This window comes from Harpia harpyja, chromosome 9 (assembly GCF_026419915.1).
Source record: "Harpia harpyja isolate bHarHar1 chromosome 9, bHarHar1 primary haplotype, whole genome shotgun sequence".
Taxonomy (NCBI): Eukaryota; Metazoa; Chordata; class Aves; order Accipitriformes; family Accipitridae; genus Harpia; species Harpia harpyja.
The window spans coordinates 21,266,829-21,328,451 of NC_068948.1; the positions used below are offsets into that span (position 1 = coordinate 21,266,829).

Genomic DNA, 61,623 nt, shown 5'->3' on the forward strand with positions numbered 1-61,623 from the left:
GCTGCAGCCGAGGGGTGGTGGGGCAGAAAGTGCCTTTTTTCAATGGGCTGGTTACCTGCTCATGCAAAATCTGTAGAATGTCGTGAGCCTCATCCAGAGAGCCTCCACAGGCTGGGGCTTGAATGTTCTGGGAGAGCATCCTTCTCTTCGCCAGCCCCAGGGTGTGCTGGGCTCATGGCCATGCGGCCCATCAAGAATAAAGAATTTCCAGGTGATTCTGTGCTTGGCCAGGGATAGGAAGGCAATGGGCGCCCAGCACGGGCTGGAGAGCATGGCGAGGCTTTGGCACGTGCTTTGCTTAATGAGGACCACGGTGGCCATCGGTATCCCTTCCCACATCCCAGATTTGGGTGCCTGGCAGCTACAAAACCTCCCTTGCATTTTTGCACCATGCCTGGTGTCTGGAAACGGGCAGAAATGGGAGGGTCCCAGCACTCACCCAAAGATGCCAAGATGGTATGTTAAACAACGACCAAGAAGAGCAGCCGGCATGGCCCCTGCTCCTTGCAGGACATTTTACAGGGCTGGGGTGAGAGCAGGGGCTGGGGAGGAGGACTGGATGGATGAGGACAAAGCATTTCCACGAAGGAGAGGGAGCAGCAGTAAAAGCTGGTGGCAGGAGGGGCTATTAACCACAAGGCAGCAGCTCCTCTGCATCACCCGAGAGCCACGGCAGCGTTCCCCACTCAATGGCCGGTGTGGTTACGTGCTTTTTGCAGAACTTGTCCCTTCCAGATATATTTTAAAAGCTCTGATTCATGCAGGGCTAAATCTAAATTGGCTTCGGCTTCATTAGAAACAGATGCACCGGTTTCTCTTTCCTTCTCAGGGGGGTTTAGCCTGGGAGATGCTGCCAGGCGTGGGCAGGGTGCTAAGTCCAGATCCCGGCGCTGCCGGGCAGGGAGCCAGAGATGTGGCAGGACCAGGGGCAGCCAGTGGAGGTGATGGTCATTCAGCCCTTCCCGGATCAGTCAGCACAGAGCCGCTGGCATCGGCAGCTGGTGCAAGGGGACTGTCCTTCCAGCGAGCTGCTGGCCGCTTTGTCCTTCCTTCGGCTGCTGCCCAGCGAGGTGCTTGCGGTTTTTAAGCGTGCATCAAAAACTCGTGGGAAAATTCACCCTGGGGCAGAACACGGGGTTTCTGGAAAAAAAAATAAAAACCAAACAAAAACATTAAAGCACAGGTTTTATAAAAAACCCTAGAAGATGGGTTTCTACAGAATCCCACAAAACCCTTATCTCAAGGGCTTACAGAGCCAGGAGTGCTGCGCAGGTGGCAGGGCTTTCACCTGGGCTGTTTCACCTCCTGAGATGTTTCTAAAAGGGATGTTTGAGTGTCAGAGTGGATGATGAGGAAGGGCCATGGGGCAAAGTGCATGAAGAGGGGGGTGGAGGGCACAGCCCCCCACACCAGCCTGCTCCAGCCCCAGTGCTCAGGGTTTCATCATTTAACAGGAGATGAGTCAGAGCAGCAGGTTTGGGTGACAGAGCCCTCTTGGAGCCCCTGAAGATCTCCGGCTGCCTGCTTTGTTGCTGACTTCTGGCAAACAAGCAGCGCTGGGTTGACTTGAATTTTACTCATAGGCTGCGACGGATAAAACAAACAAAAGAGATGCTCGTTAAGCCTCACTCCCAGCTCCCAGCTCCCAGCCCCCTTTGCAGCCTGGTCACTTTACAGTGGGAAATTACTTGGTCCAACACACGCATCGCTGGAAATTCCTCCCTGTGGCCGAGCTTTGTTAAATGATGTTCAAGAGCAACCCCGGTCCCTGCAGCTCTGGGTTTTGGGGAGCAGCACGTGAAACTGCCCAGGTGCTCGCTCAGGCCGGCAGTGGCTGCATTCCCCATAGCCATAGCTAAGTTTCTGTCCCGTATTTGGTTTTTCATGGTTGTGGGACACAAGCCAACTGCCCTGCAGCTTTTTGGGGAGCCGGGAGGAGCATGTGCATCCACCCTACGCTGCCACCGGTGCTGCTCGCAGGGACGTTGCTGTGCAGATCCCCCACTGCTAGCCCAGCCCCGGTAAGAAAGGGTCTTGGGCCCAAAGGATCAGTTTTGTACCCAAGCCAACATCAGTGCTTGCTGCCGCTGTCTCGTGGCATCCAGTCCGCAGGGCAGAAAGCCATAAACCACCAAAAATCCACTTTGCAGGGAGCTGAGCTCTGCTTCGTGTGCCATAGCCACAGAGCCACGCTGCCGGTCTCTGTGCAAACCCTCCACCTCGGTTGACCGGTGCATCCCCTTCACCGATATTTTCTTTGGAGCAAGAAATTGTTTCAGGGAGGTAGGGGGGCCAGATCCTGCGCTATGTGCCAGGGGGTGAACGCAGCACTCACAGAGTGGGAAACCTCTGCCGGCTGCTGCTCGGTTGAAGCCACCAGCCCGAGCAACGGGGCTACAGCACTAAAACGCAGGGCAGCACATTAAAGGGGTGGCAGATCATCAATACAGTAACAAGGACAGCTTTTCAAAGGGCCCACTATCTGTCACAATTAAAAGTCTCTTACGAACTCATCATAGCCGAGCACAAGCCGAGTTTGCTGGCAAGAGAAGAGGTCCTGCTATGGCCAGCGGCTCCTGGCTGCCGTGTGCCATGCCAGAGAGCCGCAAAGGATGGCCAGCATCCCTCCCTGGCCAGAGGCGACCAGCAGGAGCGAGGTCCTTCCCACAGACCCTGCTTTTCCACCTCCTCTCCTTTTCCCTTCACAGCTGTCTCTCACACTCCTGGAGCACAGGGTCTCACTTTCCAGTTTATTCCCTCTTTCGTTCTGGTCCCACTTTGCAGCGTGGTGACTCATGGTCCCACCAGCACATCCTGCCCTGGACACAGAAGCAAAGGACAAGACACCGAGAGGCTTTGAAGGAGCCGGTGACTAAGGCACCTTGGTGGGGTTGGTGGTTTCAGAGAGTCACGCGCTCCGCCAGCCCACCGACAGCAGGTCCCGGCGGTCGTATGCCCGGCACGCTCTGCAGAGCAGAACCGAAAGCAGAACCAAAAAGAGGATCTGTCCTCTGTGTGGGAGCATCCACCCAGCGGCTCCGGGCCGGGGCCATCGCTGCCAGGAAGGGGCTCGGAGGCTTCTCAGTGGCACCAGCAGCTCTGGCCCAAGTGGAAGAAAAGAGCCGGGCAGCTCAGGAGCAGCCTGTGCATGCAATACCACCTACCCCTCCCTTCCCTCCTCGCCCTGGCCCCCAGTCCTCAAACGCAGCCAGAGCAAATGACCTGGAGCTGGAGCACAGCTGGCCCGCGTAGAGGGCTGAGCATCCCCAAATATCCTCCCGTTCTGAGTTGAAGGATCTGTGGGTGCAGGCTCCTGGCTCCGGGGATGGGCTACCTGGGTGGCATTGGGGAAGGCCACTGAGGAGCAGGATAATGCTGGGAAGGGGACTGCAGCATCCCACCTCTGGGGCAGGTGTCCCACCATGGTGCTGCCCTGTAGCAGGGGCTGGGGTGCTGCAAAGCACGGGGCTGCTAGGCTCTCGGTGGGGCGGGAGGGGACCTGGCACTCTTTCTGGGTTGGTGACACATCATTCTGCAAAGCGAGATGCTCAGCAGCCTTCCCGGCTCAGAGGTGATGGTTAGTCTGGTGTTTCTGGATGGAGCCACCTGTTTATTAAGAACTGTCTTCTGATGAGATAAGAGTTGTTCCCCCCCATGGCTTGCTTTGCAATCTAGCAGCAAATCCACGCTCCCCCCATCAACCTCTCTGCTCTCTTCGAAGCTTAGAGCTCCCGGGGTTTCACCAGGACATCACTCCCTCAGTGCAGCTCCATGTGCTCAGAAAAGGGGTTGCAGAGAAATAGCTTGCCATGGGAGAGGATTGCTGCCGTGGCAGCGGAGATGCAGACCAAGGCCCTTGTTCGGGGGCAGTTTCAACATCAAGACAGGCAGGATTTTAGAAGAGGCATTGGCACGTACTGCAAAAGAAAGCACAATGCACAAAAGAGAAACCCGCAGCCGTACATCGAGCTGCAACCAACCTCTCCTGCCCTGCCGCCTTCAGGGGCCGAGAACAGCAGCCCGCTGCACCAAGACTGTACGAAATAGGAACCAGGTATTGCACCGTTAAAATGATCAAGTCAACTGAAGAAGCCAGGAACGAGCCTTGGCAATTCATTCAACACTTCTGGCCACCGAATGCCCCCGAACACCCAACCACCCCAGATGAACTTGGGCAGCAAGGAGCCTTCGAGCAGGGACACTGTCCCCAGCCAGCTGCGTTTGCCCAAGCAGCAGCTCAGCTGTCTGGTGGGAACCAGTTCCCAGGGCAAGCACCGCTCACCTCTCATGCCAGCCTCCTCCAAGGCTTTATGGTATGATATATGATTACAAACAAGACCTAAATACAGCTCTGCAACGCCGCCGCAGCAGAAGAGGACAGGGACTCGAGATCGTTCTCCAGCTGAAGGCAGGCAAGCCAGAAAGCAGGCTCACGCAGGATGCAGGGGCTTCAGACGCCGGCATCCTTGCTCATACAGGGGGATACCCCTCCTGCTTCTCTCACTAAATCTGTAGAATAGAACAAATCCACTAATTGGCACACAGAACTGCTGCACTAATTACAAGCTCTCAGTACCGCATGTCCCTTCTCCTGCTCAAGACTCAAGCCAAGAGCCACAACCATTTTGGGCAACCTAAAGCGAGGGCAAGCACAACCGTGCCCGCTAGACTTGAAGGAAACAGTCGGTGTCAGTAATGCCTGCCCCGGCGGGTCCCCCCTTCCCTCCCACCCACCCCCTTTTTCTCTTCCAACCTGATGTGCTCAGGTACCTGATCACTTCCCTAAGGCAAAGCCTTACCGCCCAACCTCTGCAGTTGAATCCACCTTCGCATAGCTTCTTCCACGAACTGACTTACTTCCCGCCGTACAGACCTCAGCTCTTCACGTCCGAGATCTCCCCAAGGAGCGCGGCCTGAAGAGCCATGATCTGCATCACTGCTGCAAAGGGCCAAAGCCCTGAAATACTCCCAAAATATCCCCACAGCAGTACCATCACCCCAGCCATGTGCTTTGCTAACAGTGTATTCACATAAGAAGCTATCAAGGCCAAGTGCATCCAGCAGCCAAAATGTTTTAGTTCTCTTACACTGCTCATTTCTCTATGCCTATACTATATGCTGGGTTTTTGCCCAGTATGAATAGCAAAAGCTAAAAAGGTTGGGGGATGCAAGCGGGCAAGACTCATAGGGACAGTCTTTTTCAGCAAACCAGCAGATAACAACTAGAAAAGATGGGAGCTTTCAGGTGTAAACTTTTCTCCAGCTCTAGAAGGTTTTTCTGTTTTCAAGCTAACCCATCACCTGCTATGGGGAAGAGAGAGGATTGCAAAGGGTGGAAGGTGATAAAGCCACCAGTTCCTGTGACAAACAGAATAAATAGCTTGTGGAACAAGGGAGAGTGGAGCACCAAGAAAACCCACGTCCCCCAAGACACGATTGACAAGTCTAACAGGCTGGAAAACACTGCATTACTCATCAGAAGAGTTGTGGGGAGCAACAAAGACTTAGCAAAAGTCTCATCAGCTGTGATAAACTGGACCAGGCCAAGTAAGAAGCATATGGCTGAGCAAGAAACATTCCCGTTTGCCACTTCTTCCCCTCCTGCAGGTCCCCCATTTTTCCACAGCCACCCACTGCAGGGCGATGGCAGAGGCCGAGGCAGCACTCTGCTCTTCTGCGTTACTTTTTTCTCCCGTCGCTCCTGAGCTTTAAGAAATGAGCCCAAGGCAATTCTGGAAATTCACTTATCTCAACCTGTAATTGAGAAAGCTATTTAATAAAGTTACTTAAACCCTGAGTGGCTCCAAGCCATACAGCAGCTGATGAATATGCATGGACTGGGATTTACATTTTGTGGCAGTGTGAAGACAGGATGTCAAGCAAATGAGTTAGGAGAAATGTTGCCTATGCAAATGTTCGCTCTGCTGCAACTTCTCACTGTAATTCTCATCCTTGAAGCCATTTTTGTCATCCTCTTATTTGCATTGGAAATGTAGTAACAAAATAATGTAACTTTACAGAAATTGGTCCTCTTTCTATGCAGACAGGATGGATTCCTAAATACATCTGTAATAGAGTGGACTGAACTAATGGTGGACAAAAAAAAAAATACAGAAGTCCTGCCAAGATCCTGTCAGGCCATGCAATTTTGGAGTTCGCCAAAACCACATCTCCTTCATTTAACTTCCCAGCCCTTACCTGAACAAGGCTTATTATTAGACAAAACACCATAGATCTGCAAGAACAAAAAAGCCGCTGTTTTCACCCACAGTTTCATTTTCATAGTTTCCTGCTTTCCAAAGGGGCACCAGGAGCCCAGACCAGGACAGCTGATGGCTGCCATTTCCTTCAGGAGAGACTAGGAAACCCGCTCATTCAGGTTTTGAAAACTTCAGCAAAATGGACTGAACAGTTAATACCCTGCATTCTCTCAGGTTAGAAAGAGGCTGTGTTAACTGCAAGAGGTTAAAAAAGCAAGCCAGAAGTGACCATACCTCAACCTGCTCCAGCTGAGCTCCAGGTCACCAACAACCTTCCCCATTCCAATAAGCTCCAGCGTTTCCAGTGGTCTTTCACTGCCAAATTGAACAGCCATTCTCAAGTCGTGGTAATTGAGGGGAAGGATTGTAATGTTTCAAAAATCCTCTTCTGCTGCAGGTGCCTCATGAAGCAAGCTTTTCAGATTCCCTCCGCTATTCATGCACCTGAGAGGCAAACTCAGTGTAAGAGGAGTCAGGGGACAAAGTGCCCCTGTCCTTTGGATGCCTCCACTCAAGAAAAGGCTTTACAAAGAAGGTACTCATCCACTTGTGATGCACCCTGGGCAGAAAAGTGAATCATTCCATGAACTTGCAGGTAAACCAGTGAGTTATGGAATGGCTTTACTAACTGCTCTTTAAAGATGCCGTTCAAAATGAGCGGCTTTGATGGCAGAGCCTGCAGTAGCTAACAAAGATACTGTTCGCCGTCAGGAACTCAGAGTAACACAATTTGTCATTCATGTCTGTTTTAAAAGCCACCTCTCTTCCAAATTAGAGTATCTTCAGAAGAACCACAGGTCACAGTCAATGCCATTTTTATTAGGGGCACTCTGATCTGTTTACAGTCAGATTTTTGAAGTATGAAATAAGGTTTACTATGTCTCTTTGCATGTAAGCACTTCCACAAGCAGACTGCAGGTCTCAAGTTACTACATGATCCTCTACATGATTTTGGTACATACCACCATTGTCATTCAATGTTAGATAGTTGAAGTTATACCACCTAAAATTTTAGCAGCTTTGGAAGAGGTTTTCAGCTGTAGCATGCAACATTCATATTTTCCCCGCAGTACTTTACCACCTTTCCCCATTTCCTCAATTTCAACGTGCAAACTACCTTGTTTTCCTCCTCATCCAAAGCAGCACAACTAGCAAGGTTTGTAAAGGCTGCTATAAAAATGTGCCCATAAAGAACGCTCAACTGTTATGACCCAACGAGAGAAAATTTCTTCCGGTTACTTAAGTAGATATATGCTTTCAGAGTAAGCAGGGCATATCAGTTATAAAAACCCACAGGAGTCTTAGGGTGGCAAACCCCACATTTTCCCCCATGTATGCCCTTATATCAAAGGTTTTGAGAGAGCCATGAATGCCTCCCCCGGATGGTCCCTAAACACGGTGGGAGGGTGAAGGGGGGTGTTCAGGTTAGTTAAGTGACCACTGGATGTCACTATTGCTTTAACCACGGACATCAAGGCAGCCTTGCACTGGCAGGAGGTTGGAAAGTTACCCCATAAACACGTAATATGTCGGTGCGGACTACCAGGATGTCAGAAATAAGTTTACAGCAACTTGTTTTCACTACACATAAGTTTATTATGAAAGTTAAACATACAACACAAAAAGTAGCAAAAGCAATCCTGTAGCTTAAGGCAACTCTTACAGGAGATGAATTCAAGAAAGATGATGCAACTTCAGTTTAAATAGAAATTACGAAAAATATCAAATTGCATCAATAACTTAAAATGCATTTTAAAAAGTCTGCACTAACCAGCAGAGGGTAAGGGCTTGTGATCTTAATGCCAGCATTAAGATATCAAAAGCAGCAGAATGCTATATGATGATAGGGAAAGTTCAGTATTTACACAAAGATAGCAACGTTAATATCTGATAGCGTAATTTCCTGTGTACTTATGGTTTAAAACCACTGTCTGAAACATTAGGAAAACCTTTTAAAATAAATCTTCAGACTATTCCATCAAAAATACACAGATGGCAGAGAAGATCCAAGGCTAGGGATGCGTGCGGATGCATGCGTGTGTCCCTTAAATAACTCATTGCAGAAACACTTTAGAAAAATTATTTCTTTGGGGGAAGAAGAGCAAGAAGAATACGTGGCCACAGAGTGAAAAAGGTTATCTTTCCGGTGAATCACATTTAAATTGAAGTATCAAAATATTTCTATTTGATGACATTCTCACAGTTTACAGTTATTGACATTTTTAAGTGAATGTTAAATATTCATATTATTAACATACAAAGATTCTCCTTCACATTGACATCTGCTTACATTTTTGCAAGACCTCTTTTGCATCAATTGTTTTGCCATTAGAGGAATGTAATTATCTTAATTATAGAATTTAATAAAGATTTAACTGTTCTAACCATACAGAGTTTCTACCTTCAAAATAATTCTTAATACACTGAAGTCAGATCACCTATTTTAAAAAAGGTATTTAACTGACATTTTTATTTATCAGGCTGTACAGGAAGCACCACATTTTAACAAAGCCAAATGACATCACATTTCCCATCAATCATCTTCAAATATTGGATGCAATGAAAAATTTGGAACAAGTCCATTCACCATCACCCCAAATAAGATTAATTCACACAGATTAACTCATCCCAAATCTTACCCTGTTAAAAAATGCAATATATACTGCAATGTAGTCTTAATTTGCATAAGATTTAATAGAAGTGTCCTATGCACGGTATGAGATTTTCTGCACACAACCTCATCTCAACTTTTCACCATTCAGCACAACTTTACAAAAAGCCTAAGATATAAAATATACTTAAAGCAGCTATCTTAAACATGATTTAATACATATCACCTTGGCAGCTGATCACTTCTGTTCCCAGTTTAACACGCTGTTGAATCTGATTGTAGAGTTGCAGTATCCCTTTTAAGAACTATTTAAAAAAATCCCTGAATAAAACAGAAGCCAGCCTGCGACTTCCTATGAGTTTCAGTAAAGTACTATATACAGGGGTATAATAACCACCCAAACTCACTTGATACAGAATAAAACCTAAGAGATACTGGGGCAGAATGCATTAAAATGCATGAAAATATACATTTTATCATTTAAAAAGTGGAACCAATGAATTGTTAGCAGTTAAAAGAATACTGCAACTGTAACAGTTACAAACCCACAAAGTTTGAAAACTGATTCCAACAGCTCTGATTCACTGGGTTTAGCTTGGAAATAATGCAAAATAATATCAGCAGTTTTAAGAAGGTCTTGCAAATTTAGAAAAAAGAAAACGGAAAGAAAGATAAGAATGCGTATCTAAAACAAAGCAGGAGCACAATAAGGACAATCAAAATTCCAAAAGCCCATATTAAAAAAATTAAGCTTGGAATGCATTGGCTTCCAGCAGTTTACAAAAAAACCAAAAAAACCAAAAACAATAAAAGTTTTAAATCTGTAATATCTTGACCTATTTTTAAGTGACAATTTTTATTACAGTTGAAAAAATGGTTTTATAGCTGCATAAGTTTCCATTTCACTAAAATAGTGCCAACAAAAATAAGTTTGCATAGAAAAACAAAATTTCAAATTGCCACTGGCTACATGCTTAAAATGGGAAATGCAGGTATTGTAACATAAACATAGTGCAAACCATGGCAGTTCATGGTGATTTTGACTGCCGCAGGTCAGGAAACAGACCATAGTATACCCAGTTATCACAGTTTCTGGTCTTTTATTAAATCCTTTGCCAAGTAGAAGCAATGCATGTGTGCAGACCCATGGTATGCCTGCTGCTGTTGATTAACGTAGTTTGAGATCATCGCCACTTCCTAGGTTAGATCCAGGACTAGGGTCTTGCTGTCTTCTTGCCTGCAATAATGAACACATATTTAGGATCAAAAAAATTATTTAAAAGTTATGAGTTTAATTTCTTCAGTGTATTAACATGACTAAGACCATAATCAATTCTAAGGCAGAAACTTCACATTTCAAGCAGTAACCAATGCATTCATTTTTAACATCAAAATCATTCTTTCCCCCTCAATTCAATAATCCCCCCGAACCAACAGGAATCTTAGAGGAGGGCTGTGGGCCCAGCAGTGGGGCACCCTCCTCTCTCTGGAGGGGTACAGAGCTCTGGCTCTGCCTCTCCATCCAGCCTGGGGGCAGGCAAGGCTGGCACTCTCAGGAGTGAGTGTGCACACACACGTGCACACTCAAGACTGCCTCAGAAGCCCTCTGCAGCCAGGCTGAAATGCTTCTCAACATCACTTTAACAATCAGCAAGAGACTTCTGGAATAGTTAGGCAACAATTTTGTGTCTCTTCTTCCAAAACACATTTTCTTTCCTGTGAAATTCCCTTCTGTTAACCTTTTCTGTAAATGTTTTCAAGATCAAGATTTTGGGGAGAAAGGATACAATGCAAGATGCCAGAGTATGTTACATCATTTCCAAATAAATCTCCCCTCAGTATTTTTATGTGGGAAACATTTACTTTAGCTTTTTCTGGAATAAAGAGACTTACAACATAGTAACACGCTAGCACAATTTAATCTATAGCTTGACACACATTTTAGCACTTCCTAAAAGTTGGGGGTTTACTGCAGCACACTTTTTTTTTTTTCTTTGGTGCACCTGTAAAGTTAGCAATAATACAAAACTGAGAAAACTCTAGTACTTATGATTGCACCCCTGTATTGAAGAAAAGTAACATAAGTTCTCCTTTAAATAAATGAGTCTGTTGAACAGTTTGAGTTGATGGCATTTTAAAGAGGAAATTAAGGATGGTCATCCATAGTAATATCAGTCACAATAAGAGACACCGCTATGTACTTTCTCTACCTGTACACATGCAGGCTGCTTTCAAGTAGCACACACAAATGCTGCAGGTAAATACTTAAAAACATTGATATACTTACATTTTAAAGCAATACTTCAATTCTGGGAACATCTAATATATGCTAGCTCTTTTTAAAGACATTTTAGTATCTATACTTTTATTTAACATTTACAGAGTAAAGGCACTTTGGCCTGTAACTACCACACGATCCAAATAGTATCAGGGCCACATTCTCAGCTGGTGGAAGGCATAACTACACAAGCATTATTTGGTGTAGCTCCATTAGTTTCATCAGCTGCAATAACCTGCCACATTCAGTGCCTAAAAAAAAAAAATGCTCTCTAAAACATGCAAAACAAGTGACCACTTCCCTCCTTTGAAAGACGTCTTGTATTTTGTTGAAAGAGGCAGGAACAGACTTAATGCAGGCAGTTGTACCACTGAAATATGCAGTTTCAGCTATTACCACGTTTACAAGATCACACTGAACAATACAAGTACTTCAACTAATCTGTGACTAACAGCGACACGAGTGCTGCTGTTAGGTGTTCCCTGGGCTCTTCTGAGTCATATTTACTGACACAGAGGAAGCCTTCCTTCCCGCCAGCGCGGCAGTTACCCCAGCTCACAGCCTGCCGCTTGTTCGCTCCCATACGAAACGGCAAGTGAGCCAAGTCTGTCAACTCCCAAACCTTCTGGCACATACTGCCAACACCATTTTCTCTAATTTAGACTTTTCTTTCTCAGTTCACTTCTTCCTCCCTTATCTACCATTCCTCTTGTCTGCCTAATTTTATGCTCCCAGTGCAATGGGTTAGCTTCACCCAAACAGAGAACTGTTGCTTCCTTCTCCTATTTAAACACAGATTTAAAGTTACCTTTTCCTTTCATGTGCAATGAACCTATTCCGATGCACGCAGAGTTCATTCAATAAATCCCTCTAGTAATCAGCATGTTTCCTTCCAGAGAAGACAATTCTCTCCTGCACTTTCTTTAGTGGTTTTATTGCCATTATTGTTTTGGAAACACCCTCACTATTTTAAATATCACAATTGCTACCTACTACATTTATGTATCCAGTACTGTTGTTGGTTGTGTTTTAGGTACTTAGGGATGAGATAATCTTCTTGCTGTGTTCTATCTGCACTGGTCATATTTGTGACTGAAGGAAACAATCTGCTTTTCCTACATGCAGAACAACTCTGAACGTGACAACTAACATCACTGCTGGTGCACAAACCCACAGATTTCTCAGTAATCTTTCTGAGGAATCATGTTAAAACAAACAGCTGTAATCACATACAAGGCTGAAGGTTTTAAGTGCTAAAGGGCGTATTCCTTTCAGCCCCTGATGCAACTTTTGCAAACCGTCTTCTTTGTAGAGATGCAGAATATTGGGAGATGGCATTTAAATGAGTTTTTCACATTATTTCCAAAAGCCATATCATTCAGCTTTGACTACCAAGATCACTGTGGAAAAGTTAACGAGGGAAAGCCCATACTTTTTTTTTTTCTTCAACAGGAAAGTAAAAAGTGCTGTAAAGATTTTTCTTCATACAAAATGGTTGTTCAACAATTCTAAATAGTACAACTCTTAAATTAGTGTGGAAGCATCCAAGATTAACAAAAGGATAACAGTTCCAGTATGCATGCTTTTCTCCTATTGAACAGACTGTAACAAGATTTCTTCTGGTTTTAACTGCTGCCTCTTTCTTCTAAAAGGAAACAAAGGCATGCACTGTCTTCAAGAATTACTAGAATCTTACTTATACCAATCTAGTTACCAATTTTGTACTGGATAAACATTTTTACACTTAACTAGAAAAAACAGCAAGTTAATTGCTGTTATACTACTGGTTTAAAAGCAACAGAGTTTCTTCTTCAGAAAACATTCTTCTTCAGAATATTGTCAAATTTCAGTGAAGACTCCAAGGTATGGGCATATGGTTGCATTTATGTTTTGCCTAAAGTGGCCTTTTCTTTCAAAACATATGAAGGAATTCACATGATTCATGACCTCATTGCTACTTGCAGAGTTTGCAGAAGCCGCTACTGAACAACTACCAGATCTGCCCTTTCAAGTGATATGCAAAAGGCATGACAAATTACCCTCAAATGTACTGAAAGCAGTCATTACAATATCTTAAACTAGTATATGTGAATAAAGGTGTAATTTCGCATTTCAGTAAGTGGGGATTTACACAAGCAACTGCAACATGTTAGAATGACAGCTCCGTCTCACTCAGACACCCTCCTTTACTTGTGCTATACTACTATGCAAGAGTATGTACACATTAAACATGCTTATAGTATCAGTCACCATCCTGCCAAGGCACATGCACACAGTATTTAACAACTACGACTGTGCTTTACATGCTGGGGCGGGGGGGGGGAGTAAAAGCACCATATATGCATATATCTAAAAAACACTCGTAAAAGACAGGAGCAATCACCTTATATGTAGACAGCAAGCACACTGTAGAGCATCAGGCATTGGGTGATATTTTTGTCCACTGACAATGGGCAAAATACAACTTTCATAAGAAATGCCACAAGATCCTTAACACTCACTTGCAGAAGGAGTGTGACTACCAGTATGGTAGTATCTGCTAGTTCTCCTCAGTCTATTACAGGAAGCTAAAAGTTCCCTTTTATATATGTAAAATGGCAATTTCCAGAGTTCTCTTAATTTGGGGTCCCATACCCTCAGCATAGCTAATCAGTCCTCTGAATTGCAGTATTTGCTGTAATTTTCAAAATGCGTACCTTACAACGCCATGCAGAAGCATCAGAATTACTCTCAGTGAATGAGCTCAGCTTCTCAAAGACTAAGGAGACTTGCTTCAATTAAGAAAGATGCATCTATCTTGCCATTGGGAAATGGAATACTCTGCCATGTGTTGTGCATAATGAGTCATGAGAAAACAGTAGTTATTCATCTCATCTCAGTATATTTCATTTTTCAGTCAAATGCTGATTTTAAGTATGAAAGCACTACTTCAAATGTTATTCACCTGCTATTTATTGAAAGGATAACAAATATTTGCTTGCGAGAAAAACTTGTAAATAGTACACAGATCCCACCACAGTTGTAATTTTCCTAAAAATGAATGTATTTTAACCAACACTGCCAGTTTCCTTCCAAGTATCCTGAAATTGAATAGTTAATGTGATGGACACATAGGGAGTTTCAATACCCAAAAATACTTCGCACTCAGCTTTCAGCACATGAAGCCATGCAAATCTTCTGCAATACGGAAGGAATTATAACTGGCCACAAGCCATTTAAAACCTCTACTGCTGGAGATGGTATGATGACCGACTGAAAGAATTGCAGGAACGTATTTGGCAAAAAAAACGTTTCAAAGCCTCCTATAACATGCTATTCTAGATTTATTCACACTGAACTCATAATGCTGATACCATAGGGGTAATAACACACTAACAAACAAGAGAAAAGTTACTAACAAAATCATTTGGACTTGAGGGTAAACAAACACAAAAAGTATCCCCTGCAATACTCTTACACCTATGCTCTTCAACCCTGTAATCTCTGAGCTTTTCCTAAGCCTAAATATAGGCTAACTGGTATGGGTTAAAAGTCATATCAAGAGTATGGTGCAGCAATATTTGTATTATATTAATTTTCTTCTTAATTAATTAGCTTGAAATCATCAAATCATTAACTGAGAATAGTGATTCTCTTGGACAAGGATCACATTGAGGCATTTACATCTGTTACTGGGGCACTTAGGAAAAACACGTCTAAGAATAAAGGCAATTAAGAAAGGCAGCACACAAGCAGTTCCTCCAGCAGCCAAGACAGTCGGACACCATCCTCCTCCTCTGGCCAGTCAATCCTGATCCATGCTGCAGCTGATCATGCTTTCAATAGTGCCAATAAAACTCCTTAAGCTGGCTTTGAGAAAGCATCTGTAACCATCTCCTTCCTGTGCATGTTCAGAGGCCTCCAACATACCTAAGGAAACCAACTCCTCTTACCACACCAGTTCATCAGGAAAAGATAATGCGATCCCACTGTGTGGTTTGCATGATGGCTCTGGGAAAGCAGAACTGGGAAAGTTGGAGGTAAATTTAGTAAGGATGGACAGGGTTGCCATGAAGATGGCCCTCCCTTTCGATGAATCACTTAAACAGCAGGCAAAATTGGGACCTCTCAATACTAGGCAGTGAAATCACAAGCACAACAATACGCACTGCATATATAACTTGGGACACTGGTGAAGAGGAGGGAAGGAAGAGGGAAATAATTTGAAGAAGGGCTGTCACAAACAATAGCCAAAATAAAGTCTCTCTATGGACAACTCCACTGCAATTCTTTAATTGCATTCTGGCAACTCCATACCACTGAAACAGACAGAGCAGATGCATTATGTGCCTTGGCATCTGTCATCTATAATTTACTAAATAAGTGAAAAATCAGGCTATGTTATGAAAACCTAAACAGTGAACATTTGGATTCTCTTAGAAGGACTGTCAACCTCCTGAAAAGGATTAAACACCTCCCTCCCCCCCAAAATCCCCAAAACCAATAACAACAAAAAACACAAACACACAAAACCAACCCGAGAACACATTGCAGATACTTTTCTAAAAAGCATACAACCACAGGACAAAAAACCACCCAAACAAAAGAAACCCTGAAATAAAGAGAGCAATACTCAGAAAAATGACCAGTTACAATCAAGCACACCTCCACATTAGTCCTGCTGACTGAGGCAGACCCACATCAAGAAAAGCAACAAACTGAAAAGCTCTTCTCTGAGCTGCCAGTTAGTAACAGACTCTCCTGTGAAGATCTGAACATGGTTAAAATGCTGGCCATGCCCCTGTTTCAGTTACCCTTACTCAATAGAAGAGTAGGGGAGGGGAAACTCAGCCTTCTCAGAATTAAAGTCAGCAAAACAGGGCCACAACAACATAGTAAGAATGGCAGCGTAGATATAATAGAACTTTGGTCAGTTATAGCCTGATGAAGCACCCTGTATGCTTTCAGGTCTCTGGGGGACTTGAAAAGAGACCCTCCCTCTCAATCTTCATTTCTCAGAACAACTTTAGCTACAGCAGCAAAGGGACCCCATCATCACTACATATGGCATCTATAAGCTACATTCCTAGCAGGTGTATCTATCAGCATGAGACTTTGTAGCCTAGATCCAGTCTCTGGAGTTGCTTTGTTTGCTGGCCATAACATCCATTTTGCAATCATCTCTCCTTTTCACTTGAACCTGGGAAGAAGTAGCCTTGATCTTTCTTAATTATGTCAAGCACCACTTAAATGATGCAAATAATGGAAAACAGTGTCTCAAATTTGGTAAGAGATCTGGATGTTAGACTAGAGTCCTTGTAGAACGATTGATGTTACGAACTCTATACATGATGCTCTTTTTTATTCCTACATCCATTCTGATTGCCTTTCAAGCTCAAAGTCAAAATAAACAATTTTCTTGACAAAGGCCACAGATAAAAATCATTTAGCACCTACCTCTATCAAGATTTCATTTCAAGCTTCCAACAATCTACTTCCTAGAAACAGAGTACTCTTCACTAAAAACACACATCAATTGTCTTATATGCTGAGTCTGCTCTCCCACCACCAGCTGCTAGAGAGCTATAGAGCACGGCCAGGCCAAGTAGCATAATTTGCTTTCCAATCCTGATGCGCTCTCTTGCCCGAAATCTTTGCAATGGTTGCATCTTTGTTTAAAAGCTATTCTGAAGCTACAGATTCTGGTACACCACATTGTTAAGTGGCAAGAGTATAGCTCTTAAGATCTTTAAGTACAGACTAAAATTTTTACCTTTGTGTAAAAACTTCTCTTCCAAGGGAAAAAAGCTTGAAATGCTCCCTTTTAGAAAGTGTTGTTTGAAGGCTGGTATAAAGGTTATAAATTTATAATTAATATTGATTGCCTCCAGACACTATTCCTCTGTTGCTCAGCCCCTTTCTAACCTTCATTGACTGAAAGAAGACGCTTATATTACAGTATTCCCTGATTTGCAAGATTGATCTCCTCTGTACTACAGTCAGCATTGATTCTGTACAGCACAAATTGTTTTTCTGATATATGCATTCCATAGCACTTTTACACAAATACCAGCTATTTAAAGTTCTTGTGAAGCAATCTAGTCATAACATTGCTGACTTGCTTGTACTGTACATGTATTGTAGAACCTTTAGAGGCAACGCATTCACACACATAATTTGGAAAAAAAGCATTAAAGTATGTTGTATTCATCCTGAATATAAACAAATCATATATATATATATGCTCATATACACACACACGCAAGCATATACCAAGTCTGCACTACCCACTGCATATGAAGAATTAAGAGTTTGGGTTTCTTTCACATCCAAAAAGCTGTATTAAAGGTTATACTATTTTCATATCATTGTCAATTTGGAGATTAAATACAGTAAGCAGTAATTAAATTCATTCCAGATTAATTTTTGAGGAAAAAAACCTTAAAAATCAGAGAAGTTTGATGGGGGGAGATGACCTTATTGGAGTATTATATTTTCTTCTGAAGCCAGTTATATTTGACAAAAATAATTATAATTAGTTAAAGCATTTATTTACCTTTTTTTTTTTTTTTTTTAAAGAAAGAAGGGAGAATAACTTCACTGACTGGAACCTTGGAAGAGTAGCAAAGTTAGTCCTATTACTTGATTTTGTTACAGCTGTGAACTGTTCACATTTCTGTAGCAAAATCCTATTTTCTAGAGTTCACAACTTCAGCACAACTAAACAAAATACATTTCTCCCATTTCAACTCATAATTCCCAACAAACAGCGAAAATGTGTAGAAATCTAGGGCAGGATGGAGTATTTAAAATTTAGGTAAATTTATACACCAGCAACTTTTAAAAGGTGGGGCTGGTGGGTTTTTTTGGTGTTTTGTATCAAGAGGGATTTCTATTGGAAGAAACAAAAGTTTCAAAACAGTTGTGGTTTTTTTTTTTTTTTTCTCCAGCAAAATGAAGGTTTTTAAAATGGGAATTTCATGCAGTTTCCTAAAATGGCTCTGCTTAGCCATTAATGTAATTTATATTTAGCACAAGACCACAGACAGATTGTTAGCCTAGGCTGTTTCAGGGAAGAGCAAACCACTCAGCCTCTTTACTCACGGTGTTGCTAAAATAAAGACCATGGCAGTAACATGGGAAATGAACACAAAATAGAAAAATACAACATTTAAAAAAATGCCAGTTGAACAAATTACACTGGAAAGCTGAGAAGAGATCCAACCCATCCTCAAGCAAAGCAATCAGAAGAACATCCTTAGCTAAGCTCAAGAGTAACAGAGTAGGACAAACTGTACACTCAAATAGATTATTTCAATTTTGAAGTTATAGTTTGCCTATACAAAACAAGCCTTTACAAAAAAACCCAAACCTATCTGCCCACAGCAACAAGACAGCGCTTCTTCTTTATCCATCCCCTTGAAAATCCCCCACTTTCTACCTTCTGCTCCAGTGCAGAGCTGGCAGGAGGCACCTGCTTGCTGCTTTTCTGGACCAAACACAGGCCATTACTTTTAATGTAGTCTAATTTCACCAACTGGCGGTTGTTTAAATCTCTCGAAGTCATTCTGGACAGTGTAACACATTTTGCATCATTCTGCTATGGCCAGAACACTAAATAAAAAGCAAAAAAAGTCTCCTCTGGAAGATTCAAGCACGTCTAGACAGCAATCTCTCAGTAATTTCTACAGAACACTTCTTATCCTGACACTGAACGCTGGTCGTTGATACTGAAACCATACCAAACAGAAGAAAACACTAGTACTGACTCTCTCAACCAAGACACAAGGGGATAAAAAGATAGTGAAAATTAAGCATCTGCCTCACTGATACCCCTTCAGTGTCCTCACTCTCTTCCACCAGTTGGGCAAAGGGAAACGTACAAATACTTCAAGTTCATATACCTGTTCAATGGCATCAGTTCCAGAATACATCCCTAGCCTACTGGCCCTGGACCAAGTTCCCCATGGTGTGTCACTTGCTCACGGGAAGAGAACTTTGCCTTTGACTGATATGAAGCCATTAAATAGTGCAAGTTTCTAAGTAGCTCAGTGGTCCTAAACTTATGAAGCTTCATACAATCATTTATTTTTACAATAGTCTTTAACTGGGGATAAGGTCTTTCTTCATGTGTATCATTGAACATTTACTGTACCAGCATTCCAACGTTTTTGTAAAAGTGAAAGCCATTGGAATACATTATGAATTTTGAAGGCATTAATTAAAAACACTCACTGACTTCAAAAGCACCTTTGAAACAAAAGAATCCTGCACAGTGAGGCAGGATTTGCGGTATCTGATACGACCAAGCTACATTAAGTTGACAGAAAAACCCAAGAGTGCCTTGTATCCAAACCTGAAACTATGTTAAAAATATAACAGAACGCAGTTCAACTCAGAGGCACTTAAAAACTTCAGTGAAAATTCCTAAATCTACTCACACCCTATTTACATTAGGGGAGCTGTAATTGCACAAAAATATGATCACTTCTGGAAATTCAAGCACAACCTATCAACCACTACTGATTCTGTCCTCAGATGCAAGGAATACAGTCATTAAAATAAAGATCTGTTGTGCCAATGAAGTCATCAATGGAAGGGATACTATGTGATGAAAGGAAGGCAAACAAACCTGACAGCACTCTAAGGGGGTTTTTTTGTTGGTGGTTTTTTTGGTGGTTTTTTTTTATTGGTTAGTTGGGTTTTTTTTTTTAGTATACTTAAATATGAAAATTAATATAGCGATTATTCCTAAATTGTTACTGCATGTGCTATTTTTCCCGTCTTCAAAGTATCACCATTCTAATGTCCAACTGCCACTTACAAGCCATTTTAACCGTTTTCAACAGCCTTCACTGATCACTTCTAGGCAACGATGTACCACTTTGTTTTAAAAGTCTACAGAGAGACTTAGAATAGGGAATCTTTTCTACACAGAAAGCTGTATAAATAAAGAGCTGAATCTGATCATTTTCATATGCTGCCAGGCTTTGGATGGATAAATGTTTCCAAAGAGCTGGCGCCTCTGTTTTGGGTAGAAGTGCATGGAATATTGCAGGATTCCCCTTCCCTCCCCCACTGAAGCAGAATCTGGTCTCTATTAAAGGGATTTCAGCTGTAATTCTACTGTCTGAAATATCCTGATTTTATACAGCGTTGCAATTCCTAAACCAATCATTAACACTGATGAGATTCCGTTCCAGGTCTGGCAATTCCGAGTTTTACTGTCCATGCCAAGCTTAGAAGGAAAGAAAAATTTTCAGTTTTAGTAATGATGAAAGATGTATAGATATCATATTAAAAAGATTATGCTGAGAGGATCTTCATCTGTGTGTAGAGTAACATACATAAAAATTCACTCCGCACACTTAGAACCCACCTTTTCTAGCTGCCCTACAAAAACCTTCAAGTACCACCTCTGTAGTGCAACCAAAGATACTATTTGACCTATTGAAATTACACAAACAGTACACAATACAGTTGGACTAACATGTTTATAGTTGTCAGCAATGTAATCGTCAGAAGGGTACAACTGACAAACCGTATTTCCAAGCTGACCAAGCATGTGAGCATTGGAAAATTCTATATAGGCCATAAATACAACAAACGTGGGAAGACACATTTATGCATTACTTTCTATTGAGAATGCTACATGAGGATCATGAGCACCTTATATAAATGCTTACTGATTAAAGTTCATTTGATTCTGCCAGAATGCTGCATTAGAATACAACTGAAGTGAAAGTCAGAGAAATAATGAATGGTTTGGAAACCTGATTCCTCCTTAGAAATGCATTGTAAGTCTATCTCCAGCTCTCTCCCCTGCCCCACCCCAAAAGAGCCTGATTTTTATGCTGTCCTAAGATCCAGAGTGCAAAAGCTCATCTGTAAACATTCCAGATATGTGGCCAGGACATCTCCCCCCAAATACACAAATGAAAACCAAAATGTAAAAGCCAGTTATAGAACTACAAGTAATTGAGGCAAAGATCTCTTGGTTATACATATTAAATGTGTACAGTAAAATAAAAAATAAAGTATACATAACAAAATGTATTGCAATTATTAAAAACCTGTATTTGACATCACATAAATCTGAAGTACCTTTTGACAATGTTTTTCATTCTGCTTAAACATATTTCAAGTCAGTAATATTTCCTTTTCCTCCTTTCTGTAGGTGATGTACACCAGTGCGTTAGAGCTGGGACAATAACTATTGTTGTTTTAAGAGAAAACGGGTACTGGCAGCTAATAAGGACATCATTTAATAACAACTGCCTGCTGCCTTATTAAAAGCAAGAGTCTTTTCAGAAGTTATTGAATCCAGCTCCTGCAGCTGGCCAGGGATGTTGCTTTTTGTGTCTCAGTGTCACAAGTTTTGATGTCCGTCATGAAGCACCAGGTGCTCGGTATTACCTCAATCTCACTGTTAATTGAAAGAGGTTTTGCACATCCTAGCTGCAAATAAGTGTTTCCTGCACTTGGAGGAAAGAGCAAGTCTCTCAGAACTCCAGAAGTTATTTCAGGAAGCCTCATTCTTTTTCAACCTTCAGCATTCAGGAAGCACACGGCTTCTTCTCTGTACTAACAGGAGTGGGGAAGAAGGGCACAGTAAAGGAAAATAAATCAAGAACAAGCTTGAAGTAAATTGAAGTTAAGGACATAAATAAGGCTGGGCTTAAAGTTCCTACTGTGTTGTTAAAATTAAGGCAGGCTGCCACAGATCTTCATGAACAGCTTTAAGTTAATTCTACCTTCCTTTTGACCTGAACTTACAAGCAGGTTCCAGCTATGCTGTGACAGAGACAGAATGATTCAGGTAATCTAGCTGTTGCTCCAAGGATCCAGTGGTAGTGGGGCTTCCAAGGCAAGAATTTTACCTTTGCTACAGCTGACGTCTGACCTGGCTACATCAGCGTTTGTAAGGAGATGCACACACCAGCCATCCCTTCAGAGAGAGAGAGAGACATTATTCTCTGCATCTGCCTTTTCCCTCCCGTTCTCATGCTCAGTGTCTTCCAATTGTACTTGGAAGGGAAGAAAGTCTATCCAATCATCTCAATTATCAGTAAGGATGCCAGAAGAAAAGTAGCTTAGCAATAACAATAATCAAATTTTCTAAAAACCTGAGAAGCAGCAGAGTGATCACATTTGATTATAGTCAAGTCAGGCTGTACTGATGAGGCAGGAAGTAGGAAACAGAGTTAGTAAGGGGAAGAAATTCAAAGTGTTTCTGTTTTTTCCCTATTCTCTACAGCCTGCCTTAACTTCCCAGCTCTCCTTATGTATTACTCGTCCTCTTACAGCTCTTGCCTTTCTGACATCTCAGAGCAGCTGGTTTCCATTCCCTTTTACTGGCTCCTCTTTTCTTGATCCCAGTAATTTCTGCTCTCATCAAAAAAGACCAAGATCCAAGACTGTGGGGCCCTAATGAAGCAAAGAACAAGATAGGGGGGACTACACCAGTGAAATAAAGGAGTAAGACTCCCCGCCAGTAAGAAAAGGTGAGAGGAAACTAGAACTAGCCTGTACAGGAAAGCAGACCATGGCATCTGATTAAATTCAATGGTAATGTTTCCCCACAACATGGGATAGCAAGCTACAACATTATGTGCCTGCAGTTCCCGAAGCCTTTTCTGTGCTCATGAGAAATGCATGGGGCAAAAGATCTCTCTCTCTGCTATTAAAGTATCAGTTGAGAGACATAGCAGCTCTGTGAACAAATGTATCCTTACAGCTTAAGTACCCACAGAAAAGGCCATCTACAGAAAGGAAAAAAGGATAAAAATCAGAGAATTCTTATCAAAACTTCAAAAACTTGAAATTAATTTTATGAGAGTTAAAAACAACGCATTTTGCAATTTTTATACGACATCAAACAGCAAACAGAAAATACACAATATTGTACAGACAAATAAATGGAAACAATCTAAAGTTTTGGGAAAGTACTAACCAGTTACTGACAGCAGCTGTGAAACCCTCACCTCCATTTCCTCCCGATGAGACCTGTCTCTATCCTCAAATTCACGAGTTCTTCGCCGAGCTTCTTCAAAGGCTTGTTGTGCCAATGCATCCTCCTGCTACCAAATCAGATAACACAGAGTGACACAAGAGGCTACCCTTACTTCTATCTGATCACATTTCTTTTGAATATTAGGGATCACTTGGCAGCAAAGACAAGTATGTCCTACAGAATCTGCTAGAACACAGATGAGTCCCAGCAAATGCCAATATAGGTTAATGAAATAATACTCACCTTCATCACTGCAGTAGAAATACCCAAAGCTGCAGCCACCACAGCTACTACTAAAATACATTTTCAAAGGAGAACTGCTTTTCCAAAGTAGTTTAAAATGCTGCTGTTTTTCTAAAAGCTAGGAATTCTCAAAAGTTACATGAAAGAGGCAATACATTTTATTCTCCTTATAAAAGTCATTTTGAAGACAGTATTCACAGCCCTAGCTAGCTACAGTTCACTAGCATTATATAAAAATGGTAATTTAATTCTCTTTCATTTAAAAAAAAGGTATTATCTAAGTTACAAACCAAATAAATCCTCTATTTTATATCAAAAGCTGCTGAAGCTGCATCAGTATGAACATTCGTAATCCTTCAGTATTATTTAAATTTAGATGCATAAGAAAATGCAAAGCAGAAATTATTCCTGCACTAATTTGTGTACATCCCCATACAATGCAGAAGAAACCTGCAGGTTTTCAACAGCCCTGTTGTCTATTTTCAACAATGGCTTATGCACGGGAATAGATTTAATAAATTAATGCTCAAAAAAAAAATTCCTTTGAACCATATTTTCTGTTAGAAAAGGTTTTAAATAAAGTGTTATTAATATGTAAGCCATTATTAATTGGGTTACAAATTATTTCTCTTAGAGACCTTTTAGCACATATTTTGCTCAGAATGAAAATAGATGGCTCTGCTCCCCACCAGAATTTTAAAATGTTCAGAATGGAGGAGTCTAAAGAGGTCCCACAAAACAGTGAGGGATAAACTATATTAGTTCTCCCTCCTCATAACTCCTCAGCTGTAATTACTACTAACTCTGCTTATGATTCCCATCTATACACAAATGTTATTTTCAAGTTGATAGTTTTATTAAAAAGAAATCCTCACCTTGACTGTTAGAGGACAAACATGTTGAAAGCCCAACTAAATTTTAATATACCAAGGGATTAAGCACATAAATTTTTTAGTTTAAGATAAAGCATCCCTAGTCTGAGAGGATGTTAAATTGCTTTTTTTGCCATCGGCACAACTGTGCACCTAAAGCTACTTTGTGAAATGATGTGAATGAGTGCCCCTTGTGGCCTAACACAGTTAAATACAAACATCTGTCAGTCAATAACTCCGCACAGCCAGGTCCCCAGAAAGCTACGTTGAAAGGCAATGTTTAAAGCTGCCAGTAAGATAACATTTTAACACTACCTACTATTTTTAAGAGTAGAATTTGGCCCTTTATATCTATCAATGTTCATGCAATGCATAGCAACCAAGGTCTGACAGTGGAAAGTAAGTTTGTTCTTAATAATGCAGAAGGATAGAGATAAAAGATAAGCTTGTCTCCCAGATGACTACAGAAAAGCTGCCTTATTTCTAATTTACAAAAGCGATGTATGTCTTGTTTGTACAGACTTAAATGAAAGCAATTTTTTTAATAAAAGATTTTTGCATTTTACCATCATTTAAAGTGGTCATGAAATAAAAGGCAAACATATAACCTCAGACAGAATATTTTAGAAAAATGGTCATAACCAGAAGAAACCAATCAGAAATTAACAGGAAAAGAATCAGTATGTTGACATCCAGAATGAACACATGTTGACAGCTGAAACACTGGTTCACTAATGTCTGAGAAAGGGGGGAAAAAAAAAAAAAGCATCAGAACTTATTTTAAGTAAAAAAGAAAAATCCCGCTCTACTCCCGGTGATGTGTTGTAACAGAAATTAACTAATGTCTCAGGATCTTGAACAACAGGAATTTAACAAACTTTTTTTCAAGTGTCACCCAAATCTAGCAATTATAGCCTAATGAATTTGGCTGTACGAGACCCAGTCATTTATCCATCTTAGTTTTAATCAATAAAAATGCTCCTGGTATGAATCTACTAAGAAAAGGAAGAAGCGGCAAAACATGAGCCATATCAACAGGAGAACAGAGCAAAACAAACCCCCCAACCCAGAAACACAAAAAACCAAAGGAGAAGCTTAAACACACCCCCACTCATACACATATCCCCCCCCTCCAGCAGCCTGGTAGGAGAAGACTTTGTGAGAACAACCATTTATAACTACCAAATCTACATAGCAAGAATGGTCTATTACAGAAGAGATACAAAAGTACTGAAGACAGAAACAGTCTTTTAATGACACATGATAAATATCAAATCCAGGGAAATTTCAGCCCCAAATGGGGAATATATTCAAGCACATATGTAGAGCTTTGTGTGTGTTAGTCCACTGAACTCTGAACAAGCAGCTGAATCAGGGCCTCCAATAACAAAAAGTAAGACTGCTTAGTAGTAAGACATTAACAGGCTGTGAATTAAATAGAAAGAACACTAGCTTAAAAGTTACAATTAAAGTACTTTATTGTCATGCATGTGGTTTTTCTTCCTAAAATATTTTTTGACCTGGTGAAGGATAGTATAATTTCCAAAGTGCGCAGCAAAGAAAAATTTTATCCGATCCCAGTATTGGTTAGTAAGAAATGGTAAGAGACAGGAAAATGCAAGAGTGTTACATTTGTATAAGGCAAGCCTTCCAGAAAATGGGAGTAAGGGGTGCATACGAGGGTGTGTGTAAATGCCAACAGGACCTCTTATTACAAAAGACAGTGGGTACCACAGGCGCTACACTGCATAGTATGAGGCACTTAAACCCATTCTGACATCAGTGTTATTTTGGGATCAAGGTCAGCAGTTAGGTGAACTGCGACTAGCCAGTTTTTAAAAGGAAGCAAAATGACAGATATAGGAAAAAGGACACTGAGGAACATAAAAGATTGCCCAAATGTTTACAATACTAACAAATACAAGGGTGCAGCTACTTCTCTGTGTCTGTATAGAGCCTTATGACACTGGGAACTCTTAGGTACTACTACTGTAGCAAATGAGATGAGCGCTGACCTCCTTGTAATCGCCGAGAAGCACAAACTGAAAACAAACTGCACACCTGTAATTCAATGCAAATGTATCTCTGTAGATCCACACTGTGTAATACATCCAGCTCAGCACCCTGTACTCAAAACTCAAGAAAGCACTACCACCTGAGAGCATGCATACATCCCCTCACAAAAAAACCCCCAACAGAATAAATCACATGCTTAGTGCGCAAACACTTTCTGAAGACACCAAAAAGGAATTCTTAAGTGTAAAGACAGCATATACCCATCGGGAAATTAAAATAATCCAAGAGCATGCAAGAACGTTTATCAGGGAATTAAGAGAAAAACTGAACCCACAGGTCACCTGACCACCCTCCTTTTTGGAAGAGTGCCTACTTTTTTCAGGAACTATGCAATTTTGGAAGAGTGACACTATCTCCTTCTGAGCACATGTTCAAATCAGTCTCCTCTCAGTTCAGAAGTCATGTGACTTAGTGTTATCTATCAAGCTTAACAGTCAATAGATCAAGAACCTTGGGATTTATCTTGCACAGTCCTCAGGGGTCTACATTTGACCTTGCTGTATAAGACCCTACAGCCTAATGGCCCCCTAATCAATGGGAGTCCACAGCAGTTACTCTTTCCGAAGAACACACTGCTGCAACAGGAACTTAGCCAGCTCAAAATGCCGACACCCAGCTTTGGAAGAAGTGAATGCCACAGCAAATAGTAGCATTCAAGTAAAAGCTTGTTTCTGTGGCTTTTCGTGCCGATTAACAAAAGGTGGCGGGACTATTCTCAGAATAGCATACCCTCTTTTTCTAGGCATCCTGAAGAAAGCATGCAGGGCTGTAACTATTTCAAAGACACTGTTTTGACACAAAGTATTTCTATTTAACCCAGAACATAGTCACAATAACATGATCTCATTAATGTGCAAATTGGTTTCTTAAGTAAGCAAGAGGCAAGGCACCACAAAGCTTGTAACTGTACATATCTCCATATAAAATTTGATTTGAATGCTTCCAGTTCTTGAACAAATTAGTCAATATACCCTCCAGTTCTGCATGCCTAGAATAGAGGAGTGCTCTTGGTATTTAGGCAGAATTAAAGGGTTCCTACTTGTTATGTAGTGACCAACTGCAGCTGTTAGTCCTTTTAGAAGGACTAAAAGGGAAACCCCAAGGAAGTGAGGGCTGAGAATGAGGCACACAGTGGAAATAGAAAATGCATCCTTATTTAAATCAGTTCCAGTGCACAACTGCCAGAAGCAACCCCCCAGAGGGCACAAAGGGAAAGTAAAGGTAACTTGGAAAAACAAACAGTTTGTGTGAATATTAAATTTTTGCAAAAATGACATATATGTATGACATACACGAGGTGTAACAAAGACAGACAAAGGGAATCACCAGTGTCACTCAAACCAGTTCAATTACTCACATGAGTGAGTTGCTTTGGGTCCCCGAGTTTAAGGGAACAAAAGGAAGGAGATAAAGAAAGCTCCAATTTTATTATGCTATCAAGATGAAAAAGACAAGAGTTACCACTTAGGAGACATTCAACAGTGGTTCAAAGTGAATTACTCAAGTTTCCAGAAAAGTTAGGGGAAGTCATGACGGTGTTGGGTGAAAGAAGAAGTCTTCAGAGAGAAGTTAGGAGTAAATGGCTATATACAGGTACAGAGTAAATTATTAAGAATCATTTGCTGGAGTACCAGTACAGAACTTGGGGAGGAAAAAAAGGCTGCAGGAAATTGCTCACCCTTCTTCTTTTCTTTGCATACTTAACAAACCCTTGTATTAAGAAGCACTTTGGACCATGCCTTCATATAGTTCTAACACTTCTAAATTATCAAACTACAGAAATGAACTGCTGAGTTCACCACAAAATACAGATTTTAAGTCAGAACTCTGGTACCTGATGTTACTACATCCAATTTACTGTCCACTGCAGTGATCTGAGTGGAAGCCCACACAAACGTGGTGCAGCACCTTTCAGTATCAGTTAAGTAGCTTTGCTACCAAGCTACATCTCAAAAGCTAAGATCTGTCTCAAGTCTGACTAAATTAAGGAACCCTACAGCTGTGTAAGCGAACCATATGTATGTGATATGCACTTAAAAAGTCATTTCATCTGTGTTTACTTTGTTCTTGTGCGTGTCCAAAGATTCAGCTGCTAGCACAGTCACTTTGGTGGTAGGAAGTAGGTAGATAGGAAATTCTCAAAAGCTGCCATACCTTAACAGAGCAGAGAGTATACCGCTGTCAGAGAACAAATGAAAAAACCCTATTCGTGCCCCCCCCATATGTAATAAAACAAAAAGCTACTTAAAAAACCCAATCACCCTACAGTAAATAGCTAGAATAGACTTGCCAGTTAAATTATTACAAGTGACAGACATTGCTTTTCAAATACTTGTAGATTCACTACTCCGTAGCATAGTAACAGTGCTAAATCACCCACAAAGTTGTAAAGTACAGATGATTCCTGCCTCTAATATTTTGATCTAATTAAAATACTAGTTTAGCTGCAACCACGTATTTCTGAACTTCTGTACTGGAAGTTTTCTTTGGAATTAGTACTCAAAGTGAAGGCAGAAAACAAGCAAATTAGAATGTGTGATCACTACCTGACTGTGTGTTTCCTTCCAGAAGAACAAACGTCTAAGGCACAGTAGCCATGGGCAGACTGTCTTACCTGTGCTCTCTCTTCATCAAATTCCAGGCAGCCCATACCATCCAGTCTCTGTAGATCTATCCAGCCTTTCCAGATTACACAGACACCATTGAGAATCATAGGTGCCTTCAAGTACACCTGAAATAAAAACAAAACACATGCTATGAATTTGAAAGCATTTACACACATGCCTGCACAATGAAAATACTGATGCAGGAAGCTTCTATATGTATTCTTAGAAGAACATCCAAACCAGCTGGTAACATGAGACTCCACTTAACAGCTTCTCCTGCCTCCTTTCCAAGAACTCATTTTAATCAAGTGAGTGCTGTAACTTTTGCCTACTGTACTGGATGGAATAAATTTAAGCTGTGTTCTCATTTTATAAACTGGCACGCACCAGGATTTGGTTAAAATTCTGTTACTGCTTTCAGTTAAAGTAACTGCTTTTCTTGTCAGCTTACCTTCGTGTCACAAAGAAAGTGGCATGCTGCCAGACAGGGAGGATGCTTTACAGCACATTTAAATGGTTAAATGAACACATGCCTTGCTACTCCCAAGAAGCACTGTATTTTACCCCAATACATGAGCTCTTTCAACAAAGAACAAGCATGAGTTTCAGTCCTCCTCAAATTTACAAAGCCAGGGTTTAGTAAAATACACTATATATACACACCATGCTAAAATTAACAAAGTCTTCCTGTGTCTATTCCAGCCATTTGTGAAAGGCTTTTCAAAAGAAGCAACACCAGACGATCAAAACCCATCTACAGCACCAATGTGCACAGTGCCTTGAGCTGCAGCAAGGAATAATGCATGAGCTTAAGGCCCTACATCTAGATAATGGTAGATGATACAGTCATTTAAAGCAGAAGTATTTCCCCTTCTGAAGACCAGAGATTAATCTCCACACAGGAAATTTAAAAAGAAGCAAATACAACACTAAATGAGTTTGACACCTTGTATTTAATGACATCAGCCTTAAAAAAAACAATTCAGGTAATTCTGCTGTGGCTTGTTTTGTAAAGAAAAATCCACCTTCAGTAGTTATTTCAGCCTATTTGGCAAGTCAAAACCCCTCATGGAACAGAAGTTTGTCTATGTTGAATCACCAGAGAGGCAAACCACACGTGCAGGCCGGCACCCACTTCAGATTTAAAGACTGCCTAGACATTGAAAATCCTACTGAGCCTTTTCAGTCTTCAGGAGTGGCCCAGCTAGTAGGGGAATTTTCACACAGCACCTCCTCTAATAGTTCTAAATTCATCGTCTGACAAACCAGCAAAGTATAATTGATGTTTAGCACCATAGCACATTTCAAAGCACCCCAACGGGGCCTACTTGCTCAGTTCCACACTTATCAGCTAAGGTCACTCAAGCAGAAGAAGAAAGGGCTTAGGGATACAAGAGGTACAGAAGGAAGGCAAGCCTTCCTTATGCAAAGGCTGTCCTGGTAAAATTAAGCACTGACCAACATGAAAGGCAATCCATGAGTGGAAGAAAGGCAACAAATAACTGACAAACAAGTAATGTTATTTGCCAAAGAAAATACACATTTGATCCCTGAGCTTGATTTTTACAAGTCATCACACTGCAGTATGAAGTGACATACTCTAGAAGTTTTAAATTAGTACAATATGCAGTAGCTCAATAATGAAGAAATAAAGGTTAGTTCAAGCATACATCTTCTTTGTTATCAGCTCTCCTACTGCAGGGTCTCCACTGAGAAGAGCACAGACTGGTTTTCTGTCCTTGGATTCACGGAGTAGCTATGCAAGCCATCACACCTATGTCTTCCGTGATGACAGCACACTATGCAGGGTGCACGTCTACCAGCCAACAGCCTTTGCGAGCAGAGGCGTCAGAACCAGCATGAGTAAGAGGTGGACTACCAGGAAACCACCTCCCACAACTCTCATTTCAAGATTAATCATTTCAAACATACGAAATACAACATTACTCCCTTTCAGCACAGTCTTCACTCGTTCATCTCACAAGAAATAAACGAAGTACGCACCATCAATTTAATAGATGCGTTTAATTAGCTTCGAAGTGAAAGACAATTAAAGAGGCTATTAGAATCAAAAGTCATTCTCTTGTAAGAAGAATGCAGAATAATTCAAAAGGAAAAAAAAAAAAGGCAGCAAAACCTAACTATGGGTCTGTAAAGACAAAACAGTCTGTACTCTAATGCTAGTTACTTTTTGCAGAAGCAAACAAGCCTTTTGCTGATTTTCATTTAGGGTTTACCTTTCACCTAGCCTCCCCTATCCTTCTGGCCCACAACAAAAGCCTGGGACATCAAAAGCTACATAGGACTTCCCACAGATGACAGAATGTAGCTTTTCAAGTTGTCCAGAAGGAGAGTATCTTTTGTTTCGTTTCTTTGACAAGGAATATTATGCTGCCACTAACCGCCTCATTTCAGCACCTGTTCAATTGCCTCGGTTACTGCAGCTGCTACTGCATTATATGCAAACTTCATAGCTCAGGGCAAACAGTAGGTAGCTCAGATGCATTTGAAGGACTGAGCCCTCAGCAGCTACAATGCCTTGCACATCACCTGGAAGCCTGAGCACTGCTGGAAATTCTGTGAAAGTCTTCAGAAGTCAAAGGGGAAAAAGGAAACATGTTGACAGAGCCAATGTGATTACTGATGCCTACTTTCTGCCCTAAGCACACTGACCAACAGCTGAGCTGCTGACAAAGCATCTTGTGAACCACTGGCATGCAGCCTGACCTTTTCAGATAAAGTACTCTGCCTTTGCTCCTGAATCAGAGCCCTTAAAGCCTTACACCACTGGATTCAGTAGGTCTTTGAAACTCAGATAATAAACATTTTTCACCTCTGAAAGGATGAATTCCTTAGCAAGATATTTGAGTTTTGAAATTACTATATAATCATTCAAATTTTGTATAATTCGTATTGAAACCACATGCACTTATGCAGGAACTTTTCTGTCATTAGAACACACAATAAAGCATACTGGTGCTTTTTCCTTTATTTTAGAGAAAGGAATTTAGACTCCTTTTCCCCCTCTCCTCTTTCTGGAGAACACAAACCACCTAAGACTGTAGCCAAAACCGTTTAACCACCTATTTCCTTCTCTTCAGATAAAGCCATGCTGGTTCCGTTTCAATTTCCGAACTTAACAGAATTAATAAACTACTGCTCTTGTCTATGAGCACACGATCTGTTACAGCACCTCAAAATCCAGCACACAGTTGTCTTTTAAAAACTTTCAGAATTCTCTATTCTGAAAGTTGCCTTAAGACAGTCACAGTAAGAAAGCAAAGGCAAAAGCCACGTTATTTCTGTAATGACCCCAACTTCTCCCCTTACTACTACTGAACTATACAACTTGATTAAAAGCAGATATAAGTATGTCTCTGTTAGAATAACTCCTTCAAGGTTTTGTTGCTAACCCCAGTTTAACTGCATTTATTAAATTTTATAAATCCTCCCCACACCTCTGGGTGCTTTTCATAATAATACCTGGAAGTCAGTCTTGTAAAACTCAAGACACTTAGGTGAAAAGCACTAGGGAGCAGTAGGAAGAAGGAGGGGCTGGTAGTCAGGCAATTACCAACTTCATGTTCAGTGGATGAATTTAATGCCACATAAAGAAACACCATTATAGGGTGTATGTGTGTACACACATACAAGAGGAAAAGATATATTACACAGCTGCCTCCTTTCAGAGTACAGTCCATCCTATAAACCAAACAAGGTATGGCTTTTCTGACAGTGACAGTAGATGGTTGTGTAACTAAGTTAAGCATTACTATACTCATGTTTAAGGAGTAGAATAAGTTCTCCCTCATTTTGCACCCTCGTTTTACACACACCGGCACAGACAAAGCTAATTAGTTTGTTAGATTTTGAGACCTAGGTAAACTGTCACATACTGAAATATGCAATTTTTCCTAGCTTATACCACCTGAATTTTTGTTCAGGTGGCTGTTATACAAAAGTTTAATTTCACCTCAAACTACATGTTCCATTTCAAACTCCTACTACAAATCAAAGTAGCATTAGAATTTTTTAAACAAGAGAAATAGACATGTTACTTTTACATTGGAAACAGGCTTTTATTGTTAGAACAGATATTCAGCTTGCTGACTGAACAACCACCAAGAGTAAACACTCTTATCTCCTGACAGATTATCTGGATGGAGGATGAACAGCACCACAAACACATGTAAACTTGAGAATGTGCTGCATGAATATGTCAGGCTCTAAGTTGCTGGGCTGTGTTTGTGCTTCCTCCGCCTACCAGCTGGCTTGATCTCAAAGACCTCTGTGCCACACCTTCAACATATTGTGTATATCACCTTCCTTTTTGTACCCTTTCAACTAATCTGTTATTTTCTTTCCATCTGCATTTAAACGAGCAACCCTGTCGTCCAACTAACTGGGAATTAGCTTGGTTGTTAAAAATAGGCAGGGACGTGGCTCCTGTAACCCCATTCGTTCATATTTTAAAAACCAAACTTGATTTGAATATAGTGAAGCAGACAGAGGACAATTCTCAATGACTTTAAAAAAAAAAAAAAGCTGCTTTACTTGAGCACAAGACCCAAAACCTCAGTTTCACATCCTATTTTAGTCCTCTAGTAAATCCTTATCTCACAACACCAGGGCATTTAACTGATGTGCTGTAGATATGCTATCTGCATGCTCCATCCACACATCCTGCAGTTACAGAAAATGTTCCTTCTCCCTAAAGCAACCAAGCCATTTCCTCCCCCAGAGATTGCACACAGTTCTCACCACCCACTGACTAATGAATCAGCACGCTCACAACAGCCACCGATGAGACCAGCTTCACCCCCCCCAGGAAACACCAGTCCCCAGTGAAGTGGTGCAGTCCCCTCCCTTCTGTTTTCATTTTCCCAGCACACTGGAGCAAAACGCATTCTTTCAGAAGAGGCTCAGTTCTGACTCACCGTCTGCCTCATCACACACGCATCTGCCCATTCATAACTGCTCACACAAGCCGGCTCTCTCTTGGTTGAGCCAAGTACATACGTCCCAGTTTTGATCCCACCTTCCCCTGAATCATACCCCACTTTTAAATATTTAAACAGCAGTCTCCCCACTAACTTCATATATGAAACACTGACCACTAAGAAACAGCTGTAAACATTTACTCCAAGTAAGAAAGATGCTAAATCAGTTAAGGCTAACCTCATCATTTCAGCTTCTCTTAACGTGGTCTGTATACACTGCCGAGTAAAAGGATACTACCTATTCAAAATGTTCAAATAGGAAATTATGTATTCATCTGTTTCCTTTAACAGAAATCTTAAAGGAGTATATATACATTTTCATAAATAAAATGCGGTGATCTTGCCATTTCTTGCCTGAAGTGTGAAGCTGATTGAGTCCCCTGCCTCCCCAAATACCAAGACTCACTTTCATATCATAATCAAAGAAGGGTCACTAGCCTGGGTTTCAAAAAAGGGGGCAGAGCCTGAGAGAGGAAACAATCTATGAAATGCAAAAACAAAATACAAAAAAAAAAAAAAAAGAAAAAAGCTTTTCTAAAACTTTGCAACGTAACTTAAACACTAAAATCCTCAATTATTTGGGGAACAAAACAGAATAGTACCTTCATTAGTGTAACAACAACTGAAGTTACAGCAAAAGCTGACGACAACACACAAGGCTTCAGACTACACTTTTAGATATTGGTCACTCATATTTTAAAAGAAACTAATGAAAAACCACCAATTCCTGGACAGAGTTTACAACATTTATCAGACTTTCTAAGTTCAGTTCTCAAACAAAACCCTTGTAACACAGTTTTAACTGGGAATGAAACAGTAAACAGAAACAGTTGAAAAGAATCCCATTTAGAAAGTCACTAAGAGTGAAACAGACTTTTTAGTGTTTTTAATCTTAGAACAATAGACACATCATTACAAATCATAAGAGCTCAAGAATCCAACAAATTTAGACCAATCCTTCTGTCTCGTGCCTCGAAGTGTATTATTCTTCTTCCTTTAAACACAAGAAGAAAATGTTTTCTAAGTTATTTTGAAAGCTACATCTTGAAAGAGCTTCCACTATATGAAAATGAGGTTTTGTTAAAATTTAAACCTTGTACTGTTCTGTAAAAATGCAAAGGAAGCGATACTTCCTGACAAAACAAGAGTCTTTCCTAAACAGTTGTACATGGATGACCCAGCTGTGGCTTTCAAGATGAATACAGCTCTAAGTTTCCCAAGGGTGGCACCTATGTCACAACTGTACCACACCACCGACAACAGCCTTTCCTTGCTGGTTCACAAGCAGCTGCCAAGGTGGGACTGACTGCCGGGAAGGCGCTGGCCAGAGCGGGAGGGCTGCCCAGGGACAGCACAGCGGGCAGGCACAGCAGACCCCGCAGCACCCAGCACCAACACTTCTCTGCCTGCGACCTGTTCCTATAGCTCCCCCTTTTTGTGAGCACCCAAAGACATTTCACACTTGCCACTTTAAAATAACTTGAAAAGAGGGTGGTAAGATCAGGAATGACCAGGCCTGTTGCAGCGCACGAGATATTCTTTGGAAAAAGCCCATTTCAACTTTTTAATTTTCTTCTTTCCTCTATGTTACCTACACATGCCGTAACGCCCACCCAAAAACCCAAACACTAAGAGACCAATAAACAACCACCCAGGCATCAGTTTTTACAGAACACAAGAAGAATTTTTGGAAAGAATGCTTAACACTCAAAATGAAATAGGGTTACTCTATTTCATCAGCTATGACAAAGGTTGATTCCTCAAGCAAAACCAGAAATATTAACAAAACAGTACACTTGCTAAGAGTCTCAATCTAGACTGTTATGCTTAGGGCGGAGCAGGAGAAAATAAAAGTTCTAAATGCAATCTTTCATACCACAATGTTTTAAATTACAAAAAGCAGCAGAAATACAAATTCACCGACTGTGAGGAACAAAATAGCTTGAAGAAAAGAATTTGCTGAAATACAAAATATCCCATGAATTGCTAACAGCCTGTACTAGAACTTTAATGCAAGAAGTAAAAACAGCTGAGCACAAGGCTAACTAATTTAACTATTATTTGCAGGGGTTTGGTATATATAAGCAGTTAAAATTGTTGTTAAAGATTTTAAACCCCTTTAGAGCAATATATCCCTGGTTCATTCTGCTTCTGCATACTTCTGCTTCTGCTTAAAGCCCATTAATGAAGTTGCAATCATGATTTCATTTTTCAGATTTTTAATTTAGTCTGACCCTTACCAAAATACTGTACCTGCCAGACTCAGGAGTCAGAGGAATACAATTTTTTTTTTAAATCTAAGTTTTAGGCTCTTAGATGCATTTCCCACCCCTCCATGGAAACCTACAAATTTATACATGCTAATGTCAAAGGTGGTTCAAGATACAGCTTGAAATATTAGCTTAAGGCATTTCACAGCCAAGGGGGAAAAAAAAAAAAAAAAAAATCAATCTCAAAAAACTTCTGCAGTAAGTTCCATTCAAGAACACCAACAACACAAAAATCTATTTTACCTCTCTAATTATCGCAGAAGGTGTTTGGATAACAAGTGATAGCATTCCCTTGGTGTATTCCCCGAGGAAAGAAAGTACTCCCAATTCACAACCAGAAAACCATCTCAGAAATTACTTGCTACAATTTTCAACTTCATAGCAAAACCTGGTGGTCTGGTATTACATACTTCGGCCAATTTTTAAGTATGCCTATATAAGTCACCTGTTTTTATTACAAATATCACTAAAGTTTCCAAAAATGCCCATCTAGATAAAACTCAGATGCAACACAATCCATTTTTACAATTCTACGTAGTAAATATATCCATGTATGGACTCATTAAAAATGTCTTCATAAGTTGTATCAGAGCCGTGACAAAACCTCTCTCAACATGCTTTCTGTATTACTGAAATATTGCAGTGATGGTTTTTGTTTTGGTTTCTAAAACATCAAAAAAAGAACAGCAGAAGAATCTTCCTCACTTTACTGGAGAGACACAATTTACAAGTCATTTTTAGAAAACCTGACATTTGTATGGTTTTTTGCTTGTTTGTTAGTTTTATTCTGCACAGTTAGCTCAACTATGTAATTGTGACTCCTTTTCCAAAGCAGATCAATGTTTCATTAAATTATGCAGGTTACTATATTAGTTAACTAAAAAACAAGTCTATAACGAAGAATAGATATGAAGTGTTAAGGATGTCAGAGCAAATGCGATTAAAATCTGTGGAGACTACAGCATTTTATTGCTCGATTAAGATCACTGGTCAGTACTTATGCTTAGAAGCTAGCAGAAAAAAAACCCCACTAAAATGCTACTGCACAGAAATTGTACTCATCATTAAATATCAAATAAGTCTCCAGGCACAGTTCATCATTCCAAAATACTGCAATTGATGGACTGAGCAGGAAACACACTACACTTGACCAAACCCACCAAAAAAATCCCCAATACAAAGCAAAAAAGTAGGTGGTGGCTTATTTTCACAGTGTCACTACAAAAAGGTCTAATGCTTCCTAACATAAAATGCGTCTCATGCTCAGACTCAGTCCATTTGCCTTCAAAAAGACAAAACCAACCACATAGATGGAACTGAGAATCAACAAAAATGCAATCAGCAGAATATAAGGATAATCTGAAAGGCAAATACATGCTGGGGTTTTCCCCTGTGATACTTTACAGGGTCTTTTGTCAGTACATCTTTACTGCTCAATTCTACATGAGAAAGATGGCTGGATTTCAAATCTGCTCTCCCAAAATGCCATGAACTAAAAAAAACCCAATTTCTCTTGCAATGTTTAAAAAGAATAATGTTTTTGCAGCAAAATATTGCTAGGAGACTGCTGCTGTTTTGCTGCTGCAAGTACGCATGCATGTAACTGACAAATGCTTATGCTCACAAAACCAGTTAACTAACAGGGACACACACTGTTTTCTGCCACGTTGACAGAAGATATTTTCCAGATGGAAATTTCAAAATTGGTTGGAAAATTAATTCTTTTCAAGCTTTCAGAAAATAGCATAGCAAAAAGCAGTTATAACTAGAAATTCCAATAGAGGGTTAGAAGGAGAGGTTTATCTAAAACACAGCATTTAGACACCATGCTACCTGTGTGCAAATAAATAGCCTATTAAACCTGTATTTTTGAACTGAAAATTTGAAACATGTAATGCAGGTATACTCAACTAGAAGATAACCTGACTTTGACAACATGGGCAAGCAACTAATAAAAACCATCCAGGAACTGACTCAAGCAGGAGAGGGGCAAGAAAGGTTGCCTCTTATGCCCTTCAGCTTTCATTACGTTCTTGAACACTTTGACAGCCTCACCCTTCCCCCTTAGGCAGGACTCAAGTCTGGAAAAACTGCATGAACATTTATTCAACCAGCAAGTAGTGCTGCATCAAGCCTTAAAATAATGCAAGTTAATGATTTTTTTGTCTTTTGTATACCATAACAACTATGTAGCTTTCATAATCCAACAAAATTTCATAGTCTCATAATTATTCTGTAGAAAACTATCAGCTTCTGCAGAGAAACATCATTAACAATGGCTGGGAATTCTCTTTAACAGAGTAATTAACACTTTCAGATATCTATTTAATAACAAGTTCTCCAAACAGCAAAATCCTGAAGAAAATGAACACAGTTATAAAGATAGCAAATAATATAAATACAGCTTTGGTTAGCCAAAATCCAACAAGAATTCTCCCAGCACAAGACCAGGAAAGGACAGAACCAACACTGTATGGACCCGCAGGAGAGGGGAATGGACTTAAATTCTTATGCACTATTTATTTTTATTACCTATAAACCACTTACTGATTCATCTTCTTGAAGTTCAAAACATTTATAGCTGACATGAGCTACACTTCCTCGAAAGTCTGATTTTCAAGTTCTAGGTATCAGAATACGGCTTAAAAAAATTTCATACTACTTCTCTGAATGCTTTGTCAGGAAAGTACCATCTTGTATGTTTCACGTACAGTCTGTTGTAAGACCTTTCAAAGTGATTAGAAACATCAGCTTTCTGGTTTGCTATAACTAAAATCCTCATAGTTTTCTGCAGTGAAAACCCACCAAGCTACCCGGTTGTGCAATCACATTGCAGGGTACTGTACTCTGATTCCCTTAGGTGGAGGCATCTGGACATGAGATGCCCACTGCCCCTCTACCCAAGTGAAAATGCTTGCCCTCAATATATTTAAAGAAAAAAAAAAAAAAAAATCAGAGAAGCATGAAAGCTTTATAAAGAAATCCCCAAACGCTCTTTAGTAGCATGAGAAAAATACACTACTGTAGGTGGTTTACTTTGTCTAGATGCCTTCCTGCCTTAGTTTTCCTATTCTTAAGCATTCTTTAGGCTTGTATTAGTTTTCCAAATAGTCCAACATTGCCTTTACTGAAGAATGTAAGTTTCTCCCCTTTTTTAATCTTTTTTTTTTTTTTTTTTTTTTTAAAGGAATACATTGGCTGAAGAGAAGCTAAAAATTTCTTCTTGTCACCTCCAACCTGTTCTGTCAAACAATGCTGGCTACTCCTCAACTGCCATCAAGAGATACTTCATCTGGAACACTTGACAGGGGCTTTTATGTCCTGAGCTGCTTTCTGCCCTAAATTTCAGACCTAAAAGTATTTGAAATATGTGACAGACAACACTTTGTCCTCAGTCACTGTATTTCAATAGACAATTGAAAATTTAATGACCCTTACTGTAAAAATTATGTCAGGTTTAAGAACTCCCTTCTGTCACCTTCCATAGGTTTTATGTTCTATATTTATACTGAGATAAACAGATAAAACAAGTTGCATACCCAAAAGTCCTGCAACGTAGAGCTGCTGCCTGCAACTGTCTAAGCAAAGTATCTTACATACAGAAAAGAAGGCAGAAGTTCTACACAGACTCCTCAAGTAGCTACAATTTGGATCTCATATACAAGTCTAGATATTGCTGTAACAGAAAAGATACAGACTTTCTGCTTAGACAAAACATCTGCAGCATCAGCTATTCCCCCCAAAATGATCCTTTCATTAGCACTTATCCTCTTGGAATAGCAGTCTTGCATAAGAGTCCTTGTTTTTTCTCCATATTATTGCCACAGTACATATTTCACCAGGCCAACTTGTTAAACATCAAACATGCAATTATGCAAGCTAATTAGCTCATTTAGTTACTCGCGCTTTGGACAATAAAGCTTGAGGAAACATTTCAGTAACTTTCAGAAAAGTGACAGCTTCTTGTAGCAAATGTTTCATCACCTTACTGAATTTCTTTTTTTTTTTTTTTAATATGAAGTATTAAGTGATTTTCATGAAGAAACAGACATCCTCAACAGTGATGCTCTTACTTTTCTCAGTCATTTATAAGAGCAGAGAAGCATCATGTTAACAACTTTGCTTAGGAAGTGGAGACTGACAGGCAAACAAGAGGATTCAACAATCCAAATGTCTGGATTTCTTCCAGTATCTATGCTGCAGAGATCTCAAGTACTGCTTTCATCCACACAGCGCTCATCTGCCCTTACATATAGCTGGTTCCCAAATGAAAAATTTAGCTCACTAACTCTGTTTCTGTTCCTCTTCTGGGAAACTTTAGGATGATGGTATGAGTAAGTTTGAAGTCTTGTCTACACAAATCTAATGGGTGCATTTAGACCACTGGAAAAAGTTCAAGGTAATATATAAAATATGACTGAATAACTGCTTCTACAACATGTAATAAAAGATAATCAAAAGCAGGTTTACTGATGGCAGATCTTAAGTACTTAGGACCTACAGAAAGGGTTGATAGGTAGGCATCACAAACAGCACAACCATGCTGTAAGTACCGTTCATTAAGTATTGCTTCAAAATGGCATCATCACTGCATGAACCGTAATGCATGAAGAAGGCTGCGTGCAGTAACAAAAGTATTTGGAGTGAAAGGATTATAGGGAAAGGGCTGTGGATACATGTCACATGAGAGATGCCTGGTGTGACTCATGCTCCAGTGGCAGAGGGCGGCCTATGATAAATCACCCTTCAGGAACAACTGGCTAAATCTCAGCCAGTGGCTGCTTGACAGCACAGGACAACGTGTACCTAACAGGCTGCAAGCGCTGAAGATGCCTGTTCCCAAAATCCAAGTTCCTAACTGTTAATAGTGTATGAACTGGATGCAGATAGAGGCATCTCCCAGTTGTGAGGGAAAGTGAATAAGCAAACATACTCTATGACTACCTGGCTTCAAATGTGGTTTCAATTAAACAGTTCTCCTCTGTGCAACAGCAGGTCATAATGAATAACACCTCAAAGTATCTATGCAAAACAAGAAGAAGTTTCACTCTCCTCTAAAGCAAAAATGGTATAGGAGCATAAACAAAGAAATTACTTATTGGGGGGGGGGGGAAGAACAAACTGAGCAGTCTCAGCTAAATAAAAGACTCTTAAGCACAAACACAGTAATAAAATCTAGAATCGCAAGCATCTATAGAAAACTAGTGTTTTACCCAAACCATATAGATGATCCTGGATGAAAACTGATCAAGGAGACGACCCAGTAAAGTGGATTCTTCTCATTCACCAAGCCTTTGCAGGACTCCCACCACACAACTCCAAGAAAAAATTAAGCTGTTTAGCCAGGCTGGGTACAAACTGGATACACCACTAAACCCATTTATCTGCTGTCAGAATAACCGCACACTGACTTTCTTGTTTGGAGCTTACAGAAAAAGCCTACGAAAGATAAAAAAAGCAACGACAGTGATGTGGGCTTCATCAGGGCAACGCCACTTCCCTTGGCTGAAGCAGGCAAAAGCACCTCGCAGGGCCTGAGCACACAGACAGTTCAGCAGCTGATGCGCCTTCACGAACCACCAGCTGCTCTTCACAGAAGAATCTCTCCCAGTTACCACAATGTTTTGGGGTTGTGGGGTCATCAGGTAGACCCAAGTAGGAGGATGAACAGTTGTTTAAGGGTGCTCAGGAAAAGCACTAGCTCTGAGGACAGGCACCAGTCAGATCTTCCCTGCTCCACATTCCTGAAGTAAGCCAAAACTAAGTCAGAAGAGGAATTCTGTATCGCTCTGCTAGCACGAAGGGAGAGAACAGCAGACCCCAAAATATCATTACACTAATGCACCAGTGCATTAAGGGACTAGCTAAAAATCAGTCAAGGACTGTACAGAGCTACACAATGAACCTCAGCTCTACTTCAGATCTGGAAGCAACAAGACTTCTGCAAGAGAAAGCGTTTATGAGCAGGACAACTCCTGGGAAACAAAATGTCCTCACCAGATGCCCTCACATATTAAGAGACGATCCACAAAGAATGCAAAGATACCCCTTAAAAGTTGACATTTGCTCAGTTTTTTTAACCAAGTTACATCTTACATGCCCATATGCCTCCGCCACATACAAATAGCTCCATGAACTTTTGTTAGGTGATGCCCAGCTCTTCAGGATTGTAGCACTGTCTCCTGAAGCGCTTTAAACAGAGACCTTCACAATAATTTGAAGGAGCATTAAATTACTACAGACAAATAAATGGATGAAGTCTTGATAACTGTTAAGACCACATGCATCTGATGGCTGAGACAGTCTGCCCTATGGGGTGGCACACGAGAGTGTGGTGTTTAATTAGTATTATGGCTCTAGCATACTGTTGTTTGGGTTTTTTCCTAAATCCCTAACATCAGACATCCCTTCCCACTGATCTGGAAAAAAATTAAACTCAAATCCTTTTTGTCCAGAGACTCGGTGGATTGCAGGGAACACATACAAGTAACTGCTAACTGTGAGAACATTTTAGATGGTGACAATGCAAAAACCCCACATACTGCTGGACTGAAAATATAGGAACGTAAGGAGTATGGCTCTTTAGCACTACAGTGAGGGTAAAATGAGAGCCGAAACTGTAAATCAGTTTCCCAGACACCCTTACCGATTTTTTAAAAGTAAGCATACCTGAAGAAAGCTGCTACTCCAACTTTGTTTGAATGACTTAATGTTTCATCTAAATTCTTCAGGAATTGTTGGGGACCAAAGCAAGTAAAGAAAGTAAAACTTCCGATTCAGTACAGGTTAGCACTGATATTCAGGTATTTCTCATAAATTAAGCCTTCGCTTTCCAAGCAAATTCCACTGGGTACACTGTGATCTTACGTTTGACTGGAAACTGCATTTGCTCAGAAAATGGAGCAGCCAATACACCATCCCAATACTCTGAAATTTTATTGCCAAAGTCAGAAAAGAAAAAGTTGATTTGGGGAAAAGTCCTATCTATCAAACGTCTAGTGAGAAAAGAGGACCGAAGTGGAAAACTACTACTGTTGGCTGCCATTTAAACATAGTTTTTATTCAATACAGCACCTTTCTTTCTCATTACGTTTCTGTAACTGCTGTAATGTCTGCAGCACAACAGAGATTTTCAGTTTTTTAGATTCATCCAAGCACTTAACATCAACTTATAGCCAAATAAAATTTCCTAGTTACGACAAAAAACTGCACGAGTAGACACTCAGCATCTTCAGGAAGAAAAATGAAGTCTGGTAATCTTTACTTACGGCTAGAACAAAGCTAATGGTCTAATGAGTAGAAATCCTAGCTACATCACACATGTGGCATACCAGGCACTCCGAATCAATTTAAATCATGTCTGATGTGCTTTCCTCCAGAGTTGCAGAGTTCATAGTGTATTATACTGAAATAAGCCTGGGTTGAAGACTCTGCTTTATGAGCAGCTGCCACCGAACAGCAGACAGGAAGTTAAGCTGCGTTAGAAGTGAGATGGAGAATAGTATTATAAAGGGGAGTGGAAGTAAAAGAACTTCACACGTTTCATTGGTGTAGTGACTGGTATTTAAACAGTAAGAAAGAATACCCGAGACCTAATGTTCTTTCAGGTAAGAAAGAGCAGAGCTATATAAACATCTTGAATAACAAATGAAAACCGGGGACATTTTGTCTTACAGTAAGAAGTATACAAAATGAACCATGCAAAGAAAGTTGATCACACAGTTCTTAACAAAACAAGGGGACTTTCAGTAAAATTAGATTTTTAGGAAGCACTGAAGTCCACACACAGAGTTCAGCCTGAAGTTCATATGGTATCAGTATAAAACTGAAGTAAAAATTAAAGAACTTCATTAAGCACAAATAAAACTAGTCAAAGTAATTAATGATACCAGAGAATCAAGGTAAAAATAAAGCTCTCCATTTCATTCCAGGGTTCAGTTATGTGAGATTTCAGGCAATACTTTACACTACTACACTGTCTGTCTCTGACTTTCTTAACAATATCTATTCATTTATTCTTTTAAACAAACAAAAAGAACTGGACATTAGCTGACAACACAAAGGATCAGGTAGCCTTGGTATGATTCGGATATCCAGAAACAGGACATACACTGAATGTGACACACCCCACATCCCCACAATCACAATAAAATACAATGTTCTATCATTTTTACAATCTAGGGACCTGTTTTTAATGCTACTTTTTTCTTTTGCTATGACAAACCTGAAAAATTGCTCAAATACACAATTAAATTTGCTACAGGTCAAAGACAGCACAGAATGTTAAAACTATCTCAAAAAAACCCCCCATTAAGCTTGAGTTTAAAATGAGTAGAAACATGAAGTGAACACTTAGCTATCCAATTCTTGAATGAATGAAGACAGGGCATCCACTAGAGGCCTACCCACCCATTGTGAACATCAGATGCATCAAATTAAAAGGCAAATTAAGCATACGAAAAACCCCTCAGTTAAGAAATACCAGAATGAAAAACCTCAAGCCTATGAAGTAGATATTCACAGAATCCTGACTTTTGCATGGATTCACAAGGTTGTTGCTCTTTCTAAAAGTTAATCATTTAAAAAGCAATTCTAGCAGATGCTGCATTGGTAGCTTTGTCAATCTGTGTACAAAACTGCTTAGGCACAATAGTGACATATTTCAGCTCTGGAGAAACTATTTTGGGGCACCATTTGCTTAGCCAAGCACCGAAGCAGAATTCCAGAATAAAAATATTCTAGTGTTGGTAAGTTTATCTACATTCTAGATCTCAAACTAATGCCTAAAATAATAATTAACTGACAGCTCCCCCCATAGCCTCTTTCTATTCATATAATTAAAAACATGCCTTGCTGGCTTAAATCCAGTGATGAACAAACACACATTATGCACTGCCTCAAGAATCAAAGCTCATAAAACAATGTTGCATAGAGCTACAAAAATCACATGGTATTAAGAGACTGTTGAAGCCTATGAAAGAAATTCTTAATAAAACCAAACGACAAAAATCTATATAGGACAAAATCTCAGACAATTCGTATGAAACACTTAACTGTTTCTGTTGATAACATGAGAAACACTCTCCCATTCTGCTTACTCCTCTTCTGAAGTTATGGGAGTGGCTTACTTTCAGACAAGTTTAATTCTATGCAGAGCAAGCCTGCACTCACATGTGATTTACACTAGTAAACTTTGATTACAATGGTGAATTTGGCATTTGTTCATACTAGAGCATAACACTAATCCCATTTATTAGTTTGTCCACCTCTGGCCTCATTCAGATGAATTCTTCTAAATGTTTTAGTGAAGCACTCTAGAATTTACTGTAAACACAAATAAAACAGGGAGTGGCATTCACTAATGAGGCTCATATTCTATTTTAATACACAGCATATCTACCACGCCCTTACATGATTAAGACAACATAAGAAAATGGATGAAGTAGTTCAGTACTTTAAGAATTCATTCAGAGGAAACAAAGTTAAAAAAATCATAGGAGTAAATAAAATTAGTTTTGAACTGGCTAGAAGAAAGACTTCAGTCTTCTTACACATTACAAGAAAAATTCCTCATTCAATTGTGAGCCAGAATCAATATTTTTCAATAAGAGCCAGATTCAATTCAGTTTCCTTAGCAAAGCAGTCAGTACCCAGCATAGCCAACTTCACTCCTTCTCCCCCAATTTGTCAAACTTCTGCAAGCCTCACAGGACTAAATGGAAAAGGATTTTTTCCAAAAAAACTCATTAACTTGAATTCCGAATACCATATCTGCCCTCAGGAATTTTTTTTTTCTTCCAATCAAGTTTTCCCACTATAGGAAATATTTATCTTCCACCTAGCAGCATTTAAAAGACCTAATATGCCATTAAACCTGAATATGCTTCAGATATTTCCTCCAGCCTGGTAGGTTTGGTAGCATTAGCTGTTACTTCTAACAAGAGTGGATAAAAAAAAAAATCTTAGGCAAAAGCAAGAATTTTGTAGTCTATTAAAAATTTTTGAAGTAAAAAAATTATACAGAAATTAGCCTGAAACAGAAAGGCTATGGGGGCTTGAATGCTGGTTTAAACCTACTGAGGTCTACAGAAAGTCTCCTATGGAATTCAGTGATCTTTGAATCAGTCCCAAATCATCTACAGTAGCATACATAAGAGACAGCATCTGCATTTTAAAGGTATGTTTCTCCTGTAAAACAAAACCAGTTTTAAGTGATTTCAGTACCTTTATCCTGATGAGACTAAGCAACATTTCTGACTCTAAATCTAATACAGCTTCACAGTAACCATCACTGTCATTAGGGAATTCTAGCTTTCGGTATCAGTCTATGGGACAACCACCTCAGAAAAAAAATATTCAGAAGTCATTCAGAATTCTGAAAGGGATGCTTCTTCTATATTATAGCTTATGGTGAAACTGAGAAAAAAAGCTTCATTCCACTAAGCAGCACACTGAATGCTTGCTATATCAACTGGTAACCTAAGACCCAATGAAGCAACCTGTTCAAAGTGCAAATTTTCATTAATCTACCAGAATTCATTGGCCAAAGTCTAATTTCTGAACCATTTTAGAAGCACTGACTCAACACCAAATTTAAATTGTTCCCCAAAATTTTATCATAGCATGGCAGTAGAAATAAAGTTCTGTTCTTCAAAATAATAAAAAGCCACCAGTACTGCCCACATTTCCCTCCAGAAATATTAACGTGCTTTTAAACAAAGCGATACCAGATTTTATCCTACCAGCTTTCAGTTGTACTCATGTGACTACCTACACACACCGAGATGTGAAATATTACTAATTTCGCATCACACATGCAGTCCATACTAATTGGCTTATAAGCACAACATAAAAATTGCTTTCAGTCACAACAATTTCCTTCTTACCTTGCCTCCTTCTCTTTCAAAGTCGACATATTCCCGGGTCGGTGTCTGTCGCTGCTCCCCCTGCCAGCTGGCCGGAAAAAACTGGAGAGACAGATTGGTTCCTGTGGCCACAAAAGCCTTTTAGAAAAATCAATACAAACAGGATCAGGGAGCAAGACATTACATAAATTATGCAGGCAGTCATTTATTTTTACATCAGTTTATGTCTTAAGCCAGGCAGCATAGAGAATACTTAAAGTCAAAAACATGCACTCATCATTTTTCTTAAGTATTAAGTTACAAACATCTGATTCCATTTTGACAACATTTGCCATTGGCTGCTTCAGATATAAAATACAACATGGAATCAATACTTCTTTCAAATCAGTTTTGCTGACATTAGAATCTGTCCTTTCAGTTCTGTCTGGATACCCTGCACCAACTTAGTACCTGCAACATTAAAAATTGCCCATGCTTTTTAAAGAGCTTGCACATCTCTAAAAGAAGTACTGCTGACAGAAAACGAACTCCTGAAACCTGTTACTAGGGTCAACTTTTTTAGAAAGAAAAGGACTCGCTTCCTTTCACAATCTGCTTGTACCTAGATAAACACTTATCTGAACGGAAATGTAATTATTCCTATTTTATCATCTACAGGCAAGCAGCATCAACATACAGCTCAACTAAGCTTCACAGGACAAAAGTCCTCTTGCCACATTAAGACACCAGTGAAATCCAAATCAGCAGATGCTGTGTCAGTGAGAATAGGTAACCATAGGAATTCTCAGCTGCAGCCCTCTGTAAAAATCATTAAAGGGACTGACTTAACCATATTAGAAAAAGCATACATTGCTTTCAAGTAAATAATTTTCTATGGTTTCAAATGAAAATAAGATTCAGTTTTCTTTATAAACTCTGTATTTATTTGTATATCTTATCAACTCCAAGCCATGAAGAGTATGTCAATTTCTAGACATGAAATAAAAAATGATTTTTGCAAGTAGAAGCCAGATTCACAGTATTTATACCCTTCTCTGATACACACGAGTATGTCCTGCAAGCTCGCGAATACTCGAACATGCTCCCAGAATACAGCTCTACTCAAAATCCCAGGGTTAAATGTAATTTGGTGCAATCAAATAACTGTATGGATTACTGCGATCACTTAGATTTAAATGGTCATTAATCCAGAATACAGTTTTTCTTAAAAGCTATACAAATACTACTCTAACAGTTGGAATTTCCTGACAAGCGGATCCCTTTCAAGCAACCCAGAATTCAGCAACTTTATGGTATAACTGTACTGCTACCTATGACACAATAGCTCTACATGTTATTTAAGATAGTTCCGGTCATGTACTGCAACACTGCCTGTCACAGGATTAATACCTCCCATTTTGAAAGTAGAAGTGCTTTGTCTTGACTTTTTCCCCTCCGCCAAGGGAGACTAATACTCTGCAATCAGGTTCCATACCAGACGATGCTTAAAAGCAGATTTTTTTTTTTAATTTTTTTTTTTTTTAAATCTCCTGTTAAGCACATTCTCAATGTCATTAAAATTGATGAATCGGTCCTACTAATACTGGGGGGGATATTGTATTGGTACATTAATATTTGTTTGCCCTACAATATGCAAAGACAAACATTTCAATCAATGTAATAGAAGCTTCATTGAGGATACACTTGCACAAATAGGAAGCATCAAAACTGTGACGGCTGCAGACCATCAGTATCAGGCTGACTAGCTTCTATTATCCCTTTATTTTCTAAGTGATTCTATTTAGAGATCAACAAAAACATTATACCCATCTCCAAATATTTGTGACTCATAAATCATCACCACTTAGTCTTTGTAAGAACAACCTTCTCACCTCTGAGCATCTTTAGCAAATACGTGTTTTATACTCCTTAATTTCTACACTTAAAACAAAATGCCAAGGAGTGAGATCTTTGAGTGTAAACCAGCTGACCACTGCAGCCCTCCGGACCACTCCAGTTTCTGCTGACCCCAAGGATACTGGGTCAGAAGTACTGTACTTGCTTTCCGGGAAACCAAGGGAGACAGTGAAGTGCCCACACCTCCCTGCTTCCACCCCCCAATTTGTGCTAGAGGGCCATGAAAAACCATGGGAAAAATATCAGAAAAAAGAAGAAAATTCAAGTATACAAATTCCCACATCCTCATGGAGTCATGCAGGCAACATTTAAACCATAGGCTATTTAAAAAGCTACGTAGATATTTATTCTCTGGATTTTTGAAGCCTGTTCCCTCCCTTTGAACAGATAAACCCATCCAATTAAAACACCCACATGCTTCTCAAATCAAAATCATAGGTCAATACTGAAAAACTCCCTAACAGTCTTGCTAGTAACCACACAGGACTACACCGAACCCAACAATTTTCTTCTAGTAAAAGCAAATTAAAAAAAAAAAAAAAAATCACACCACTAGCTTGGTCTTAAACTTGAAAGTGAGAAAATTACGGTTTTTTTATACACAGCCTTTTTAAGCTCAGTCCAAAATGCTATCATACACATATGCCTCAAATTTTGCAGAAAGCTTATCAGGAGTACAAGGGTGATCTGACCCACACGTACACAATGTAAATACAAGTACCTTCCAAACAAATAGGTAGTTAGGAAGGCTCCCAAAACAAACTGAACATGTGAAGTTATTTTCAAGTTAACCTGAAATCTTATTTAATATTTCACAGTTACTTTCTCAGTAATACTGGTAATTATTTTCTTCATTCAATCAAGAGTTATTTGACAGAAGTAACCAACAACCTACTGCCAGTTCTACATTAAATCCCTAAGCTGTTCTCTGGGTTTTTCTGCCTGCTTAAAAATACGTAAGGTCATTTGCAAAGGCTCCCTTTGGAGATAAAAGAATAAATCCTGGACGTCTGGAAAAACATTCAGGACTAAAAAAAAGTAAAATTGCTAGCTCTTTTTAACATCAGTCATTACACATACTACATTTCTAAATAAACCTGACTACTTGTGCCCTGGTCACAAAACAAAACCAGATGTTTCAGATCAAGAAATTTAGAGGCTGATTTATAATTAAGTAGAAGTAAAAATACATAGAACAGGCATCACTGGTTGCTTCCAAGGGATGAAGTTCTGGCAGAGAAAGACAGCAGCAGGCTTACAAGTACAAAGGTGAAACTATAGTGATTTCCCATTTATATAAATAACTGCATAGGCTGCATTAGAAAGCTAGTTTATAAGCTACATTTCCATTTTTTTAATTTTTTTTTTTTTTTTTAGGGAAGAACTCAGGTATACTATGCACTTTCACCTGTTCAGGAACTTCAAATGCTAGCAACCTACGTTTTCCTTACCCACCCATTGTTTCCCTGGTGACTTTTTAAAGGAAGCAAACATGCACAATGACAAACGAATGTAAAAAATCCAGTAAAATTAAGAGACTGACTACAGGGGGCCTCTCACAAAATAATGTTACAGGTTCTTGGACCACAGGTAACAAGCAGGGATAAGATTCAGCTAAAATAAAGTTACTCAGTAAAAGATAACCATGTACTTGAGTGTATATCCTTTTATTCACAAACACAAATGAACAAGATCAGCTGCAGTAACTGGTATTCAATTATATTTGTTTGGATGTGCATAAGAGTAATTTCATTGTGCATAAGAATAATTTTATTGTGAACTGACTAGCAATATCAATACCATGTGAAATTAAAGAATTATCATAAACCGGACTTGGTGAAAGTAGGGGCTATTTTTTACAGGAAGGGAATTTTTACCTAGTCTTTCCTTGTATGCTGTAAATGAAAAAGAGGTTACTTCTGCATTTTAAGAACAGCGAAGAGTTAAGAACTTAACAACAGTGCTCTGGGATACTGGTCCTATAGAAGGAACACATAGCAGAAATCAAACAAGGAAATAACTAGTCAGTTCTTGACTACTCCGAGCCGTACTTCATCTCACTTCTTAATTCAGAAGAAGAGAATAGTCTGTAGCTAACCTTAATGAATGAGAAAAACGAGGCTAAGGTTGTAAGTTTCAAAGCCTAATTTTAAAAGCATTTGATTCAGTTCACAAACACATCAAACAGCTCATTTGAGACTTTTACCTAGTGCCTTCTGAACAAGTTTTACTCATTTCTGAAAGCTACTGTTTCCGAAAAAAAAAAAAAAAAGGGGGGGGGGGGGAGTTGAATACTGAAATAAGCAGCTTACAATTGCAACACGTGCCCTGGGAAGGAAGTACAGCCAGTTCGCACTCGCGGGTGGCTCTGAACGCTCCGAGAGATTTTCCTCACCTACCTATCACCCCCCTTTAACCAACGGCGCTTTTACTGCTTTAGCCAAGGCAGAGCCAGTTGACACCTTTTTGCGAAAAAGCACTATTCTTCAGGGGAGAGAAGTGTTGCCTTTTAACGAAAGCCTCCTTTCCCTCGGCGGTTGAAAGGCGGCAGATGTTATTTCCACCCCCCACCCCCCGAAGGGAAACTTTCCAGCACGGCGCGGCCACTCAGACCCGGCCGTGCACCGCGCACCGCCCGCTCCCGCCACACCCAGCGCCAAGCATTTTAGCTTAGTTACTTGGAAGCGTTCCTCCTCCTCCTCCTCAAAGCCACTCCGAAACTTTTTATTTAATAAAAAAAAAAAAAAAAGGGGGGGGGGGGAGGGGATGAGCGAAGCGCGGAGGGGCCCGGTGCCGGCCGTTCCCCCGCCCGCAGCTGACAGGCGCCGGCGGCCGCCCCGGCCCGGTCCCGACGGGCCCCGAGGGGAGCGCGGCGCCACTTACGATCTCGGAGCGGCCGTCGCGGCAGGCGTTCTGGAAGCGGGCCTGCCTCTCCTCGTGGGGCCGGTCCCTGAAGCCGGTGTATTTAATCTGCGGAGAACAGGGCGCGCAATCAGGAGGGGCCAATCCCGGCGATAAGGGGGCAGCGGAGTGCACAGACTGCGCCTCCCCGCGCCGCCCGGCCCGGCTCCCCCGCCGCGGCTGAGGCGTGAGGCGAAGCGCGGGGCTCCCCCCCGGCCCCTCCGCGGCCCGCGGAAACTTTCCCCGCGGCGAGCGGGCGAAGGGGAGGAGGGAGGGAGGGAAGGGGGGGCCTCGCCGCCGCCTCACCTCGCACTCGCGGCTCAGCTTCCTGAAGAACTCCTCGTTCTCGAACTTGCTCCGCTGGTCGGGGACAACCCGCGGCATGGTGGTGGGGCCGCCGCCGCCGGCTGCCCTCCCCTCCCGCCCCGCGCTGTCCCAGCCCCAGCGCTCGCCTCGCCCTTTGTTAGCCCCCGCCGGCGGCGGCGCCCCCCCTCCCTCTCCCTCCCCCCGCCTCCTCCTCCTCCTCCTCCTCCCCCCCCCCCCCCCCCCCGCGCCGCGCGCGCAGAGCAGCAGCAGCAGCCGCCTGAGCTCGCGCCGCCGCCGCGCGCTGCCCGTTCCCGCCCCCCCCCCCTCCTCCCTCTCCCCCTCCTCCCTCTCCCTCCGACTTCCTCCCCGGCTCGTAAACTCCGGCCGAACAGCCGCACCATTCACAACTCCGCCGCCGCCGCGCATGCGCCGCGGGGGCTCGCGCGCCTCCCTCCGAGGCGGGAAGCGGGGTGGGGTGGCGGGGGGTGTGAGTCAGTGTCCCCCCACCCGGGCGTTGACTCACCCCTCGGGGCTGAGGGGAGCGGGGTCGCCGCCGCCCCCCCCGCGTTAACGCGGCTCGTCTCGATGGTTTCCGGCTTCCTGCTTCGAGGGGAGCAGCCTCAGCGCTGCCGCGGGCGAGCAGAGGCCGCCCCCGCCGCCCCGCGGGCGATGGGGAGCTATCCCCTCACGGCGGGGACTCGGCGGTCCCTCTCGGGCCGCCCCCTGCACCTGCTGCCGCCGTCCCGCTCGCGTTGGGAGAAGGGAGAGGTGGCCGCGTCGTGGCCTTTTCCCCCCCCACCCTCAGCCCGCGGGCGGTGAGGAGGGGGCAGGTAGGGAGGGACGGTGCTGGCGTCGCGCCGGCCTCTGGCTCCCCTCACGGTCAGCGGGGGCTGACCCCGGCCCAGGAGCCAGTGTAAAGGCCTGGCTTAGCCCAAAGGATGGTCCCAGAACCGTACCCCACCGCTGGCAAAGGACCCCCCCCTCCGCCCCAGCGAAACACGGCTGTCCGGGGCTGCCTCGGTCCCTGCCCCTCTTCGGTGGTGGGAGAGCAGCTGCGGAACCGCGCACAGAGCGCAGGCGAGGGGCCTGTTCCCGAGGAGAGCAGAAGCACCCACCACTTCAAAATGCGCAGCAGGGCTGCTGGGTGTCTTTGAAATCTTGGTGTCAGCCTAGAGCAAAAAAAAACCCAAAACAACCAAAACCCAGCGCTTGGGTTCACCAGCACTTCAAAAGTTCGCTTAACTCGCATGCTAAAAACACAGCACCAAGGCTGCAGCCTGAACTCTTGCTGCTTCATCTTCACAAACAGGCATTTTACAGGCGCTAATTCAATCAAGGAGCACAGCAGGACATACATCACCCGTCCCTAAATCCATTTTTTTCGTACATACCTCAATTATTTGCTCCCTACAACCACTCTCCCCCCAGGTTTTTAGCAGCTCTGGAGCATCCTAAGGATAGCTGCACATGCCAAAAAACAGTTGGATATTACAATACCTATTGCCAACACAAAAATATTAGAGCGTATTAGATCTTTTGATAAAGAAATGAGGTTTTCTAATCTCTCAGTATTATGATCTTAACTTCACACGTACTCATGCAAATTAGAAGAGGGCAATGCTAAGGTTAGCCAGAAGGCATGATTTGAATCAAGTACGAGCAAATTAATAAAAAATGAGGGAAGTGTCTGCATCCCTTAACTAATTGTATACAGACTTCATTAAAAAAACCTGTAGAATATTTTCTACATTTAGAAAAAAACTTCTAAGAGAAGTTTAGTACATTTGTGAACTGCAGATTTAGGTAGTAACTCCGTATGAGTTTAAGCTGTATCTTCCCATTATTGGTGTGTTACTGTAATGCAGATATGCGTGTAAATTCAGAAGTTAAAAGCACTAAAAGAACTGTTTTAAAAGCTTTCTTCAATAATAACCAAATCTGAAAAGAAAATACACTGAAAACATAAAAATGTTCTATGTTATCTTGATTAGTTTAATACCAACCCCTTAAGAGAAATTCTCGTGAATGTCAGGCACATTTAAAGGTCCCAAAATAAGACATCTTTAAAAAAAATCCATATCACTATTCATCTTACAGCAAGATCAATACCAAGAGCATAGACCTGCAGGAGAACTGCCAAGTTCATAAGGTAGAAATCTGCTCTCTTAACCCCCAACAATCTTTCACTACTTGCTAGTACATCAGCCAGTTCCCATCTCCTCACCCCCTCCCAAACTGACTGTGCCTTCTTCCAAAACAACAATTTGCAAAAAAAATTACCAAGATCAAAAGCAAGACGAGTGGTTGTAAAGCCCTAAAATAAGAAACGGGAAACATAATCACCTAGCAAGTTTGGGGTTTTGACCTTGGCATATATTTTTCAAGACTTTGGAAACAACATTAAATTTGACTGCTTTCCTCCACGTAGCTCTTTGTTTAATGTTTGTCATCCTGGAGTTTTCATCTCTCCACTGCAAAGGTTTTATTTAAAATAAAGTGAGTCAATATTATCAGGAAGTCTGTAACAGATCAGACACTGCCTCTGTTTGTTGCCTCAGTTGGTCTGATGCAGAAACAGGATAGCTGGAAGGTGTGAGATGGAAGACAGTGGCATTGTATCATATTATTCTTCTGAATTTATCCAGTTTCTATACACTAAGCTGACACAAAACAAACAAACAATTCTTCTGCTCTGAAGAATACCTCCTTAGTGAAGGGAACTGATTCCTTTATATTGTTACAGATATAACTGGGAGAAAACAATTATTTTAGGCCTGTTTTCTCATCAAGGAAAGCTTATAAAATTGGACCAGCTCTTCCTCTCTCTACCCCATGCAGCCCCCAACATTTAACAAGGCAATTCAGGTCTTAAAGACAGAGAAGCTCATACTTTTTTTTGTTCCTAACTAAACAGAGGAGAGGCATGCAAATTAATGTCTTTGCTGCAAGAAAGGCTAGAGCATAATTTCCACAGTTATTTACCCTGTTTGGCCAGAGTCACTGGCTACCGGCCAGTCAACATAGATCAGAAGCAGCTTCGCAGGTGGTAGCTGGGAGACATGAGAGGGAAAGCTGAGGTTATCATGTTGGAGATGGGATACAAACTCATGGGAATTCTGCACCTCACCAAACATATTTTTTTTTTTGGTTTTAGCGCTGTATCATCAACACACCAAGAAGAGCTAGAATCTTTTTCCTCATGCATAACTAAACATAACTGCTTCCTAAAGGTGTCTCAGCAATATCTCTGCAAACCCTTTCAGTGTAGTTCAGGCTGCTCAAATATTAGTAGACTTACCTTGGTCTGCAAATCCTTGGTCTGTTGATTCACAAGAACTTAAGCTGTTCATCAGGCCTCTGGGTGAGTCACCTTCAGAAAATAGAAATGGTCAAGCCTTGTAGGCATGCTGTTTCCAGAGCGATTTCTCAGACCAGACCCCTTTCCAAAAAAAGATCTAACATGTTTACAGTGCATGGATAATTGAGACAGAATACCATTCAAAGATTTACAGATGGGGTGTTTTTGAGAAAGGGAGCTTTCTTCAAGTGACAAGTCCTGTGTATACTATTCTTTCTATAACCCTTCTCTACCATGTCTTTATAACATCTGGTTTCCCCTAGGTAGCAGTATTTGTTGAACAACTGCATGGCACCGATGTTACATTGTTCTCTAGACTTCACACATGTGAGACGCTAATAAGCAAGACTCCTGCATATCCATTCATCTATGGCAGCTGCAGCATAATCAAACACCAGTGTTATGTATATACAAGCTACTCTATGATTATAGATCCATTAATAAACTGTTTGCAAGATATAATTATGCACATTAGGTGTAAAATGCAATCCACTTACGCAAGGTCTATGCTTATGGATTCTACAAAATTCAGGAAGGGGAGAGGAATTGAGCAGATGAATTGACTTCTTTCCCCCAGACTAATTTTTATTTCCCTGCTACTACAACCAGTGCTCTCAGCCAGAATATCCTCACTGAAGTCATTCCACCAGTGACATGGGGTATTGCTGATCGGTTCATGGACCCACAGTCACATGCGGAAAACATCCTGAAATGCTCTAACTCACCTCCAGAGCAGCCTTTCGTGTCTAGCCTGCATACATCAGCATAAAGATCTATCTTATCTCAGGACTCCCAAAACAACCCTAATGAGGAACATGGCAATGCAGAGGGCCATGAGCTATTGGAGTCAATTCTCATCTGTGGAAGCACTTTATGCAGAGATGGATGTAGGTACTCCAAATGCGACAACACACAGCTTTCAGGACTTGGCTAAATCCAAAGTTGATACCTAAACATCTTACACAGCACACAAAAAGAGATAAGAGTCCTACCACAACAGTTAAACAAAATGATCTAACTTTGCATTCTGAATGGGAAGCTGCCTACCAGTTAAAAAAATGCTAAGCATGGCAGGTACGAGGGAGGAAGCAGTACCTGATGTCTTTTTTTCTCTAAACCAGGCTACAAGACAGATGCATCTGTTCACTCCAGATACCAAAGCTGGAACCTTTTTCCTAAAAGAAGATGCCTGCAGGTGCTACTTGAAATAACTGGATGGGGCTCTCCCTTATCAGAGCGTGACTCCTGCCTGCCTTTGTTGTTCCCAAGCATTTCGAGTACTCAGACAGGACATACAAAACCCTTCCCACACTGAAGCTGTTGAAGACCAAATTTCCAGCCTCCCCTGCAAGCACCCTAGTCACAGTGACTCTTGCACTGGAATAGCTGCATTCACACCTCTGCTTCGACCTGGGTTACTACCGCAGTGCAACAAAAGACCTAAATCTTCATGGGCAGGCCTAAATGAAAAGCCAGTGAAAACAACCATCCTTTCCCAGCTGGCTGATTTGGACACCCTGGGCTATTTCTGGGTTTGAGCACTAGCAGTTTAACAGTGTGCTTCACAAAGAAATAGTCTTTGTTTCATTAACATACATGTGCAGTATCTCCCACAAAAGCATGGCCTGGACATCCACCTGAGTACACTGTTCTGACACTTGCATGCCAGCAACTAATCATACAAAGATCAGGGACGTGCAACTATGGAAGTACAGTGTGATACCAGGTACAAGAGTCTGATGTAGCAAAGGCAGCCTCTGATTATGGAGCTTGGCACTGTTTTAGGAAAACGCATCATCATAGTGAATTGAAAATCTGTTTAAATTCTTCCAATTAACCAGGGGAATACAGGTGTATTTCTAGAAACCAACATGAAATGAAATGAAACTCGAGGACAACAGAACCAATTATTCTTCCAATGATGCAATGGAGGCTGAACTACACAATTAGAGAACTAAACCAGATTATCCCAGAAGGCTACTTGACTTTCATACTGGTTATTGGAAACAGTGATGATGAGCAACGTAGGTATACATTTCTGTGATTCTGTGCTATCTATACATGTTTTGGCAATGGAACTATGCAGCTTTTATATTAAAAACCCTTTTTTCATTTTACCAGTGACAGCACAAACTGTGAAAAGAAATATTATCTGAATTCAGTCTCCATTGTCTGATGAGCAGAGGGCAGGACTGGGTGCCTCTTCCAGCCTTGCCTGTGGCCTGCTAAATGACTTTGGGTATATCACTTCACCTCTCATGCCTCAATTCCCCCACCTATCAAATGACTCGAGATCTCCAGATGAAGCTCTTGAGATCTCTATGTAGAGAGTCAGGCACTGTCATTATCCCTAATGTTGAGCAATGAGGAGAAAGTTTAACTAAGCACAAGGCATGACTCACCCAAGCCTACATACATAAAAGGAAGTGTTTAAAAACTGTCTTTGTGAAATTAGTTCTGAAGATGCTGTTATTGGCATATGGACAATGCTATAGGCACTCAACGGTATGTTGTTCAGGCACAGCTTTTTCTCTGTATTATCTACCGTGCTGCTATCAGCCACACTGTCTCATTACATAGCATTTCTTAATCCATTAAAAACTTCAAAAGCGTATGCATGGTTTTGGGGGGTGGCATGCTATGGTAGAGAGCCTTTTACACGTTTTAAAAAGCATTAAGCACGAGACCTGAAAGGCCAGACAAGATCTGTAATCTTGTAGCTGTTCTAGAAGTCCCTGCAGATTTTCATATCTCAAGGGCTTCCAGGAAGCAACCTGAGAATGGACAATGCAGACGGTTTCAGTTCCTCGGGCCCAGCACAAGCCTGCTGTAGTACTCCAGCAGCTCAGAGTGGACACGAAGTTGTCTACCCAGGATATCCGAGGTCTTCTTCCACAAGAAGGAATCAGGGTGACACTAAGTGGTCACAAGCAGAGAGCTTGTCTAAGAAACAGTCAAAACATGTAAGTGCTCTCGTAGCCTCCAACAGCCAAATCTCTGTTAAGCTAAATGCAACATCATCTCTGTGGGTTAATTATATTTGCTCCTCTTCTGTTCCCAATCTTCAGGGTGGTTTTTTGTTATTTTGTTGTTGTCGTCCCCCCGTCCCCCCCCCCTTGTTAGCATACACAGCACTATAAGAAATTTGTTGACACAAAACATGTTGGTGGCTGGTGTGAGAGAGGAACTCATGTACAGGACAGCACAGGTCCTGCAGCCATCCCTTCTTGTTCCTGCATGAGCAGCGCAGGATATATTCAAATTCAAAGCATGGAAACCAAACACTTGTAGGGATAGCTGTTCATTGCTTGAATTTGAGATGATGGGGGAGAAAGCTAAACAGAGTGACTCAAAGCCCTGTTCTTGTTTCACATGTGAATGTTTATCACTGAGCAAGCTGTGTTATAGTCTGTTATACTTTTGATTATACTCAGTACAACTGTTAGAGGTGATTCAGTCCCAGTACAGCTAATGTCCAAGTTACTCTTCAGATTCAAAAGAAATTATTCTTGTAAGCTTTGAGCTATAATTCTTTCCTCTCATTGATCCAGTGGTGGAAAGCAATTGCATTTATGAAGCTTTTTTACCTTCTCTACAGTCAAAGCAGAAATGAACTCCCAATTGTAATCAAGGATTTGAAGACTTTGCCCAACTGAAATAAAAATATCAATAAACTTCACAGGAGGGGAGATTTCCTACAGGCACATCTTAGCTGAAAGTGTTTTGCTGGTGAGAAACAAAGAACTTTATGCACATGAAGATCTCTCTGTCCAAAATTCCATATTTGTTTAGAAGAGTCAGACAATTCCAGAGGATTTATCAGCACAACTTGCATTAATCTGAATGAGAATTTTGTTAAAATCCCCTGTTCTGTTTCTAGGAATTTTTCCTGAAGATATTATAAGTTAAAGTTTTTCTACTGCCATTCAGTCCTCTTGGTCACTCACACTTTATCTGCCTTTACAACACACGCCAAACTTTATATTTGCCTCATAAAAGGCAGCAAAATGGTGACTTTCAAACCATGAGATTATTCTAAAAATCTTATTCTTAAAGAATTAATTTCATTTTCAAGGTGAAAAAGTTGCAATGAAAGTTGCATTTCAGAACTGAGTAGAACTCTGCTGTCATTACACACTAAACACATCAAAAACTTACATTTCCGTACACCTAACACACCAGGCTGCCATGCCATATCATAACAAATGGATTGTCAGCTGTTCTAGCGTGCTTTCAGAGAAATTAGTTCTCCACTTAGGTGAACGCAGAGACTGGGAGACAAAAGTCATGAATCGCGTTGTCTAATTAGACATTCAAGGCTAGGAAGAGCTGCTACCATTTACAGATGGATCACTGAGAGGTGAAGTTTCTTGCTGAGGCCGATACTGGAAATTAGCAATATTTAAATTTGTGTCTCAAACCAAGTCCGCAAGGAAATATTCCTCTCTATCAGCACATTCCATCGCAGGCAGGTTTGGAGTGCTCTGGCACAGGGGGTGCCGACCACTGCTTTCATTATAGAGCTCGCAAAGTTAAAAAAAAAACCAGTTAATACCTGGCTGCTGCTTTGGGGCTTTACCAAACTCTGCCTGCCTCATGTCAGCTCCGAGAAAGCAAAGCCAAGCAAAGCCCATTTCTTCGGCGTGCTCTGCTGGGGAAGCTGCCTTTTCACCTTCTTTTAATACAGTGCTGTTATTGTTTTTGTTCGCATTGATCTTATCCTTTGAGAATTTGGAAGGGATTTCAAAGAGGCAGGGTGTTGATAGTAACTTTGTTTTCATCCTTCTCATCTGTTGCTAGAGCTATTTGTTTTTACTGACTGGGAATTAGGATGGCCCCAGTCCTCCACCATGATCCAAACAGGCGTGCCCTGGGTCAGAATGAAGTCTCATAGACTTTCCCTTGACTTCGTAGGAGCACAAGAATTTCCCCATGCAGATTTGATTGCACATTCCAGGTTGAAGGGTGTATTTACAGCTGCCCCTTTGCCTTCTTTATGTCCCAAGACAGATTCCTCAGCACACTCTACCATAGGATTTTCCTGTTAGATGCAGATTTCCCCCATTCAAGTCTTTAGCGTTGTGAACTTGCTGCATTTTTGTGCTTTGCTCCCCCTGCGCAGGCCTGTGCTTACCAACAGGAGGGAGCCCAGCAAGATGTCTATGAGCCAATGCTACAGCAGCAGCAAAAGAAACAAGGCACAAGAGCAGCAGAGGTTGCTCTTAACCTCTCAGTCACCTTTGTGGTCTCTGTTAGCAGCTGCAGTGTTTGTAGATGTCCAGTTAAGCTCAAGACTGACCCACAGAACAAGGAGAAACAAAGGTCACTTCCAGTTTCACCAGAAAGAAATTCCAGTGGCTACTCCAACCCCATAATCCAGCTGTGATAAATGTGTATCGAAGGCAGATCTGGTTTCATCAGAGATCTTAGATTTTGAACAGTCTTAACTGTTGGGGGGGGGGGGGGGGCATGCCTGGACAACCCTTGAAAGCTGAAGGAGGAAAAGGAGGAAGGAGGAAAAATACAGCTCAAATACAAGGCTGGATCCTGTCGCGGGAGAGTTAACAAATGACGGTGTTCTACCAAACACAGGCTGCTCTGGGGAGCATTAAAACAAAGGTAGGCTGGTTTCCTCAGGATTTGCACCTCCATTCTCCCCTTACACCCACAACACCTAATCTAAAGGCTTTCGAAGGAATTTCTGAAAGCCACTTTCCCTCCCACTCTCAAATTTGCTTGAATTTGACCTGCGGACTCAACAATTTGTTGTTTAGGACAGCAGAAAAGACGAAAAAAGGTGCACAGGTATAGTGATCTCCCACACTTTGCTTTACTACGAGTCCAGTGTCAAACTGAGTTTGTGCAGGGTGAGACTTTTTTGGACAAAGTCCTTTCAGGACAAGGAGAGTGACTCCTGAACATCTCAAAAGAAACATCTCAGTATCAACTGAGATTCCCAGGCCAGAGCCAGACCAACCAACCCGTGTCCGCCATGGAGAGCTATCATTTTGGGGAGGGTTAGCACCTGGTTGACTGATCTTCAAGTCACAGCCCAGCCCCCAGATTTCAGATCAGAGCACTCAAGACTT

At 41.2% G+C, this 61,623-nt stretch overlaps 1 protein-coding gene across 3 annotated transcripts; it reads right to left on the reverse strand.

Moving 5' to 3' along the window:
- Positions 1-7,832: 7,832 nt before the first annotated feature.
- On the reverse strand, positions 7,833-52,330 carry CBFB (core-binding factor subunit beta). Of its 3 annotated transcripts, none has more exons than XM_052796520.1 (6): positions 52,177-52,327; positions 51,853-51,939; positions 47,095-47,211; positions 28,947-29,063; positions 23,113-23,208; positions 7,833-10,108 (listed from the first exon to the last, which is right to left on the reverse strand). In XM_052796520.1, exons 1-6 carry the CDS (start codon positions 52,252-52,254, stop codon positions 10,040-10,042), a joined length of 564 nt encoding a protein of 187 aa, XP_052652480.1. In that variant the 5' UTR covers positions 52,255-52,327; the 3' UTR covers positions 7,833-10,039. The 3 variants fall into 3 exon arrangements, with proteins under 3 accessions (XP_052652480.1, XP_052652481.1, XP_052652482.1); XM_052796521.1 differs by having other exon boundaries at positions 23,082-23,208; XM_052796522.1 differs by lacking the exon at positions 47,095-47,211 and having other exon boundaries at positions 52,177-52,330.
- Positions 52,331-61,623: the final 9,293 nt, after the last annotated feature.

Coding starts and splice junctions, on each gene's coding strand:
- CBFB (XM_052796520.1), bottom strand. CDS start 52,254: ATGCCGCGGGTTGTCCCCGACCAGCGGAGCAAGTTCGAGAACGAGGAG. Junction 51,940..52,176: donor AGCTGAGCCGCGAGTGCGAG/GTGAGGCGGCGG, acceptor TGTTCTCCGCAG/ATTAAATACACCGGCTTCAG. Junction 47,212..51,852: donor GCGACGGCCGCTCCGAGATC/GTAAGTGGCGCC, acceptor TTTTTCTAAAAG/GCTTTTGTGGCCACAGGAAC.